Raw genomic sequence first — 69,441 nt, 5'->3', positions numbered from 1 at the left:
TAATACTAATACTACTGGTACTACGAATACTACTGATACTGATACTAATACTACTGGTACTACGAATACTACTGATACTAATACTACTGGTACTACTGATACTACTGATACTATTGGTACTACTGATACTACTGATACTACTGATACTGATACTACTGGTACTACTGATACTATACTAATACTACTGGTACTACTGATACTACTGATACTGATACTACTGATACTACCGGTACTACTTATACTACTGATACTGATACTAATACTGATACTACTGATACTACTGATACTACTGATACTAATACTAATACTACTGATACTGATACTAATACTAATACTACTGGTACTACTGATACTTCCCCTGTTACTCATAATACTACTATTGCTGGCTGGATGGTCCCTCGGGGTTCACACGCATCCTGTTATTTTACAAACAAAACTTCTTTATCAGACGTTTATCATGTGTTTGTTGACATTGTGATTGAAGTATTTAAATCAAAGCGTCATAAATATTATTACATATCATTATTACTTGGATAAAAGTACAGTTCCATATTTGAGCAGTCTGACTCTTTTCCTCGTCGTCAGGTCGCTCTGTCCGACTTCTCCAAACGCGGTGGACGCAGCTCCAAGTTTCGCCTCGTCCCCAAGTTTAAGAAGGACAAGAATAACAAGAACAAGGAAACGAGCGCCTGCCTCGCTCTGCCAGGTACAAGACTGTCCCCCAATGTGTCCCCTAAAGTGTTCCTCAAACTGTCCCCCAATCGCCCAAACTGTCCCCTAACGTGTCCCCCAAACTCTTTCTGTGGCTCACACACCTGGTGGCATCACTTCCTGTTGCAGTGCACCTGTGGGGGACGGAGGAGGTGGGGGCGTGGCTGGACACACTTGCTCTGTCCGAGTACAAAGACATCTTTGTGGGACACGACGTGAGAGGAGCCGAGCTGCTGTCACTGGAGCGGAGAGACCTGAAGGTACAGACCGGGTTTAGAGTGGGTTTAGACCGGGTCTAGACCGGGTTTACCAGATCCAATCCTGGTTTTATTTCTGTGCTTAGTCCTGAGTCACGTTTCCACTGGCTCAGTTTATCCTGTTCAATCCTAAAGCGCCATATTTCCACTGATGCTAACTTATATGTGGAGCATTAGCGACACAAAGCTAGCAAAGCGCGTTAGCAACAGCCGTTTCCTGTTTATCGCCGCACGACACTCGCTTTGTCAAGAGCCAAAATCTGATATTTCCAGGTCATAATGCGTCTGACATGATCCAAAGCCAAAGAAATGAGGCAAAACTGTTCCTGTGCATGCTAGCTTTAGCCACGCCCCTCACACACACAGACTAAACGTCTTTTTGTGACTCGCTCAGATCTACCTCAGGAGTAAAAAAAGTGTAATTTAGGAGGATTAGATCAGATTTATGAAGGAACCATGAGTTATGTTTGAGCGATGTCTCACGATGTGGAGCAGAACCTGACCCAGACCAGACTGAGGGACCAGGACTAGTTAAAACATGGCTTTAGCCTTGTTTCAGTCCTGTATTAGTCCTGGTTCTGACCCGGTCTTTTGCAGGATCTGGGAGTGACCAAAGTGGGCCACATGAAGAGGATTCTTCAGGGGATCCGAGAGCTGCACCGGAACAGCAGCGCCAGCGAAGCCTGAGGTCTGATGTAGTCCTGCTTTAGTCATGCTTTAGTCCTGCTTTAGTCCTGCTTTAGACCTGCTTTAGTCCTGCTTTAGACCTGCTTTAGTCCTGCTTTAGTCCTGCTTTAGACCTGCTTTAGTCCTGCTTTAATCCCGCTTTAGTCCCGCTTTAGACCTGCTTTAGACTTGCTTTAGTCCTGCTTTAGACCTGCTTTAGTCCTGCTTTAGTCCTGCTTTAGTCCTGCTTTAGACCTGCTTTAGTCCTGCTTTAGTCCTGCTTTAGTCCTGCTTTCGACCTACTTTAGTCCTGCTTTAGTCCTCCTTCAGACCTACTTTAGTCCCGCTTTAGTCTTGTTTTAGTCCTACTTTAATTTCGTTTTAGTACTGGTTTAGTCCTGCTTTAGACCTGCTTTAGTCCTGCTTTAGTACTGCTTTAGACCTGCTTTAGACCTGCTTTAGACCTGCTTTAGTCCTGCTTTAGTCCTGCTTTAGTCCTGCTTTAGACCTGCTTTAGTACTGCTTTAGACCTGCTTTAGACCTGCTTTAGTCCTGCTTTAGACCTGCTTTAGTCCTGCTTTAGTCCTGCTAGTTAGTTTCTAACTCATCACTCTTGTTTCAGTTTGCGTCGTTGTCGTTCTTTTGCTGCTATCGAGCTCCAGCTGTTGACCCCGGCGTGAACTTTGACCTCACAGACGACCCCACGCCGTGACCTCTGACCCTCTGGGTTCTCTGCTCGGATCCACCAGTGCCTTCTGAACCGGACCAACAAACAAACAAACAAACCCAGCTCGCTCCGGTCTCACAAAGTCCAGGTCCAGGATTTAAAGCTCTGATGAGCTGGTGCTACATCGCCATGACAACATGATTAACTTCCTTTGTTCAGGTGCTGCACAAACATGTGATGTTAAAGGGGCGGTACCCGAGTTATACTTTCTAAAAACATAAACAAAACAAATGTAGCTGGTGTTAAGCTGTTTACAGGCGATTAACGTTACATTCTGAGCGTCAGTGTTGAGAGTCATGTCACACGACTTCACTGTGACGGTAAAGCTAACACACATTAGCATGCTAACAGCGCACCGCCAGCGTTACTTCCTGGTTTGCGGCCAATTAAAATGCTTCATAGTTAGACGGAGGCGGCACACAGCGTCTCATTTGACTTGGTTACAAAGATCTAGAAGTGTTCTGCACCACGACGTTTCGACTTTAGTTTATCTTGAACGAGAGGCTGAAACTGATTATTCGTTCTTTCATTTCATTTATGACGGATCCGTGTTTCGTTTTAAGCTCGTTAACGGGAGCGTTAACTGAAAACCCCGCGAGCGACAGCGCTAAAGCCGTTCACGCACAAACTCTGGACTTTGTGACGTTCTAATCGCTCTCTCTTTCGTGCTCAAACATTTGCGTTTCGAGTCTGGATGACCTAAGGAGGACTTTTTACGTTCTGGCGAGGCCCGAAACGCCGCTCGGCTCGTTCCGTGATTGACGGTAGCTCCGGCCAATCGCAGCCATTCCCTTTAAACCCGACCACTGTGACCAATCAGAGGCGACGACTCCCATCTGTGGATATTTTTGTATTAAAACATATTTATTATTGTTGTGGACTTTTGTGTAACGACTCGAACGACGAAGGCCGCGGGAGGACCTCTGGAGGACCTCTGGAGGACCTAAGGAGGACCTCTGGTGGACCTAAGGAGGATCCTTAGAGGACCTCTGGAGGATCTTTGGAGTGCCTATGGAGGACCTCTGGAGGATCTCTTGATGACCTAAGGAGGACTTTTGGAGGACCTCTGGAGGACCTAAGGAGGCTCTCTGGAGGACCTCTGGAGGATCTTTGGAGGACCTCTGGAGGGCCTCTGGAGAGCCTATGGAGGACCTAAGGAGGACCTCTGGATGACCTAAGGAGGACTTCTGGAGGATCTCTGGATGACCAAAGGAGGATCTCTGGATGACCAAAGGAGGCTCTCTGGAGGACCAAAGGAGGCTCTCTGGAGGATCTTTGGAGGACCTACGGAGGACCTCTGGAGGACCTCAGCATTTCCTGCCCCCGGAAAGTGTTTTCACGCGTTGTTTCTCCGCGTCTCACTCTTTATGCTCTTTCATGGCCAAAGCCGATAAACTCTGTCGATATTTTGAGGCAGATTCTGATCATCTCCCTTTCAAATACTCTGTAGCGACTGGAGGCAACGGTTTTCAATGAATAACTGATCCAAAAACAACAACAATTTCACATCAAAGACGAAACAACAATTTGACATTTCCAGCGTCAGTTTGTTTTTCTGTCGCAAAAGGTGGAAAATATACCACTTTCTAACCTCAAAACTGTATCTGAGCTTCACAAAATATAATTAGTAAAGTCTCTAAAGTACATGTAGAGTAAAGAGTATTTGTCCAGGAAAAGCTAAATAAAATCATCAAAAATGCAAAGTGTGTCATAATGAGGTTTGGAAACAGCACGTTTGGCGCGCTTTGGCCTGCAGGGGGCGCAGTGTGCAGCGGTTTGACTCTTTATTAAACGTGTTCCAAACTCTGTCTCTTTCTTCACAAACATCACAACATCCTCAGTTTTGCATTTTTTAAAATTGTTTTATTACAAACAAATTACAAACAGATCAGATATCGTACAAAAGGTCTATGTTCCCGCTATTAGTGAAAGAATAAAAAGAAGATAATACTATATATGTAACTGCAAAATAATATGTCTAGTAATTCTCTATACATCAAATTAATATTTTAGCATTTGCAGAGGGATATTTAAACACATTAATAACGAGTTTGTCCCTTAATAAAAGCAACATAAAATATTTAACGGATGAATTTGCTGATTGAAGGTTAAAAAAATAAGTATATAAATATAGCCGCAAGCGGTGATGATCTCACCAAATGTCAGGTTAATGGGGTTGAAGCCATTGGAGAAATTCGTAATAGTATAAAGTGTAAGTATGTTTACATTTCAGAGATCTGGTGATTTCCCCATTGGAATAACATGGAAGGTTTCTATCATCGCTATGGCTACGCCGTAACAAATATGATATGGGTCTCATTGACTGTTTTGATCGGAATGTCAAAATGGAATTTTGTTCAAAATTTTGAAAAATTAAACATTTTATCCTCCATATAAAATGTTATGTCCCTCTGTCGGGGCGCTGTTTAAAATTAATTTAATGCACTTAAAACAGATTTAGGGCAAAGGGTTTAACATGATTAACTGATTTTAAAATTTGACGCAATTCGGACGTCTGCGCAAACGGCAAATTTAAAATTGAGGAAATCTCCTAAATTGTAGCTACAGTTTGTGGCTTTGCCGCACAGAGACCGTGACAGATTTCAAAGTAATTTAAACAACTTTTAATGTACCACTCCTCAACACCATTTTCTCAAAATTTCAGCTTTTTCTGGCCAACATCCTAGGAGTTTGTAAAAGTACGACATTTGGAAAAACTCTCGAGTCATGCTTGGCAAATTTTGATCCAATATGGCCGTCGGCGTTGCCGTAATAATATTTTTTACTTCTCTTGTCACCATCTACCCTTGCGCCAAATTTCATGATTCTACGATCAGATTTTTTTTTGGCCATTTCCTATCTCTCAATACATTCTTTGTACATTTGGGGGCGCTGACGCGTACATTTTTTTATTTTAGAAAAAGGAGATAGTCAGAATGTAGAAAGGCACGATTTTTAGAGGTGTGCCAATTGTTGTAACTTTTCAGTGTTCACTGGGTGAAAATAGGGGGGTTGGTCCCGAGAAGAAGAAAGAAGAAGAATATTCTGATGCGAAAACAATGTTTCACATTTTTCAAATATCATAAACTATACATTCTCGGAAAGCGCTTGCGCTTTCCTACCTCATGGTGTGGGTCCCTGGTCACTGACGGGTACTTTCGTTAATTTTGAGTGGGCTCTGCCCACTTTGTGTTTTTAGCCTTCTATACAGTAATAATGTTAAATTTTTGCATTACATGCTTATATGCACGGAACATGCAAGAGATGGGGAACGTATTCGTCAGCTACTTGGCGCAAACGAGTGCTTGGCAAACAAGTACATGGGGATGATGATGTGCTTCGCACGGCCTTACGGAACTAATAGGCCTCTCGCCAGCTTGTGGTGCTCGGGCCTAAAAATGACAAAAATACATACACTTTACAAAACGCACAATTCTTATTATGTTATTTTACATGTTATTTTATTTATCATGTTACACTAAATGCCACGTTATATATATATATATATATATATATATATATTAAATTTTATTATATTAATATTTTTTTTGTTGTTTATTTTTTGTTAATATATGATCCCAGGTAAGGTCTATTCCAAGGTACTGGAGAGGAGAATCCGACCGATAGTCGAACCTCGGATTCAGGAGGAGCAGAGTGGTTTTCGTCCCGGTCGTGGAACACTGGACCAGCTCTATACCCTCCATCGGGTGCTCGAGGGTTCATGGGAGTTTGCCCAACCAGTCCACATGTGCTTTGTGGATCTGGAGAAGGTTTTCGACCGTGTCCCTCGGGGTGTCCTTTGGGGGGTGCTTCGGGAGTACGGGGTCCGGGGCCCTTTGCTCAGGGCTGTCCGGTCCCTGTATGACCGGAGCAGGAGCTGTGTTCGCATTGCCGGCAGTAAGTCAGACCTGTTCCCAGTGCATGTTGGACTCCGCCAGGGCTGCCCTTTGTCACCGGTTCTGTTCATAATTTTTATGGACAGAATTTCTAGGCGCAGTCAGGGGTCGGAGGGTGTCCGGTTTGGGGACCACAGGATTCCATCTCTGCTGTTTGCAGACGATGTCCTGATGGCTCCATCAAACCCGGACCTGCAACATGCACTGGGACGGTTTGCAGCCGAGTGTGAAGCGGCTGGGATGAGAATCAGCACCTCCAAATCCGAGGCCATGGTTCTCGACCGGAAAAAGGTGGCTTGCCCTCTCCAGGTGGGTGGGGTGTCCTTGCCCCAAGTGGACGAGTTCAAGTATCTCGGGGTCTTATTCACGAGTGAGGGAAGGATGGAGCGTGAGATCGACAGGCGGATCGGTGCAGCGGCTGCAGTGATGCAGTCGCTGCATCGGACCGTTGTGGTAAAGAGGGAGCTGGGCCGAAAGGCAAAGCTCTCTATTTACCGGTCGGTCTACGTTCTGACCTCACCTATGGTCATGAGCTTTGGGTAGTGACCGAAAGAACAAGATCGCGGATACAAGCGGTCGAAATGAGTTGCCTCCGCCGTGTGGCTGGGCGCTCCCTTAGAGATAAGGTGAGGAGCTCGGCCACACGGGGGGAGCTCGGAGTAGAGCCGCTGCTCCTCCACGTCGAGAGGAGCCAGCTGAGGTGGCTCGGGCATCTGTTCCGGATGCCTCCTGGGCGCCTCCCTCGGGAGGTGTTTCAGGCATGTCCCACCGGGAAGAGGCCCCGAGGAAGACCCAGGACACGCTGGAGAGACTATGTCTCTCGGCTGGCCTGGGAACGCCTCGGGATCCCCCCGGAGGAGTTAGAGGAAGTGTCTGGGGAGGAGGAAGTCTGGGAGTCCCTGCTCAGACTGCTGCCCCGGATAAAGCGGCAGAAGATGGATGGATGGATGTTTTTTGTTTTTGTGAGTTAATATTCGTTTGTGGTAACGAACAATTATTTCTATCTTATTACAGACTTTTTAATAGATTTTTACCAAATAAAGCCTGAAATATAGTGACTGAAGGCAAAGACAGAGAATATTATTATCTAAGAATTAGCAGTTTCTTGACCTCTTAAATATTCTGTATGGCATATGACATCTCCATGGAGACAAGCAGTGGCCCCTCCATGCCCAATTACAGGTCAGCTCTGTGGAGAGGTGACCCTGCAATGGAGTAAATGCAAGATAGATGCCTAAGCACATCTGATCTGAGCTTATTTTATTCAATTTTCATCTTTTTTGGGGGGGGGGAACTACAGAAAAATGTCTTGTAAAGATCCTCCCCATGACGCTGGGTTCCTCCCCGTGATGCTGGGTTCCTCCCCGTGATGCTGGGTTCCTCCTTGTGACGCAGAGTTCCTCCTTGTGACGCAGAGTTCCTCCTCGTGACGCGGAGTTCCTCCTCGTGACGCAGGGTTCCTTCCCGTGACGGAAAGTTCCTCCCAGTGACGCAGAGTTCCTCCTCATGACGCAGGGTTCCTCCCCGTGACGTAACGCAGGGTTCTTCCCTGTGACGCAGAGTTCCTCCCCGTGACGCAGAGTTCCTCCTCGTGACACAGGGTTCCTCCTCCTGACGCTGAGTTCCTTCTCTGGGACCAGAGACACTGAGGACCCCTGTGGGGTCCATCTGAACCCGAAAGCGGCGTACAGAGGCTGGGAGAAGGTTTCATTGAAGGTGTACAGAAGCTTCAGCTCTCCTCCAGAGAGGACATCATAGAAAGACAAAGTCCCAGCGGAACAGTCCAGGTACACGGCAACTCTGTCTCCAGTAAAGAAGTAATCCCACCAGGAGCTGATGATGGTGGTGGTCCCACGGTGGAGGATAGAGAAGGATAGTTTAGAGATGCGCAGACACCACGACTGATGGTCCATTCCAAAGCCGCTGATTTGATCGTCGCCTTCTCGGGGGATTCCTCTGTAACAGACGGCGATGTCCACCTCGCCGCTCCACTCCACCTCCCAGTAACATCGTCCGACCAGCGGCGACGAGCACAGAACCTGTGATGGAGAGGAAAGTCAGAGCTTAGAGCTTTGTTCTGCTGGCTCTGTCTCACTGGCCTGTATCTCAGAGGTGATGAGGTTCATACCTGAGCACACCACTTAAAGCGTTCTGTGCGATTAAAGTCTCCAAAGGAAAAGAAGCGGTGCAGGACGTACTGTGCTCGCCTGTTATCGGCCTCCACTCGCACCATTCTATGGGCTGTGAGCGGGTCCAGAAACAGCTCACAGAAATCTGACACACACGTGAAGTGTCAGTTCAGTTTTCATTGTGCAGAACATGTCAAAGAAACTGAATTACGCAGTAATTATGTTTCCATTAAACAGCGACGGATGTAAACAATAGTTGTATTCACATCTCGACCATGGCAGATGGTCATTAACCATCATTAACCTTCTGAGGCGATCCCTGTATGAGCCTCGTTAGGGAGGTAGTGGGACCCCTGGTGGCACCTGCCAGTCTCCACAGGTTTGACCCATTTTATACTGAAAAGTGTTTCCATTTCCGTTTTGTGGAACAAGCGCATTAAACAATATATGGACAAACAGTTTTTTTCTATATTTCCATTAGAGAAGTTTCTGTCAATGCAAATGCAATTATTGTTAAGAACTCAGACACTTCACAGCATTATAAACTTACACGAGCTCTTACACTTTGAATGATTTGAGGATGGTCAAATGGCAAGAGAAATAATTATAGTAATAATTGACAATATACTACCATTAATTTGGTTATTATTGGATTAATTTGCCTCTTACCAGAATTAGGGGACACTTAGAGTGTCTTTTTGGCATGTTTTTTGAGTCTTAAATAAAACTGGAGAGAAAATGACAGTTGCCAAAATGACTGAATCTTTTGGGAAAATAGCCGAGCGTTCCAGAACGTGTGATGTCACAGAGCGGTCTGACGTGTGGGTATATGACTCACATTTGGGCAGTGATGTGACGTCACTGGCGATGGTAACAGACTCCACCCTGAAACACAGGCCATTTGATCAGGTCTAATGATTTCACCCTGTCACAGCGCCCTCTGGTGACGTACCTGAGTCTGTGCACAAGAGTCTGGAGCGCCGGCAGATATTTGCACCCCAACAGACTGTTATTGGTCAGATCCAGCTCCTTCAGACGTGATGAGGCGAGGGCGTGGACCAGCGCCGCCACGCCTTCCTCCGACACCAGGCACCCGGACAGACTGCACACATAAAGGGTTTAACTCCACACGAGTCGCTCCACGTACTACTGAGGAGCTGTGGTTTCACCTGAGCGTCTCCAGACTGCAGAGGGGGCTCTTGAGTCCAGCACAAAGAAGGTCCACCCCAGAGTCCAGCAGACGGTTGTCACTCAGATCCAAGTGAGTGAGAGAAGACGACGAGAGGACGGAGGAAAGAAGACCACAGCTGCGCTCCGTCAGGTTACAGCAGCTCAGACTGGGAAGACGAGGTTCAACAGCACCCATTATAAACTTTGTTTTGCGCCTCTCGGCTATGCAGATCACACTCCGCCACTTAGGAGCGGCGTATCGCGCCGTATTTTACATGGTATTTGGCCGTGGAGGTTCGGCAAACGTGGAGCTTCGGCATTTTCCAGACCACGGCTCGGCAGCCAATCAGAGCCAAGCACACAAACTTTGTCGACCAATCAGCGCGCAGCATGCAAATTTTCACTTGTAAACAGTCAACTGTCATGGCGCGGACCGCGGCGGACTATCGTCAAACACTTCCCGGCCCGATTTAATGATTTTTCTAAAATGTATTAATAAAAATTACACCGTCTTTGCCCTCGAAAATGTCCGTCCACATGTCGAGATACCCCGTCCAAAAAACAGAAAGACAGCCCTCTAGCTAAAAGCCTGCTCTCAACAGAGTGAAGAGAACCAAAAAACAGAACAAAAGGGAAACAGATCAGAGAAGAAAGGGTGTTTCTATCCCTTTATGTCTCTGGACATTTAAACCAGGAAATGCTTTAAGACAAAAACTGGTTCACCCTAAGGACAAGATGCCGACCCAAAAACAAAGCAATGTAGTTTATTCTATCCAATGCAGTGAAGAAAATTGTGAAGAACGCCGATTACATAGCGAGACTAAACATCCACTGCACAAGAGGCTTTTAACAGCACAGAAGACACTGGAGTTGAGGAGAAGGAGAAGATTCCGAGCAGGAACAAAATATGGTTTGAAAGAGTTAAAGAGGCAATACAACCTTCCGGTTGTTTATAATGGTATTTTGAATCCCTGGAGAGGTCAACGTCCAGGGCATTCGGATGCTAGTCAGGCTCTCAGGGAGGAGAGAGAGTGAGCCAGGCTACAATAGGAGCCTGATAGCCTGGTAGCTCAAGGACTGATAGAAAACAAAGAGGGTAAGTTTCAAGTGAAACCCAAAACACCCTTTGTCAGGAGGTCCCGCCCGGTGAGCCGGTCCTACTCTGAGTAGGATAAATATCTGAGTTCCCGGTCTCGATTCGCAGATTGAGAATGTCTCTTGGATGAGAGTCAAAATGTTTAGTTTGAGTCCAGATGATACAACTGAATCTTTTTCTACTTTGACTTATTTAGCAGACTCTGAATAAAATTCCAGTGGAGTTGCAGTTTTTCTTTTCTCCTTTTAGATGTCTTGTGCCTAGAGAACCTTAATTTATTTCATCTTCAGTAGATGTATAGTTTGTGTAGTCTGCTCAAATCTTTTGCCAAAAAGGCTCAAATTGGCAGTTTAACATTGGACCTTTGTTAAAAGTACATGTAGTTGTTGAAAGTACATTTTGATTTCCTCAAAATGATTTGGTTGTATTTGTAGCAGAAATCCTGCTGATTGCAAGGATGTATAACATGCCTATATACGTGATAATATCACCTGGGTGACCAACCATTTGGTAAGAGCGTGGATCCCCAATTGAGTGACCCTAACACATGTTTTCTCCGGTGATGTATTTACATGGTATGTTAATATTCTGTCTATAATGATCCCTCTGTGACTCTTGAATAGTCATTACATCAGTGCGGCTCAGAGAAAACCTCTCATAGAACAGCACAAAGAACATGTTTGAGCCACTCTCCTCTGGTCACACTAATGGACAGTTGGTAGTGATCGTGCAGTCTCACCTGAGTGTCTCAAGTCGGCAGGTGGCGCTCTTGAGTCCCGCACACAGTTGCTCCACTCCACAGTCTTGCACTGGGTTCCTGCTGAGGTCCAAGACCTTCAGAGAGGAGGCCTCAGATGAGAGGATGGAAGAGAGGGCCTCACAGCTTCTCTCCGAGAGGTTACAGTCGCTCAACCTAGAGAGAAACTCTGTTAAAGCTTATTCTATCTCGGAACATATAAAAAGAGATGTATAAAAATCACATTCAAAAATACACAGAAGACTAGAAACAATGTATAGACAACCAAGAACTGAAAACCAAACCATTTTACTTTCTTGTCATTCTTATTATTACAACCACAAGCAAAAAAACATCATGATTTAACTTTTACTACTTTTTCTTGATTTTGTTTGGCCATTAACAAATGATTCGTTCTGCTTTTATGTAATTAGGCTTGAGTAATGGAATGGAATATATTGCATGGAATCTATTGTTCTTCCCCTGGTTTCTTATTCTTATTGTGTGTCTCCTTTTGATGTCATAAAGCAGACACTATGTTATTGCTTTTTAGGATTGTAGGATTTTTGACACGTTTCCACTCGTTGACACTTTCAACAATTTCAACAAGTTATACCTCTTTACAATTGCTTTCACTGTCTTAGGGGGCTATTGTTTACACATTTTTACATACCAGAATATTTTTCAGTATTTGCAAAAGTAAATCGCTAATGCTAACGCTAATGCTAAGCCTAAGCCTAATGCCTGCCTAGTAAGGCGTTCCTTGGATTCGTGAGCTATGGCGTCAGGCCATATGTTCCACCGGCCCTGCGTTGCTTTAAGTGCCAGCGCTTTGGGCTTATTGCAGCGGTCTGCAGAGGGAAGCAAAGATGTAGTAAATGTGCAGGAGATCACGAGTATGGTATGTGTGACGAAGGAGCAAAACTCAAGTGCTGTAACTGTGGGGAAGAACATAGCTCTGCCAACGGGGCATGCAAGTTTAGCAAAAGAGCTGCTGAGGTGCAGAAAATTAAGGTCTCTCAAGGTTTATCCTATACGGATGCAGTCAAGAAAGTTTCAAGTAACGAGGTTAAAGTAAATACAGAGAGAGGAGCCAGCGCTGCTCCCAGCCAGGGCGAAATGAGGGAAGCCGGCATTGCTCCCAAGAAATGTGAAGGTTCCAAGTGTGGAGGTTCCAAGTGTGGAGGTTCCAAGTGTGGAGGTTCAAAAATTAAGGAGAATACCCTGGTTGTGGATAGAGAGGATTTTGTACTCTTTATGGTGGATGTTATAAACTGTGCTGCTTAAACTCAAAAGAGAACTGAAAGGATCAGGATCATTGCTAAAGCTGCAGGAAGATTCTTTGGAGCAAAATAACTTGATTGGGCAGAAATAGAAGGACAGGCTAAAGGCACTAAATGGGAGTCGGAGTGATGGAGATCTACTTTTGGGGATTCAGTGTTATCAGAGTGAAAATCTGGAGGTGGGGGCGGTCTCCTGTCCTCGCCCAGTCTAGTAGATGCACGGCTACCAAGCAACGACATCAGTGGAAATATAAAAGCCTATAGAATGAAGCCTAAAGGATAAAGCTGTACGGCGGAAGCACCGAACATCAAAGAAGGAGAGGAAGATGAAGAAGAGTCAGCACTGGAATTAAGCCGGTCGGACTCCGAAAAATGAAGTCTAAAGAATAATGTCTGGCGGTGATGCAACACTTGGATACCAACTGCCATAAAACAACAACAGCAGCTCAATTTGGTTATAATCTGACCTCAGCTGTTGGTGTGCAGAAACAAATCCAATTGATGAACAAGTGAATTCTGTCATAGATTTGAGCACAGAGAACTCTTCCATGGATGAAACGGATCAGGGCCAATCATGTTTACATGAGGAGGTACCAGTGAAAGCTGTGAGTAATCGTACAAAGAATCTTTCTGTGAAGCACAGCCTGTTTTACTTTGCACTCGTCTGAATCAACCTAATGAACATCCAACAGAAAATGTAGTTCCTGAAAATACTGCCAAAATACCAAATGTGCCTGTTTCTAAAGTAAATAAGAACAGTTTGGGTCATCAACCTGATTTACTCCAAACTGGGAAAAAGGTCTCAAAAACTAAAAGGAGGAAGTATCAACGAAGGCTGAAACGTTCAGAGTGTTACCAGCCTGGCTGGCTCCTTTTAAGGAAGAGAGCTGGGGATTGTGGGTAACGGGAAGTGCGCCGCGCTCTCTCTGTGTGTTCGGTGCGCGCGTGTGTCTGCTGCCGCCGCCCGTATGTCCTGCATTTTTCCTGTTTTGATGATCCCAATATATTCGTGTTGCAACGAGTATCAGGCCTGCTCAGCCTCTGTACCACGGTTAGGAGTCTACTGGGCAGGGGAAAGAAAGTAACACTGGGGGCTCGTCCGGGATTGGGATTTAATGCTCCCTTTCGCAGTTATGGCCTACCGCTCCACCCGGCACAGTTCTACCGGGCTGACCCCAAACATGATGTTATTTGGCATGGAAGTCACTGAACCCATGGACTTAGTAGGTGGTTTTCCCTCAGATGACACAAATACCCATTCCCTGCCGGAGTATGTTCTAAAGCTCAGAGAACAGCTGGACCTCTCTCACTGGCTTGCGCGGGAGGTCTTGGGAAGGGCTTCTGAACGAACAAAGAGACAATATGACAAAAACATTTGCCAGACCCGGTACCCGGTTGATACTGCAGTCTGGCACCTGATCAAGGGCACAAAAGCAGTGAAGAACAAGGTGCGGAAGTTCCTGCCCTCCTATGAGGGCCCGTATTTTGTTGTGGGTCATTTGGACGATTTGGTGTACCAGATTCAGAAGGGACCAGGGTCGAAAGCCTTTTCATTCCAGAACCCTGCCAGATAACAGTTGGGTTTTTCATAGATTTGACCCATCGGCACCACGGGAGGTGTCACCCCCTGCTTCCAGTGAGGACTCCAACTCCGACATTGGCCCATCCCAGCTGTGGGACTCTGACACGGAGGACGCTGGTCAATTGTCACCGCCTCCGACTCCACCCATCCCGAACTCTGGGCCGCCTCAGCGGGACGTGGGAGGCACCGGACATCTAGCGTTGAGTGGGGGACGTCCGGCAGTTAGCACGCCACTGCCCAGACCGCGGAGGACCCGGAAAGCACCCGAAAAGTTCGGTGACTGGGTCAGTCATTAGACTCAGCACCGGGGTGTTTTTGCCTGAGTCAGGGTGTAGGCGGATCGCTGCCCTTCTCAGAGGTCAAAAAGAAAAAAAAAATGGTTATAACATTTGTTCCAGTGTTGTAAATTGTCACATGCCACTATTGCATTTTCCTGTGATGGGTTTTCCCTAAGTTTTATAGGAGTGTTTGACGTGTAATGTCTATTACTGCATTGTACCAATGTTGCTGGAGTGATATCAAAGGTTTAATTATCATCCAGAGTGGGGGTAGTGTTACCAGCCTGGCTGGCCCCTTTAAGGAAGAGAGCTGGGGATTGTGGGTAACGGGAAGTGCGCCGCGCTCTCTCTGTGTGTTCGGTGCGCGCGTGTGTCTGCTGCCGCCGCCCGTATGTCCTGCATTTTTCCTGTTTTGATGATCCCAATAAATTTGTGTTGCAACGAGTATCATGCCTGCTCAGCCTCTGTACCACGGTTAGGAGTCTACTGGGCAGGGGAAGGAAAGTAACAAGAGTCTGATTTTGCAAAAGCGGAAAAGAACAAACCGAAGAAGAGTGACCTGACAGACAAGGATGTACAGACAAAGTACCATGAAAGAAGATACAAAAATGACTCCAAATTTAGAAAATCAGGAATTTTTGACTCTTTAGTCTAAAGAGTGAAAACCTTTCAGACCACATCTGAATATTTGATTTAAAAAGGTGTTGCACATAAAAGCTCATTCTGGTTATAATCTGAACTCAGCTGTTGGTGTGAAAGGAAAAGGTTTGTTCTAGTGTTCTACTGCACATAAAAAGGTATTTGAAACAAACATGCCACGGAAGTCCAAACGCTCATTGTCTGCATCTCAGAGGTGGAAAACGGAGAAAGATGAACTTGCAGCAAAGGTAAAGGTCCCATGTGTCCAGAATACAGAGGGCCGCTGTGCTGCACGAGGACAAGTAAGTGGACTTAGACGCGATCGGCTCGACCCGAACTCAAATAAAATGGAGCTTGCCGCGTGGATCCACAGTGCCCAGCGCCGCGCCCCCAGGGGAAGAACAATAGACTCGAGCATTCCATGGAATGAACATTCCATTCCATGGCTCGAGCCTAACAAGAATAAAGTCTTTACTACACACATGTAGTGTGTAATGTCTAGTTCCTATTATTCTTGGTCATACTCTGGCATTTTTGACCCCCTGAACATCGATGAAAAGTCACACATGGGGACATAGACGCGATCGGCTCGGGCTGAACTCGAATAAAATGGAGCTTTCTAGAATGCCCGTCGCAACAGCGCCACGTAGTTCAAAAAAGAAAAAACATGAAACTCTTAATCTTTGGCCTAGGCCTAAGTGGCGCCGCCCCGTTTGACTTTCTTTTTTCAAAATCATACTTGTCCTAGGTTTTTGGTCCGATCGAGCTCAAAACAACACTTTTTGCATCCAAATACATTGAAATTTAATTAATTAATTTAATGAGTTTAAATAATTAAAAAATATATATATTCCTTACGGTCTACGCGTAACATTCCCTCAAAAAAGGCTTAATTTCCTGCTAATGCCAACTCTAATTAGCGTTAGCGAGAGCCATCATCACCGCTAGTGCGGCTTTAATTATTTTTATGATTACATGCTGCTCTACTCACAGTGCCTTGGTGGAGGATTCAACCACCGACAGCAGCTTCAGCAGGACCCACTCCGACGCATCGATCTTCTTCAGGTCGAACACCTCCAGGTCTGAGGAGAGCAGACAGTAGCTGACAGCGGCCCAGAACGCGTTGGAGGAGGTCAGATGACCTTCTTGTATCATCCTCTCCACCAGACTCTGGTCCTCCAGCTCGTTCAGACAGTGGAACATGTTCACGCTTCTCTCAGAAGACACACCTTCTTCCTCCAGCTTCTGGTGGATGTACTTCACCGTCTCCTGATTGGTCTGTGAGTCACTTCTTGTGTGAGTCAGCAGACCCTGCAGTGGCCTCTGATTGGTTGGCAGCGACAGGCCCAGGAGGAAGCGCAGGAACAGGTCCAGGTGTCCGTTTGGACTCTGTAAGGCCTGGTCCACAGCAGAAGAGTAGAAGGCTGCCTCAGGGTCAGGACTCTCAGAGGAGTGTGGTTTGAACAGGTTCTGTCCAGAGCTGAAGAAGGTCTGATGGACGTGAAGAGCAGCCAGAAACTCCTGCACACTCAGATGGATGAAGCAGTAGACCTTGTCCTGGTACAGGCCTGGCTCCTCTCTAAAGACCTGTGTGAACACTCCGGAGTACACTGAGACCGATGCAGCGTCCAGCCCACACTCGCTCAGGTCACCCTCATAGAAGATCAGGTTTCCTTTCTGCAGCTGCTCAAAGGCCAGTTTTCCCAGAGACTGCACCATCTTCCTGGTCTCTGGAGTCCAGTGAAGGTCTGCCCCTAATCCCTGGTGATACTTGATGTTCTGGACTTTGGCCTGCACCACCAGGAAGTGGACGTACATCTGTGTGAGAGTCCGGGGCAGCTCTGGTCTCTCTGTTTGTTCCAGAAGCTTCTGTATAACTGTGGAGAGGATCCAGCAGAAGACTGGGATGTGGCACATGATGTGGAGGCTGCGGGTGCTCTTGATGTGGGAGATGACGGCTGTGGCCACGTCTCTGAACCTCTTCCTGAAGTACTCCTCCTTCTGCGGGTCGGCGAACCCTCGCACCTCTGTCACCATGGAGATGCACTCAGCAGGGATCTGATTGGCTGCCGCAGGGCGCGTGGTTATCCAGAGGCGAGCGGAGGGAAGCAGGCACCCCCTGATGAGGTTTACCAGCAGCACGTCCACTGAGACGGACTCTGTGGGGTCGCTCAGGACCCGGGTTCGGCTGAAGTCCAGAGAAAGTCTGCACTCGTCCAGACCGTCAAGGATGAAGAGCACCTGGAGCTGGTCAAAGCTGCAGAGAGCTTTGGATGGACTGAAGAAGTGGTGCAGCAGCTCCACCAGGCTGAACTGAGTGTCTCTGAACACATTGAGCTCTCTGAAAGAGAACGGGAACAGCAGCGTGAGCTCCTGGTGGGCCCTGCCTTCAGCCCAGTCCAGACTGAACTTCTGAGTAAGCACTGTTTTCCCCACTCCGGCCACGCCCTTTGTCAACACCGCTCTGATTGGCTCTGGTGAATGTGGACGGGCTTTAAAGATGTCTTCACATGTGATGTTTTTTTCTGAAGCGGCCGCTCTCCTGGACGTGCTCTCCAAGTGTCTGATCTCATGATCCTGGTTGACCTCTGAGGCCCCGCCCTCTGTGATGTAGAGCTCTGTGTAGATCTGTGTCAGGGGGGCGGAGTCTCCTGCTTTAGCCACGCCCTCAAACACACGGCTGAACCTCTGCTGCAGATCAGACTTGAGTTTATCTCGATAAACTCCCACAGTGCAGCCTGAAAGAAGAGGAAAGAGCTCAGCACCAGAGCCACACGAGAACATCACATCCTTCAGAGTACTTACTGCTCTTCAGGCGCTGGGCAAAATCCTCCTGGTCCATCCTCTTCAGGAAGTCCAGAGTGATGTTCAGAACCTCTCTGCTCTCCTCCCCCTCCTCGGAGCATTCTGGGTAATCAGAGGCCAAGACCCTGTGGAACCTCTGCAGCTGCTGCTGGACAAACACCAGGACATCCTTCTCCAGACGCTGCAACAGAACACACACATCCTGTAAAGGAGACTAGAACGTGGAAGCCGAGGGAGTCTGGACTCAGCTAATGATAGAGAATAGACCATTGTCTTGGAATGATCTTAACCTGAATCGGAGATTTGACACCTCCTGGTAACATGTTTATTTTGTGTTTAAATTATGTTAATCCTAATTTTCATGAAAATAATACAGTGTCTCTGTAAACTTTATGTCAGTGTGTGTTCTATGTTCTAAATATTGATCCTTTTCCTCACAAGAAAACCAGTGTGACCAGGAAAGGTTCTCACCATGAACACCAGGTCCAGCGACTCCTGAGACCGGTCCCTGGGGCCCAGACTCTGCAGCTCTCTGTGGACCACAAACAAATTTAACTGTGGACCACAAACAGGTCTAAGGCCTTAAACACACTGCACACCACAGCTCTGTGTCAACAAGAGGATGGCCGGGCATCTGCTCTGGAGCCAGGAGCCTCACCTGAATACACCCTGGCCTCATCTGACCTCACCGGACCACACCTGAAAACAACTGGCCTCACCTTACCACACCCTGGCCTCACTTGAGCACACCTATAATGTTGGTTATAATGTTTTTATTTTTGTACAGAAGTCAGAAGGTTGAGTGGCAGGACTCACTGTGAGGGCTGCGTCCTGAAGCTCAGAGGAGCATCTCTGGAGCAGGCGCTTGTGACGGACCTGGAACCAAACCTCAGAGTGAACACAACGAACCGACAGCTTTAGGAGTTTAAAGACAAGATGTTTCTATGGTCTCATTGTGAGTCTGAAGCTGCAGCGCCCTTTCTGAACAGCAGGGGCGCGTCTTTGGAGCAGGTGCTCTTCAAAGATGGAGAACATTCTCCAAACTGACGTCTGCAACAAAACCAAGACAATTACTCTCAATCTGAAGAAAATGTCCATTTGCAGTTCTCTAGGTTTTCTCCTGTGGTCGTTTTCTCTGGTTCTCTTTGGCCCCTGAGAGGTTCTGGCTCCCAAAGCGCTCTGGCTCTTGGGCTCCAGGTGGACTTTAGCTCAGGAGGAGGAGCTCCACACCACAGACCAAACTCTGACTTGATCTCGTGCTAAAGCGCCGTGTTTCCACTGATGCTAACGACTATGTCGAGCCTTAGCAACGCAAAGCTAGCAAAGCACGTTAGCAACAGCTGTTTCCTGTTTATCACGCCGCACAACACTCCAAATTCTGATATTTCCAGGTCATAATGCAGCTAACATTAGCATTAGCGTGACATAAAGAGAGGTTCAAACGCTGCATAGAGGCTTTGAGAGAAGTCAAAGAAATGAGGCAAAACTGTTCCTGTTTACGCCAGCTTTAGCCACGCCCCTCACATACATAAACGTGGAAGTACTAACTGTCTTTTTGTGAATCGTTCGGATCGGCCTCAGGATTAAACAATGTAATTCAGGAGGATTTAGATTAGATTTATGAAGAAAACATGAGTTATGTTTGTGTGACATCGGAGTGTCACGATGTGGAGCAGAACCACAGCAGGAAACACAGAGCATGGGATTCTGGGATTAGTTTAAATTCAGATGTTGAAGAGTTTAACGTGTGATTATACTGTGGCCTCACTCTGGAAGTCCTGGTTTGGTCGAGAAAAGCAGAGGAGCGTTTTTGGACCAGTCACTCTTCAGAGACAGACAGCTTCCTCCGGGTCTGAAGAACACACAGATCAATATAAAAATAACACAATCGATCCACAAGCTGTAATACAGAAACACACGTCACTGGAGCTACTGCAGTGAACGTAGAAGAAGAGACGAGCTCCAAAACGGCTTCAAATGAGACGTTTCAGTCTGACTGCATCTGCCTGAGGTCACTGTGGGTCAGCGCCTTGGAGACGAGTAAGAACATGGAGCAACAGCAGAAAGTTCAAAGAAGAGCAGGACTATCACTGATACTGCCCCCTAGTGGCTGAATCTGAGAAGACCAGATCAAACATTCTCATAGATTTAGACTTTGAATTGATAACGACTGGTCGATTGATTGAAACATCGTTTTTCAGACTCGTCTCTTCTTCTTCTTCTTCTTCTTCTTCTGCTGCTCCGTCTTTAACTTTTGAACCACTCACTGTGTTTCAGTCGTGCTCTTCAGAGGCTCCTTCTTCTGAGACACCACCTGCTGGACAATACAGCCTGAGACCAGGACTAAACCAGGTCTAAACCAGGTCTAAACTAGGTCTAAACCAGGACTAAACCTGGTCCAAACCAGGTCTAAACCAGGTCTAAAACCAGGACTAAACCTGGTCCAAACCGGGTCAAAACCAGGTCTAAACCAGGACCAAACCAGGTCTAAACCAGGACCAAACCAGGTCTAAACCAGGTCTAAAACCAGGACTAAATCTGGTCTAAACCAGGTCTAAACCAGGACTAAACCTGGTCTAAACCAGGTCTAAACCAGGTCTAAATCAGGTTTGAACCAGGTCTAAACCAGGTGTAAACCAGGACTAAACCTGGTCTAAACCAGGTCTAAACCAGGTCTAAATCAGGTTTGAACCAGGTCTAAACCAGGTCTAAATCAGGTTTGAACCAGGTCTAAACCAGGTGTAAACCAGGACTAAACCAGGTCTAAACCAGGTCTAAACCAGGTGTAAACCAGGTCTAAATCAGGTTTGAACCAGGTCTAAACCAGGTGTAAACCAGGTCTAAACCAGGTGTAAACCAGGACTAAACCAGGTCTAAACCAGGACTAAACCGGGTCTAAACCATGATTCACTTCTGAAACATTAAACAGACTTAACTGTGTCCTGCTCCTTCTCCATTTTCCTCATGAATCTTCTCGTTGAGTTTTTTTAATTAAAAACGTAAAAGAACAAACTGCGCGTCGTGAATCAAAATGTCGCAGTTTAACTTAACTTTCGTTTCTTCACCGCCTCCGCTCTCTTTCTCTCTCTCGCTCTCTCTCGCTCTCTCTTTCTCTCTCTTTCTCTCTCTTTCTCTCTCTTTCTCTCTCTTTCTCTCTCTCTCTGTCTCTCTCTTTCTCTCTCTTTCTCTCTCTTTCTCTCTCTCTTTCTCTCTCTCTCTTTCTCTCTCTTTCTCTCTCTCGCTCTCTCTTTCTCTCTCTTTCTCTCTCTTTCTCTCTCTCTCTGTCTCTCTCTTTCTCTCTCTTTCTCTCTCTTTCTCTCTCTCTTTCTCTCTCTCTCTTTCTCTCTCTTTCTCTCTCTCGCTCTCTCTTTCTCTCTCTCTCTCTCTCTTTCTCTCTCTCTCTGTCTCTCTCTTTCTCTCTCTTTCTCTCTCTCTTTCTCTCTCTCTCTTTCTCTCACTCTCTCTCTCTGATTTGGGCTCTTTCTTTTCAATATATTAGTTTAAAATATGTTGATCTGTTTATATATTTTAACTATGATGATTCACAATGATGCAGATGAGTCAGATCTATGTTTCACTGTCGCAGGTGAACATGGACCAGTGGATTCACTCTGTTACTGTAACCCACAGATCAGTGTGTGGACCGGCCTCCTGCTGGTGCCAGAGGGCCTCCTGCTGGTGCCATAGAGCCAGAGGGCTTCCTGCTGGTGCCAGAGGGCCTCCTGCTGGTGCCAGAGGGCCTCCTGCTGGTGCCAGAGGGCCTCCTGCTGGTGCCATAGAGCCAGAGGGCTTCCTGCTGGTGCCAGAGGGCCTCCTGCTGGTGCCAGAGGGCCTCCTGCTGGTGCCAGAGGGCCTCCTGCTGGTGCCAGAGGGCCTCCTGCTGGTGCCAGAATCAGTGTGTGGAAGCAAAACAACTTTCTCCAGTTGAACTCAGACAAGACTGAAATCATGGTCTTTGTCAGCGTCACCTCCAGAGTCTCGCTCTAAAACCTACAAACCAAGTTAGAAATCTGGAGGTAATAATGGACTCAGACTTGAACTTTAACATCAGCAGATTTTTACCATCTAAAAACATTGCCAAAATCAAAAATATAGTGTCTAAACCAGACTTGGCGAGACTTATCCATGCATTTGTCTCCAGTAGATTAGACTGTAACGGCTGCTCACTGGTCTCTCCAAACGAGCTGTAAAACAGCTGCAGTACATCCAGAACGCTGCTGCTCGGGTCCTGACTAGAACCAGGAAGTATGATCACATTAGTCCTGACTAGAACCAGGAAGTACCGAACCAGGAAGTACCATCACATTAGTACTGACTAGAACCAGGAAGTACCGAACCAGGAAGTACCATCACATTAGTCCTGACTAGAACCAGGAAGTACCGAACCAGGAAGTACCATCACATTAGTCCTGACTAGAACCAGGAAGTACCATCACATTAGTCCTGACTAGAACCAGAAAGTACCATCACATTAGTCCTGACTAGAACCAGGAAGTACCGAACCAGGAAGTACCATCACATTAGTCCTGACTAGAACCAGGAAGTACCATCACATTAGTCCTGACTAGAACCAGGAAGTACCATCACATTAGTCCTGACTAGAACCAGGAAGTACCATCACATTAGTCCTGACTAGAACCAGGAAGTACCATCACATTAGTCCTGACTAGAACCAGGAAGTACCATCACATTAGTCCTGTTCTCAGGTCTCTGCACTGGCTCCTGTGGCTCAGAGAATAGACTTTAAAGCAGCTCTGCTTGTTTAGTAGAAAAAGCTTCAGTTGTAGTCATCTGGACTCAGTTTGAAAAATAGACGTTTAATATCGGAGTTCTCGATCTAAATTCTTTTATTGACAATGACTCTTGGATGAGAGTCGAAACGTCTATTTTTCAAACTGAGTCCAGATGACTACAACTGAAGCTTTTTCTACTATGGAACACGCCTGGACGAATGAGGGATTACACCGACACAGCTCTGCTTGTGTACAAGTCTCTCCAAGGCCTAGCACCAAAGTACATATCAGACATGTTAGTGCCAAATGAACCATCTCGGACTCTGAGGGCCTCAGGGACCGACCTCCTGCTGGTGCCAGAGTCAGGTTCAGACCTGGTTTAGACCTGGTTCAGTCCTGGTTCAGTCCTGGTTCTATCCAGGTTCAGTCCTGGTTTAGTCCTGGTTTATTCCTGGTTTAGACCTGGTTTAGTCCTGGTTCTATCCAGGTTCAGTCCTGGTTTAGTCCTGGTTTATTCCTGGTTTATTCCTGGTTTAGACCTGGTTTAGTCCTGATTTAGTCCAGGTTTAGACCTGGTTTAGTCCTGGTTTAGTCCTGGTTTAGTCCAGGTTTCGACTTGGTTTAGTCCTGGTTTAGTCCTGGTTTAGACCTGGTTTAGTCCTGGTTTAGGAGGAGGAGCTCAGTGACGTCTTGTTATGTAAATATTTGAGATCAAGGATCAAACTTCAGACGGTGAGAAACTTTCATTAAATCTGTGAAATCATAAATATTATAAATTTAGTTTCAGTAAAAGTTAAATCTGTTTGTGTTTTTTAAAGTTTTATCTGACAATGAGACTGAGTCGAGTTGTGTGGATCCTGGTCCAGGTCCTGGTCCTGGTCCAGATCCAGGTCCAGGTCCTCCTCTGTGAAGAAATGCACTCCTCCATCTCAGGTAATATATTCAGACACAAATATAGCGACATAAGCTAAAGATGGTGGATTCTACGTCACAAAACTGTCTCTAACATAAAAACAATAACAAACAGACTTAAAGGAATTAAAAAGAGCCGCATAATACAACCAGTCCAAAACCTGAGCCCAACCAGTAGTAGCCTCTAGTGGTAAACTCTGCACTCTGCACCGGTACTGAACCTGGTCTAAACCTGGTCTAAACCCGGTCTTAACCCGGTCTTAACCAGGTCTATACCTGGTCTATACCCGGTCTAAACCCGGTCTATACCCGGTCTAAACCCGGTCTAAACCTGGTCTACACCAGGTCTAAACCAGATCTAAACCAGGTCTAAACCCGCTCTTAACCCGGTCTTAACCCGGTCTTAACCCGGTCTATACCCGGTCTTAACCCAGTCTATACCCGGTCTAAACCCGGTCTATACCCGGTATAAACCCGGTCTAAACCCGGTCTATACCCGGTATAAACCCGGTATAAACCCGGTCTAAACCCGGTCTAAACCCGGTCTACACCCGGTCTAAACCCGGTCTCTCTTCAGTGTTTGCGGAGCGTCCGAGCGCGCTGCAGTTGCTCTCTTCCACCACCAGGCGGCGTCGAGCCAATGCGCTGCTTCTGGAGGAAGTTCTTCCTGGAGATTTGGAGCGAGAATGTTATGAAGAAACCTGCTCCAAAGAAGAAGCTTCTGAGATCTTCCAGAGCCGAGAGAAGACGGTAAAGTCCTGGTCCTGGTCCTGGTCCTGGTCCTGGTCCTGGTCCTGGTCCTGGTTTGGATCTGTTTTTTAATCTATTTGTTTCCACAGATGGAGTTCTGGTTCAGATATAAAAGTGAGTAAGTCTGAATCTTCTGACCCTCTGCTCCTCTGACCCTCTGCTCCTCTGACCATCTGCTTCTCTGCTCCTCTGACCCTCTGCTCTTCTGACCCTCTGCTCCTCTGACCCTCTGCTCCTCTGACCATCTGCTTCTCTGCTCCTCTGACCCTCTGCTCTTCTGACCCTCTGCTCCTCTGACCCTCTGCTCCTCTGACCATCTGCTTCTCTGCTCCTCTGACCCTCTGCTCTTCTGACCCTCTGCTCCTCTGACCCTCTGCTCTTCTGACCCTCTGCTCCTCTGACCCTCTGCTCCTCTGACCATCTGCTTCTCTGCTCCTCTGACCCTCTGCTCTTCTGACCCTCTGCTCCTCTGACCATCTGCTTCTCTGCTCCTCTGACCCTCTGCTCTTCTGCTCCTCTGACCGTCTGCTTCTCTGCTCCTCTGACCCTCTGCTCCTCTGACCCTCTGCTCCTCTGACCTGCTGCTCCTCTGACCCTCTGCTCCTCTGACCTGCTGCTCCTCTGACCTGCTGCTCCTCTGCTCCTCTGACCCTCTGCTCCTCTGCTCCTCTGACCCTCTGCTCCTCTGCTCCTCTGCTCTTCTCAGGTGTGAGTCGCTGCAGGTCCAGTCCGTGTCTGAATGGAGGTCTGTGCTCTGTGGACCAGGGACATGTCCTCTGTCTTTGTCCTCCTCAGTTTCACGGCTTCTTCTGCCAAAACGGTGAGGAAACAGTTTTTACTACAAACGGTGAAGATGAAGAGTCATCTTTGCAATAAAAGTGTGAGCTGCCTCTCCACAAACCTGACTCATATTTGTCCTGGAGGAGCCTGCTGCTTGTTTCCATGGAATCATCACCTCCAGAATGTTACATATTGTGCCTTTAAAGTTTAAAGAGTCATGATGTGTTGGCTGAGAGTCACAGTGTGATGTCATCGATGGTTCAGATCTTCAACAAATCAAATCCAAACTAGTATTTTACAGTCAATATTTAACATATGCCTCCTGCTGGTTCAACACATCACTACAGCTGGTTCTCACTAAAGACCAGTCACTCACTGGCTTTGTGTTCAGAGGAACCTGCTATAGTTCTGGCTCTCATGATGTTCCTCTGGTTCTCATGATGTTCCTCTGATGTTCCTCTGATTCTCATAATGTTCTTCTGGTTCTCAAACTGCTCCTCTGATTCTCATGATGTTCCTCTGGTTCTCATGATGTTCCTCTGGTTCTCATGATGTTCTTTGGGTTCTCGTGATGATGTTCCTCTGATTCTCATGATGTTCCTCTGATTCTCATGATGTTCCTCTGGTTCTCATGATGTTCCTCTGGTTCTCATGATGATGTTCCTCTGGTTCTCATGATGTTCCTCTGGTTCTCATGATGTTCTTTGCGTTCTCATGATGATGTTCCTCTGGTTCTCATGATGTTCCTCTAATTCCCATGACGTTCCTCTGGTTCTCATGATGTTCCTCTGGCTGTTCCTCTCTGGTTCTTCTGGTTCTATGTTCCAGAGCGGCGTCAGTGCTCCTACAGAAATGGCGGCTGCATGCAGTACTGCTCTGACCTCCCGGGGGGCGCTGCAGTGCAGTGTGGCTGTGCTGAAGGATACAGACTGGAGGAGGACGGCCTGAGCTGCAGCCCCACAGGTCCAGAGTCAATCTGAGCTCATTTTGACCAGAAATATTGATTTACTTTTAATTATTTGTTGGTTTCAGTCAAGATTTTGTCAATTAATTAATTTAAGTTTCATTAATTAATCGGACGTGTTTCACAGTAAAACGTCAATAAATAAAGTGAAAACATTTGACTTCACTTTTCCTGCACCTTGTCTTGTAATACCCGACTGCACCACCAGAGAGCCCACAAGTGCCGCCCACACAACTGTGGGTGAAAAGAAGCTTTACTGAACTCCAGAAATAATGGATTTATTTATCAGAGTTTAATCAGGGTTCATTCAACTTGGAGTGAAGAAAACTATCATTTTGTTCAGCTTTTTGTCTGAGATGGAATATGGATCTTTTAACAGCACTAGCTAACGCCAGCGGCTAACGGTAGCGACTTTACAGCGCAACACGTTGATGACATTTGGAATGTGCATCCTACTTTGGAGGTCGCTTTGTTTGTCATTAGTTTATGTACTTTTAATCACAGTTTTAGTCGAAAATGTGTATAATTATGTATAATTCTCTCTTAATTTCAGTGGCGTTTCCGTGCGGCCGACAGAAAAACCAGGAGTGGATGTGGACCAGGTCTTTGTTAGTCCAGGACCAAACCTGGACGGAGGACATGACCAGGACCGAGAACAGGACCAGGACTGAGAACAGGACCAGGACTGAGAACAGGACCAGGACCGAGAACAGGACCTGGACTTCTGAGACCCGGGTCCCTGAAGGCGACACCGACAGCACCCTGGGGCCCCTGAACTCCTCTGAGCTGATGTCAGAGCTCCAGCAGGGGGCGGTGCAGAAGATGGATGTCGATGGGCGGATAGTGGGCGGAACTCTGGAGGTGCCGGGAGGAAGTCCATGGACAGTAAATGTGTTTGGATTCTTTAGAAACATGACGTGACACGCTGACGTCACTCAAACATAACTCATAAACATCAAATCTAAATCTTCTTGAATCATACTTTTAAATCCTGAGGCAAATCCCAGCGATTCACAAAAAGATGTTTAGTAATTCCAAGTTTGTGTGGCTGTCAGACGTGGCTAAAAGCGACCTCTTTGTTTACTATCAGTCCTTTAATGGGCCATCAGCCTCCTATTGTCCCTGGCTCACTCTCTCTCTCCTCATTGAGGACCTGATTAGCATCCTAATGCTCTGGGCGTCAACCTCTCCAGGGATTCAAAATTCCATGACAAACAACAGGAAGATTAAATGAGACTAAAAGCAACAAAAACGTGATTAAAAGCAAAAAATAAAAATGAACTACAAGCAACTAAAATGTGACAAAATGTGACTAAAAGTTGCAAAAAATGCAGCTGAATCATGATTTTTAATCCTGAGGTCGATTTGAGCAATTCACAAAAACACATTTAGTACTTCCTGGTTTGTGTGTGTGAGGGGCGTGGCTAAAGCTAGCGTAAACAGGAACAGTTTTGCCTCATTTCTTTGACTTCTCTTCAAAGCTTCTACGCCGCGTTTGAACCTTTCTTTATGTCACGCTAATGCTAATGTTAGATGCATTATGACCTGGAAATATCAGATTTAGGCTCTTGACAAAGCGAGTGCCAAGCGAGTGCTTTGCTAGCTTTGTGTTGCTAAGGCTGGTCATATAAGTTAGCATCAGTGGAAACACGGCGCTTTAGCACGAGCGTCAGTTCTTTCTGGCCAGATTGTGCTACAACATAGAGTAAAGTCTCGCTTCAGACAGAGCAGTGCCTCCAGTTAGCTTCAGAATAGCTAATGTCAATGCTAACGTGTGCTTTTCTGATCTCTATCGTGCGATCGTTCGGTTTGACGCAGGTTCTGATCCGGAGGGCGGACGGGTTCGGCTTCTGTGGAGGAACTCTGATCTCGGAGCGATGGGTCGTTTCCGCCGCTCACTGTTTCCAGGGGACGAACGCCGACCACGTCACTGTCGGTACGAGAAACACCAGAGAGAAGCAGAGAATGTGGGGTGAAGTGTGGAGAACGGGTGGATAATCTGAAGAGAACTGAAAGAAAAATTATGGGGGAAAATCTGAGGAAATTTTCCAAAAAACTGGTGGGAAATTTGTGGGAAATTTAAAGAAATCTGAAGCAAAAAAATTTAAACATAATGAAATTAAGCTAATGATTTTATGTCCCAGATAAATGAATGATCAGTTTTTAATTTGTGACATTAATTTATGGGCCTTGCTTTGGATTCAGAGAGTAATTTGATCACATTATTAAATCAAAATGTCCAATAATAATAAACCATTTCTCAGTCTTACACTTCGGTCACATATTTACACGTTTATTTGGTTAAAAATGTGTTTATATGACAGTAATAACTGCTGGACACTAAAATAATCGTTATTTGCAGCTCTGAGTGAGTTATAATGAAGAGAGGTGGTCGCCATGGTAACCTGTTGTGACTCACGTCCTGCTATGATGGAAAAAGAACTCAGACAAACTAATAGAGCTGTACAAACACAACCCAGTGTTTTTAGGTGAATATTCATGTTCATAATTCAGAGGTGAAAGGTCCTGACACACACAGGTCGAGTGCATTATTAAGACACAAATAAACCATTATATGTTCATTTAAACACTGCAGTCGAGGCTTTTATCAGCCTGTTTTTACTGTATTTTGCTGCTTCTCCAGTCACAAGATGGCCGCCGCAACTGCCACGGCAACAGAACCCACGATCTCTCTAGACTTCATTATAACTCAATGGGTCAGAGGTCAGATGGTCAGAGGTCAGAGGTCAGCTGTGACTCCGTGTCTCTGCAGGAGACGTGGACAAGCTGCGTCCGGACCGCGGGGAGCAGACGCTGAAGGTCCTCAAGGTTCTGCTTCATCCACATTTTCACGACTTCACGTTGGACAGCGACATCGCTCTGCTCCGACTGCAGAGTCCAGTGGTCCTGAGTCCCACCGCGCTGACCGCCTGCCTCCCAGACCTGAACCTGGGCCGGACTCTGCTCAGGGTGAGACCAGGACCAAACCAGGACGAGGACCTGGTCAATACAATGTGAACAATATTAAACATGTTAGAGCAGAAGACTCAGACTGGAGCGCTCCTAGCAGATAATGGGGTCTAAGAGCTGACGGGTTGGACCCTCATTAGGGGGACTAAACCAGGACGAGGACCTGTTTAAATTCTGGTCTAGACCTGGTTAAGTCCTGTTTCCTTGACCGCAGTATTTTCCAGGACAACATTCACGGAGTCGTCTCTGGTTGGGGAACCACACAGTATCTGGGCCGTAGTTCCCGTTTCCTCAGGAAGGTGACGCTACCTGTGGTGAGCCAAGAAACCTGCAGCCGCTCCACAGAGCAGGTTCGTAAGGGCGGGTTTTCTCACACTGGGACTAAACTCACGCAAACACGTGCTGCCCCCTGCAGGTCATAACTGTAACATGTGCTGCAGGTCATCACAGTAACACGTGCTGCCCCCTGCAGGTCATCACTGTAACATGTGCTGCAGGCCATCACAGTAACATGTGCTGCAGGTCATCACAGTAACATGTGCTGCAGGTCATCACTGTAACATGTGCTGCAGGTCATCACTGTAACATGTGCTGCAGGTCATCACAGTAACATGTGCTGCAGGTCATCACAGTAACATGTGCTGCAGGTCATCACAGTAACATGTGCTGCAGGTCATCACAGTAACATGTGCTGCAGGTCATCACAGTAACATGTGCTGCAGGTCATCACTGTAACATGTGCTGCCCCCTGCAGGTCATCACTGTAACATGTGCTGCCCCCTGCAGGTCATCACTGTAACATGTGCTGCAGGTCATCACAGTAACATGTGCTGCAGGTCATCACTGTAACATGTGCTGCAGGTCATCACTGTAACATGTGCTGCAGGTCATCACTGTAACATGTGCTGCAGGTCATCACTGTAACATGTGCTGCAGGTCATCACTGTAACATGTGCTGCAGGTCATCACTGTAACATGTGCTGCAGGTCATCACAGTAACATGTGCTGCAGGTCATCACAGTAACATGTGCTGCAGGTCATCACTGTAACATGTGCTGCCCCCTGCAGGTCATCACTGTAACATGTGCTGCAGGTCATCACTGTAACATGTGATGCAGGTCATCACAGTAACATGTGCTGCCCCCTGCAGGTCATCACTGTAGCATGTGCTGCAGGTCATCACTGTAACATGTGCTGCAGGTCATCACTGTAACATGTGCTGCAGGTCATCACTGTAACATGTGCTGCAGGTCATCACTGTAACATATGCTGCAGGTCATCACTGTAACATGTGCTGCAGGTCATCACAGTAACATGTGCTGCAGGTCATCACAGTAACATGTGCTGCAGGTCATCACAGTAACATGTGCTGCAGGTCATCACTGTAACATGTGCTGCCCCGTGCAGGTCATCACTGTAACATGTGCTGCAGGTCATCACTGTAACATGTGCTGCAGGTCATCACTGTAACATGTGCTGCAGGTCATCACTGTAACATATGCTGCAGGTCATCACTGTAACATGTGCTGCAGGTCATCACAGTAACATGTGCTGCAGGTCATCACAGTAACATGTGCTGCAGGTCATCACAGTAACATGTGCTGCAGGTCATCACTGTAACATGTGCTGCCCCCTGCAGGTCATCACTGTAACATGTGCTGCAGGTCATCACTGTAACATGTGCTGCAGGTCATCACAGTAACATGTGCTGCAGATCATCACTGTAACATGTGCTGCCCCCTGCAGGTCATCACTGTAACATGTGCTGCAGGTCATCACTGTAACATGTGCTGCAGGTCATCACTGTAACATGTGCTGCAGGTCATCACAGTAACATGTGCTGCAGGTCATCACTGTAACATGTGCTGCAGGTCATCTCTGTAACATGTGCTGCAGGTCATCACAGTAACATGTGCTGCAGGTCATCACAGTAACATGTGCTGCAGGTCATCACAGTAACATGTGCTGCAGGTCATCACAGTAACATGTGCTCCAGGTCATCACAGTAACATGTGCTGCAGGTCATCTCTGTAACATGTGCTGCCCCCTGCAGGTCATCACTGATAACATGTTCTGTGCTGGCGTGTTGGACTCGAGTCGGGACACGTGTGGAGGGGACAGCGGGGGCCCGTTTGTGGTCCACTTCAGAGGAACCTGGTTTGTGACTGGAGTGGTGAGCTGGGGAGAGAAGTGCGCCACCCGCGGGAAGTACGGGGTATATACACGCCTCGGACACTTCCTCAGCTGGATCAGAGAGACCATGGAGTGGGGGGACCAGGCTCTGGACCAGGACCAGGAAGAGGGTCTGGACCAGGGTCTGGACCAGGGTCAGGACCAGGGTCAGGACCAGGGTCAGGACCAGGGTCTGGACCAGGGTCAGGACCAGGACCAGGGTCTGAACCAAACAGAACTTACAACTGAGAATCATCAGTGATTCTTCAGAAAGAAATGGTTTAGACCTGGTTTATAACTGGTTTAGACCTGGTTTGGACCTGGTTTGGACCTGGGTTGGACCTGGTTTAGACCTGGTTTAGAACTGGTTTAGACCTGTTTTAGACGAGGTTTGGACCTGGTTTAGACCTGGTTTGGACCTGGTTTGGACCTGGTTTAGACCTGGTTTAGACCTGGTTTAGACCTGGTTTAGACCTGGTTTAGACCTGGTTGTACTCGGGAAGCCACATCTTTTCTTTGGTGTTAAATGTTTGAGAACCACTGGACTGGACTCTTCCCAAAGCCTGGGCGTGGCAGGGCATCCAGGCCGTTTTACAATGTTCATGTATTTTAGTAATTAACCCTCATTTACTGCCTCACTCAAGCCAATAGTTGTGACGCTTGTACGTTCTTTTTGAGCAGTAAAAGTCGTGGTTCACATGTGATTTCGAGGTGAAATCATCCTCTGTGTTCTGAGTTATGTTTGTACAAATTAAAATGTTTCCTTTTTATAAATTTTTCATTATTTCGTTATCCACAAAAGGAGAATGGAGCTCCGTCACACCCACAGCCACAATGCTGCATGTCCTTCCCCACTCTCATCCCCTGTTCAAGTCTGTGGTCCAAAAAAACCATAACAATAAATAAAAAACAGGCACAATGTATTCATCTGCAACAGCTCCAGGGTGAGATTATCATGGTTATGGTTTTAGGGTGAATAATGGAGTTTTAACCCAAACTGGATCTCACCACATAATCATAATCTTAATAATAATAATCATGATAATCATAATCATAATAACCATAATATGCTCGGATCTGATTTAGTTTAGTTCCTGTCAAGCTCAAACTATACGAGGAAAACAGTATTTTAGAGTATTTCTAGAGTCCTGTTCCAGCTTCATGGTCCTCTACTGGGCAGTGTGGGAGAAGTGTCTTGCCTAAGGACACAACAACATTCCCTCTAGCGCCCCCTGTGGCACCTGACATGGTATGATATACGACACGGGCTATAAACCAGCCTTTACCGATGCAAGCCTTCTGATTGGCTGCCGCGCATGTGTCAGGTGGTGCGATGACAAACCAGCCTTTACACTTGTGAGATGATTGCGCTGCACGTCGAGATTCTACCGTATTTTCCGGACTATAAGTCGCACCAGCCAAAAAATGCAATAGAGAAGAAAAAAACACATATAAGTTGCACTGGAGTATGAAATGCGGTTGCAAGTGTGAAAATAACAAATCATATCACATATAAGTCGTTCTGGAGTATAAGTATAAAAGTATAAGTCGCACCCCGGCCAAAACTATGAAAAAAGGTGCGACTTATAGTCCAGAAAATACGGTAACTGAACTGTATTTATAGATGTTGTTAAAGGGCCAGTGTGATTAAACTGTGATGTTGATGTTGAATGGAAGAAAGTGATCGAGTAAATGAGTAAATAAATAAATAAATAAATAAAAACAAGTCTGGGGTGTGTTCCCTGATCGACCACGCCCTCTGAAGCTCTCTGTGCTCTACACGCGCCGTCCGCCCGGAAACATCTCCAAGGTTACGCAGTGCAGCTTTACCACCCGGCATGAATGTGACAGGTGCAGGGTGAAGAAGAGGCTCAGACAGGTTCAGACAGGTTCAGAGTTCTGTATTGGACTCGTGAGAAACAGTTTTTGTCTTTTTATTTTACATTTGGAACATTACAGATGGTTCTGGTCCATTCAAACTGGAAGACTTCCTCAGATCAGCGTCGCCGCGTGCAAAGTCTCTGCTCGCCGCGGCCTCGACCTCCGTCTTGACAGCTTTTGAGACACTCGGGAACGGCTTTCGAGTCCGTCGGGGCGGGGCATGCGGGGGTGTAGCTGCGGGGGGGGGGGGGGGGGGGGCGTGGCTGAAGCTCGGGGTTTGTCGGAGTAAAAGGAACGGTTCTGCCAACGGGAGACGCACGGCAACTGCTCCGAGTGTCGGGTTTTAGCTCGGGATTTGGTGAAAGAAGCTCCCAGTTACAAGGAAACACTGGTGCTTTAGTATTTACTCACAACTACAAGGTCCCTGGTGCAGTAGAGGTTCTGCAGGCGACGCCAGAGCGGACGAAACTCCTGTAGAAGCTCAAACACGTGTCAAAGGTGAAAGAGCTGCAACAGTCTGAGAACAAATATAAAAGTGAAATGCTGAGTTTGTATGTGACGTGTAAAAGCAGAACGTGTGCTAACAGGCGCTAACGCTGCAGCTCCGCCCACATTTATCGCTGACACACTTTGGGGTCGCACACAGTTGAACTCATGACTTTTCTCTCCTTCAATGACAGCTGGAGAGTGGAAGTGTTGAGTTGAAGTGGCCTTTATCTCCCCCTGTCGTTAGCGAACAAGCTAAAGCTAAAGCTAAGCTAGCACAGAGACAAGCAAAAGAAACACATGATCAGTTTGTGCTGCTCTGAGTTCTGACTTTTAGAAAAGGATGTCAGTGCAGAACCTCTTTCACCAGTTGGTTAGACCTGGTTCCAGACCTGGTTCCAGACCTGGTTCCAGACCTGGTTCCAGACCTGGTTCCAGACCTGGTTCCAGACCTGGTTCCAGACCTGGTCCAGACCTGGTTCCAGTCCTGGTCCAGACCTGGTTCCAGTCCTGGTTTAGACCTGGTCCAGACCTGGTTCCAGTCCTGGTTTAGACCTGGTTCCAGTCCTGGTTTAGACCTGGTCCAGACCTGGTTCCAGTCCTGGTTTAGACCTGGTCCAGACCTGGTCCAGACCTGGTTCCAGACCTGGTTCCAGTCCTGGTTTAGACCTGGTCCAGACCTGGTTCCAGTCCTGGTTTAGACCTGGTTCCAGTCCTGGTCCAGACCTGGTTCCAGACCTGGTTCCAGTCCTGGTTCCAGTCCTGGTTCCAGTCCTGGTCCAGACCTGGTTCCAGTCCTGGTTCCAGTCCTGGTTCCAGTCCTGGTTCCAGTCCTGGTTCCAGTCCTGGTCCAGACCTGGTTCCAGTCCTGGTTCCAGTCCTGGTTCCAGTCCTGGTTCCAGTCCTGGTCCAGACCTGGTCCAGACCTGGTCCTTGGAGCAGTTGCTGTGACTCTGCATTAAAGGGTGAACTGGGTGGATGAGGTTCAGTTTGACGAAGGCGCCACACGCTGGAGAAACAGGAGCGGTGCAGGTCTGAGGTCAAGAAACGCCATTTTATTTTCGGATAAAGATCTCGTTCTTTCAGTCAAGGATCAGCTTTGTCTTTTTAACCTGACTTTTTCTTCATTTATTGCTTTTTGGCCACATCCGATAAAAAGAAACTGCTGAACTGTTTGAATATAAAAATAAAGCTGTAACTCTCTTGTTTTCAGTCAAATCAAACATTCTGGGAGGAATCAGAGTCAGATTGGACTTTCTTTTAAATGGATTCAGCCCGAAATCTTTTACTTTATTACAAGTCCCTAAATCTCATGTTTATTTCATTCAGTTTTAGCGTTTTTTAAGGCAATGTCCAAACTAGAGTCGAACAGCTTCACTCTGACTTATCTTTAAAAACAGAGGAACTAAACAGACCAAGATCTTTGAAGAAACAACTGTCATTTAGCTCTTGTTTGACTCTTTTAGACCAAAAATCTGACTTTATGCGACGTCAATTTGTTGCGCTAATGATTATCACGTTAGCCAATCCCGCCATGTCGATTAAACCTTTGTGATTTACTGAGCCGACACGTGAACCACGACAAACGACGCTGTTCAAAAGAGCAGCCGCATTTTAAAACCACAATTTGGCTTTGCTGCGGCACGTTTTGCATGTTCTGACTAGCGTTAGCGTTAGCATTAACATTCAGGTCAAACAAAATGGAGTCCGGCCGATCTGAAAACAACTGAAACACGGGTTTTACGTGTCTTAAACTTTGTACATGTTTGGTTAATAATAATGCTTATAATGTTTTTAGGTGATTTTGAGCATTTAGTGATTATATTAATAACCGAGTAAAGTCGTGGAAAAGGTGAGTGACAGAAATCGCAGCTTAAATACTTACACAGTTTAACATTTTTATCACATACTTTTACTATCGTTATTTGAAGTCACAGCTCGTGTTTTTCCAGCGTGTCGGATTCTTTAAAGTCATTTTTAAAACACGTTTCGGGGCAGTGCCGTTGGAAGCTGGGCAGTGATCGAGTGTTGCGTCGTTTCCTCCCATCGACCGACGCCCGAACGCACCAGAAAAGAACAAGGAACTCTGGGAAAACGCGAAATGAGACGGAGGAAAAAGGTGAAGCGTTCGTCCTAACACTCAGCAGACTCTGTTTAGAGCTGGTTTGGACCTGGTTTAGACCTGGTTTGGACCTGGTTTAGACCTGGTTTGGACCTGGTTTAAAGCTGGTTTAGACGTGGTTTAGACCTGAATTTCAAGTTTTGCTTTACATTTTACTCTTTGTTCAAGCGTTTTTTCCAAAGACTTGAGTCATCTCTTTGTACTTCTACTTGAGTAATATCACTTTCTCCTACTTGAATGTGTCTGTCTGCCCTTTCCACCTCTGAACACATCGTGCATCACATTCGAGTCACACTTTTTTCGCTGCCCTTTCCCTCCGTCGTTTGCAGAATCGCGAGGACGAGCGTGTGAAACGGGGGCGTGTTCGGGCAGAATCATTCGCCGTCGTCAGAACTAAAGAAAAGTGCGACGCCGAGTCCACACTTCAGATCCCAAACTCCAAACGCGTTCAAGGCCAATGGGCCGTACATCGATTACAATATCGAAGGTCTCCCAGCGATCTTCGTCTGTTTCTGAGTTTGAACATTTTAGCTGATGTTCGTCGAAATTTGTCATTGAAGTTTTGATTAACCGACTTGAGGTCGAAAGAGTTTTACGAATAATTTAGACAGAAGAGACGGCTGGAAGACCTGAACGCTTTTCTTTCGGACTGAAACGACTTGAAGGTGCACAAACGCGTCTTCAAACCGCCCATGCGTTTTCCAATTTCCCGCCGTTGCGTACACTCGGCCTCGGCATCGTCGGAGCATTCGGCGTTTCAGATTCGAGCGTTGCGCGGGCGAAGACGCGGCGGTGGCGGCGGACGCCTCTGCCGCTCCCGTGCAGCGCTTTTCTCAGCGACATTTGAACATTCTCCAAAAACAGTTCGGTCTCGTGTCGGCAGTGACAAAATAACAAATGACTTTCAGATATTCAGTTCTTAAACGTGTCCAAAGTGCTCACATTGTTTTGTCCGAGAGTTCTCATCTGGACTCGGTGAAGTCTCAGTTTCGTCCTTCTGAAGTTCTGGTTTATTCCATGAATTTAGGACCACGTTTAGTTCTTTTCAGGCCCTTGTTGAGTCCTACTTTGGACCCGTTTTGGGCCTTTGTTTGGGTCCTGTTCAAGTCCTGGTTTAGTCCTGGTTTAGGTCCATGTTCGGTGTTGGTTAAGTCCTGGTTCCGTCCTTGATTTAGGTCCTGCTTGGGTCCTGCTGAAGTCCTGGTTTAGTCCTGGTTTAGGTCCTGCTTGGGTCCTGCTGAAGTCCTGGTTTAGTCCTGGTTTAGGTCCTGCTGAAGTCCTGGATTAGTCCTGGCTTAGGTCCTGCTTGGGTCCTGCTGAAGTCCTGGTTTAGTCCTGGTTTAGGTCCTGCTGAAGTCCTGGATTAGTCCTGGCTTAGGTCCTGCTTGGGTCCTGCTGAAGTCCTGCTTGGGCTCTGCTGAAGTCCTGGTTAAGTGCTGGTTTGGGTCCTGGTTTAGGCCCATGCTCAGTCCTGGTCTGAGTCCTGGTCCGAGTCCGTGGTTCGGTATCATGTCTACATTGCTTTTACTCCACAAACATTTCTTGTCGATTTGGTTGAACGCAAACGAAGTCACGTGACAGTGAAAGCTCGATTGTGATTGGACGAAGAGACGCAGAGAAACAGGAAGCAGCGTGGAGGCAAAAGTGCAGAGTTTCAAATGAATTCAGGCTTAAAGCTTAGAATGTTTTGTGGCGATGGACGGACGACGAACAGAACGAGGATTTGAGTAGTTTGGACTCGTTTGGATGTTTTACTTTTTTAATGTTATTATGGCAATAAAACCCTTTTTAGTCCTGGTTTAGACCGACTTTAGACACTCGTTTTGTCCGGGTTCACTCTTGGTTTAGTTCTAGTTCAGTCCCTGGTTCAGTCCCTGGTTCAGTCCCTGGTTCAGTCCCTGGTTCAGTCCCTGGTTCAGTCCCTGGTCCAGTCCCTGGTCCAGTCCCTGGTTCAGTCCTGGTTCAGTCCTGGTTCAGTCCTGGTTCAGTCCTGGTTCAGTCCCTGGTTCAGTCCCTGGTTCAGTCCCTGGTCCAGGTCCTGGTTCAGTCCTGGTTCAGTCCCTGGTCCAGTCCCTGGTCCAGTCCCTGGTTCAGTCCTGGTTCAGTCCTGGTTCAGTCCCTGGTTCAGTCCCTGGTTCAGTCCCTGGTTCAGTCCTGGTTCAGTCCCTGGTCCAGGTCCTGGTTCAGTCCTGGTTCAGTCCCTGGTCCAGTCCCTGGTCCAGTCCCTGGTTCAGTCCTGGTTCAGTCCTGGTTCAGTCCCTGGTTCAGTCCCTGGTTCAGTCCCTGGTTCAGTCCTGGTTCAGTCTCTGGTTCAGTCCCTGGTTCAGTCCCTGGTTCAGTCCCTGGTTCAGTCCCTGGTTCAGTCCTGGTTCAGTCCCTGGTTCAGTCCCTGGTTCAGTCCTGGTTCAGTCTCTGGTTCAGTCCCTGGTTCAGTCCTGGTTCAGTCCTGGTTCAGTCCCTGGTTCAGTCTCTGGTTCAGGTCTTGGTTCAGGTCCGGTCTCATTCATTCTCGTTAAGATTTTTCTTTCATTATAAAATAAAGCTAAACTAATAAAAAAACATTTTTGTCACATCTACAAACGAGTCAAAACTGTTCAAATCGACATAAATATTTAAATTTCAAGTCTTTTTTTCATTTGTTTCAGCGACAGACGCCACTTTTGCATAAAACGTCCTCCAGCGTCAGAGTCAAAGTCTCATTCTACAACAAGTGTCTCCTTTTTGTGACATCATCAGAGGAGGTCAGCTCCAGATCCAGGAACGAGACGAAGGAAAGAAGATCCAGAGGAGGAGGAGGAGAGGAGGAGAGGAGGAGGAGAGGAAGAGGAGAGGAGGAGAAGAGGAGGAGGAGAGGAAGAGGAGAGGAAGAGGAAGAGGAGAGGGAGAGGAGGAGCACAGGAATAAGAGGAGCAGAGGAGAAGAGGCTTATAAGAAGAACCAGAAGAGGAGGAAGAGAGAAAGAGGAGGAGCACAAGAAGAGGCGGAGAGGAGGAGCAGAGGAGGAGGAGGAGGAGCAGAGGCTTAGGAGAAGAGCCAGATCACGATTTCATCACGATTCATGTACTTTGTATTTTTCTATATCTTTTGAGAAGTAAATAAAGCTTTCTGAACGTTCACACACTTCGCTGTGATTGGATAAATCCAGCTGTCACTCCATGAGGCTCCTCCTCCTCCTCATGGTCAGATGTTTCTTTTGCTCTGTAAATGGCTATGATCCCTCATCTTCTCCTGTCGCTCCGGTCGCTCCTTGCGGTCCTTGACTCGTCCTCTTCCTCCTCCTCGTGGTCAGGTGGTTCTCGCTCTCTAAATGGCTATGATTGTTGCTCTTCTCCTTCGCTCCGGTCGCTCCTGGCGCTCTTGATGCTCTTTCCCTCCTCCTTGTGGGCGATGGCTCTCATGCTGCGCCCGCTGTTCAGAGTCGGGCTGCGGGATGACTTGAGCAGCTTCTCCTCCAGCTCGTGCAGAGACGGCTCCTTGTACATGCACACTACGACACAAACACACGCCATGTCAAGGCTTTATTCTGCTTTGTCTCTAGTAAAGGGCGTGTCTGAAGGGGTAAAGGGCGTGTCTGAAGGGGTAAAGGGCGTGTCTGAAGGGGCTGGACCGTCTCACATGAAAAACAGAACTATGATATATTGATGTAATAAAGTCAAATCTATTTTGCTTCAGCAGATTTATTATAAAAGCCTGTGTTCAGAGACCACTCCCCTTTCTCTGTATCCAATTATAAATAATTCTCAGAGAAGCAGGAAGTGCTAATGTTTGTTAGCACGGTAACGTTTGTTAGCACGCTAGTGTTTGTTAGCACGCTAACGTTTGTTAGCACGGTAAGGTTTGTTAGCACGGTAATGTTTGCTAGCTAAACTGGCTCTGGGCTCAGAGACCTTCACGTGGGGAATATTGATGCTCAGCATGAGGTAACTGAGCTACATTTGGAGCTGTAAAGACTTTAACATGAAGTAGTTTCTGTTTTTCACAGTTTCAGTAAACATCAGGTCCCGCCCCTTTAAACCAGGTGATGACATCATGAAATTACTCTAAAGACCACTAGAACTGAAGAGATTTCAGCGGACCACAGTTTTAGAATCGTTTAACCTTCCATGAGCGGTGTTTGAGTGACAGCTGCAGCCTGGTACTCCTCCTCCTACAAAGGCTGCGCCAACTGGGTGTTGAGGGCTCTGCACTTGACTGGCTCACATCCTATCTCACCAACAGGCAAGAGTTCATTTCCCTCTCCGGTCACTCATCCACCCTCTCCCCAGTAACGCAGGGGGTCCCCCAGGGCTCAGTCCTCGGCCCCCTCCTCTTCATCTGCTACATCTTCCTCCTTGGTCACATCCTCCGCCAACTCAACCTGGACTTTCACTGCTACGCTGACGACACCCAGATATACCTCACCACCAAATCCACCCAAAACCCTCCCCTCAGCCACATCGAAACCTGCATCTCTACAATAAAATCATGGCTCACTCTCAACTTCCTCAAACTGAACAGTGACAAAACAGAGCTCCTCCTCATTGGCACCAAATCCACTCTCAATAAAACTGGTCCCTTTTCACTCAGCATCGACACCTCGACCATCATCCCCTCTACCCTGGTACGCAATCTCGGTGTCATCATGGACCCCACCCTCTCCTTCACTCCCCATGTCAGCCACATTGTCAAGACCTCATACTTCCACCTCCGCCGCATCGCCAAAATCCGACACTGCCTCACCCTCCCCGCTGCTGAATCCCTCATCCATGCCTTCATCTCCTCCCGCCTTGACTACTGCAACTCCCTCCTCACTGGCATCTCCTCCCATTCCCTCCACAGACTCCAAATGGTCCAAAACTCTGCTGCCCGCCTCCTCACCCACACCCGGTCCCGTGATCACATCACTCCCGTTCTCCGCTCTCTCCACTGGCTCCCCATCAAGCAGCGCATAAACTTTAATATACTCCTCCTCACCTTCAAAGCTCTTCACCACCTTGCCCCCCCCTACCTGTCTGACCTCCTCATCCCCCACCGCCCCACCCGAGCTCTCCGATCCTCCTCCTCTCTCACCCTGACTGCACCAACATCCCGACTCAAAACTTTTGGCGACAGAGCATTCTCCCGAACAGCACCCCGACTCTGGAACTCCCTCCCCCAACCTGTCCGCCACTCTCCCTCACTCACAACATTCAAATCCCGCCTAAAAACATACCTCTTCACCCAAGCCTATGACCTCCCCTACCCCTAGCCTCCTCTACCCCATTGCCTACACTTCTACCCCCTGTTACATCCCCATCTTTTTCTCTCTACTTCTTCTGTCTTGTTCATTTTATCTGTATATTAATGTGTTCTGTACGTGTTGTCCCCCCTGTCTGTAAATACCCCCCTTTTTTATTATGTTCAGCGTCTTTGGGTCACTGAAAAGCGCTATATAAATAAAAGTTATTATTATTATTATTATTACTAAAGTAAACATTCTATCACATTTAATGAGGCAGCAAAGACTAAATCTGTAATAGTGTCGTGTTTAGTCAGACACATTGTACTTTAAATATTCATCACATTTACCAACAAGTATTTAGTTTATTATGAGGTTGTGCTAATTTCAGTGCTAATTGCTAACGATAACATACTGTTTTCTAACTGCTCAGATGTTACTCTGGTGTACTCGAGTAGTTTCACTTCCAAAACAGCCCTGGATGTGATGTTTGGAGGCTAACGCTAACGTGGAGGCTAACGCTAACTCAGAATAGCGGCCACGCACCTTGGAGGGGCCGCGGGACGAAGTGCGAGCAGGCTTTGGTCTTCTTCACGCGGTTTCCCTTCATGATGACCCCGTCTTTGTTGAGGCCGAGGAACCAGGCGCGGCCGGACTCGTGCTGCCGATATATCGTGGACGAGTAGATCACGTAGTAGTTCTCGAAGACCGACTCCTTGAACTTACACTCCGGGGTGAACACGTCCTGCAGGGGGCGACAGAGCGGCAGCCAATGAGAGAGAGGCACTGGTTCACACTGTAACTCTTTGGGTAATGAGTTTTCTATTTTTAATTTGTGTTAATTAGAAAAATAACTGAGCACAAATGATACATTTCTAAAACTTCAAAAGGTAATGCGTTGTATTGATTTAAATAAATAGTTGGATTTCATTGACATCCACCAATATTATACATTTATAAGTTTTGATTTTATTTTTTTTGTATTAATTTGCAAAGATAGTATTTTGATTTATTAAACAATATTTTTAATGACACTTTCCTCTGAGACACTGATTTATTCATATAATTATAACATATATATATATAATTATATTTGTGTTTTTACCACTTTTATTAATTCTGTGAACAAACGGAAGTTACATCTTCCGTGGCTGTTATTTAAAGTAAAACTGACTTTATTACTTTGAGTGACAGAAACGTCCTGGATTTAAATTCTGCTTCAGAGAAACAGAACTATCAGAAGGAAAGAGTGGAAATCGTTGCTTCTTCCAAAAAAATTGGCGGCGTTTTTAAACAAATTTGTCATGTCAAAACGCAGTCGGCAGAAACGGAACCTTTGGAGGAACTTTTTCTTTTCTGAGAGGTCTGAGGTCCGAGGTCCGAGGTCTAAAGGTGCGTCCGAGGTCTGAGGTCTGAGGTCTAAAGGTGTGTCTGAGGTCTGAGGTCAGGTCTAAAAGTGTGTCTGAGGTCTGAGGTCAGGTCTAAAGGTGTGTCTGAGGTCCGAGGTCAGGTCTAAAGGTGTGTCTGAGGTCTGAGGTCAGGTCTAAAGGTGTGTCTGAGGTCTGAGGTCAGGTCTAAAGGTGTGTCTGAGGTCTGAGGTCAGGTCTAAAGGTGTGTCTGAGGTCTGAGGTCAGGTCTAAAGGTGTGTCTGAGGTCTGAGGTCAGGTCTAAAGGTGTGTCTGAGGTCTAAAGGTTTTACCCTTTTGTCGTGGGCCTCCTGAGTTTTTCTTTAATTTCCATCGTTATTATTCCGAGGAAACGCGATCCGTCCGAGTGTGAGACGATCTTCTCTTTGTCACATTATTTCTGTCAAAGTGTCACAGGATCAGGCTCATTTGGGACGGATCAGTGGTCCAGCCCACAAACCCGGAGGTCACGGCTTAGATCCGCCGCGGCAGAACAAAGGTCAAACCTCCACTAAAGTTGGGGCTTTTGAACGTTTCGGGTCGTAACGTTAGACGAAGCGGAACAGGTCTAATTATGGGCGAATGTTCCTGTGATGTTTGGACAGAAATATCCGAGTGAGAAACTGTGAAAGAGTCAGATGAGGAACTCAACACTTCTATTTGTGTCAGGATCATGAGGCGTTTGTTTGGCCTGCAGGTGGCGCCCTTGTGTACACGTGTGCTCTTTACCGCACGTCTTTTGCTACAACAAGATGTATTTCATTAACACACGCAAATATTTCAAAGCAAATATTTTTAGACATTAGAACGTATTTACAACGATCATTTGGAATTGGGTGTTTGTGGATAAGTCTGAGGTCTAAAGGTGCGTCTGAGGTCTAAAGGTGCGTCTGAGGTCTAAAGGTGTGTCTGAGGTCTGAGGTCAGGTCTAAAGGTGCGTCTGGGGTCTAAAGGTGTGTCTGAGGTCTGAGGTCAGGTCTAAAGGTGCGTCTGAGGTCTGAGGTCAGGTCTAAAGGTGTGTCTGAGGTCTGAGGTCAGGTCTAAAGGTGCGTCTGAGGTCTGAGGTCAGGTCTAAAGGTGTGTCTGAGGTCTGAGGTCAGGTCTAAAGGTGCGTCTGAGGTCTGAGCTCTAAAGGTGCGTCTGAGGTCTGAGGTCAGGTCTAAAGGTGCGTCTGGGGTCTAAAGATGTGTCTGAGGTCAGGTCTAAAGGTGTGTCTGAGGTCTGAGGTCAGGTCTAAAGGTGCGTCTGAGGTCTGAGGTCAGGTCTAAAGGTGCGTCTGAGGTCTGAGGTCAGGTCTAAAGGTGTGTCTGAGGTCTGAGCTCTAAAGGTGCGTCTGAGGTCTGAGGTCAGGTCTAAAGGTGGGTCTCAGGTCTGAGGTCAGGTCTAAAAGTGCGTCTGAGGTCTGAGCTCTAAAGGTGTGTCTGAGGTCTGAGGTCAGGTCTAAAGGTGCGTCTGAGGTCTGAGGTCAGGTCTAAAGGTGCGTCTGAGGTCTGAGGTCAGGTCTAAAGGTGCGTCTGAGGTCTCAGGTCTAAAGGTGTGTCTGAGGTCAGGTCTAAAGGTGCGTCTGAGGTCTGAGGTCAGGTCTAAAGGTGCGTCTGAGGTCTGAGGTCTAAAGGTGTGTCTGAGGTCAGGTCTAAAGGTGCGTCTGAGGTCTGAGGTCTAAAAGTGTGTCTGAGGTCAGGTCTAAAGATGCGTCTGAGGTCAGGTCTAAAGGTGCGTCTGAGGTCTGAGGTCTAAAGTGCGTCTGAGGTCTGAGGTCTAAAGGTGCGTCTGAGGTCTGAGGTCTAAAGGTGTGTCTGAGGTCGTCTGAGGTCTGAGGTCTAAAGGTGTGTCTGAGGTCTGAGGTCTAAAGGTGTGTCTGAGGTCTGAGGTCTAAAGGTGTGTCTGAGGTCTGAGGTCTAAAGGTGTGTCTGAGGTCTGAGGTCTAAAGGTGTGTCTGAGGTCTGAGGTCTAAAGGTGTGTCTGAGGTCTGAGGTCTAAAGGTGTGTCTGAGGTCTGAGGTCTAAAGGTGTGTCTGAGGTCTGAGGTCTAAAGGTGTGTCTGAGGTCTGAAGTCCCTCACGGATGTCGAGTGGTTGTTCCTGGTTGTTCATAGTTTGATGAAGTAGGTTCTGACCGAGGTGTAGAGGAATCCCTCGGCGTTCATGGCCACGTAGAGTCCGACCTTCACGCCCTGAATGGCCACGACCCTCAGACCCACAGGAATCAGGTTAAACAGAGCTGAAACACACACACTGTGTTAGGTCTTTGTTCAGGGCCTCGTGGTGTTCAGTGTCTTGTGGTATGTTCAGGGCCTCGTGGTGTTCAGGGCCTCGTGGTGTTCAGGGCCTCGTGGTGTTCAGGGCCTTGTGGTGTTCAGGGCCTCGTGGTGTTCAGGGCCTCGTGGTGTTCAGGGTGTGTCTCGTGGTGTTCAGGGCCTCGTGGTGTTCAGGGCCTTGTGGTGTTCAGGGCCTCGTGGTGTTCAGGGCCTCGTGGTGTTCAGGGTGTGTCTCGTGGTGTTCAGTGTCTCGTGGTGTTCAGGGCCTCGTGGTGTTTAGTGTCTCGTGGTGTTTAGTGTCTCGTGGTGTTCAGTGTCTCGTGGTGTTCAGGGCCTCGTGGTGTTCAGGGCCTCGTGGTGTTTAGTGTCTCGTGGTGTTCAGGGCCTCGTGGTATGTTCAGGGCCTCGTGGTATGTTCAGGGCCTCGTGGTATGTTCAGGGCCTCATGGTATGTTCAGGGCCTCGTGGTGTTCAGGGTCTTGTGGTATGTTCAGTGTCTCGTGGTGTTCAGTGTCTTGTGGTATGTTCAGGGCCGCGTGGTGTTCAGGGCCGCGTGGTGTTCAGTGCCTCGTGGTGTTCAGGGCCTCGTGGTGTTCAGGGGCTCGTGGTGTTCAGGGCCGCGTGGTGTTCAGTGCCTCGTGGTGTTCAGGGCCTCGTGGTGTTCAGTGTCTTGTGGTATGTTCAGGGTCTCGTGGTGTTCAGTGTCTTGTGGTATGTTCAGGGTCTCGTGGTGTTCAGGCCTCGTGGTGTTCAGGGCCGCGTGGTGTTCAGTGCCTCGTGGTGTTCAGGGCCGCGTGGTGTTCAGTGTCTTGTGGTGTGTTCAGGGCCTCGTGGTGTTCAGGGCCGCGTGGTGTTCAGTGCCTCGTGGTGTTCAGGGGCTCGTGGTGTTCAGTGTCTTGTGGTATGTTCAGGGCCTCGTGGTGTTCAGTGTCTTGTGGTATGTTCAGGGCCTCGTGGTGTTCAGGGGCTCGTGGTGTTCAGGGCCTCGTGGTGTTCAGGGTGTGTCTCGTGGTGTTCAGTGTCTCGTGGTGTTCAGGGGCTCGTGGTGTTCAGGGCCTCGTGGTGTTCAGGGTGTGTCTCGTGGTGTTCAGTGTCTCGTGGTGTTCAGGGCCTCGTGGTGTTCAGGGCCTCGTGGTGTTCAGGGCCTCGTGGTGTTCAGGTACTCACTGTAGTCGCTGTTCTCGTCTTTGCTGCCGCTGATGTTTCCGTCCGTCAGCATCTGGAGATAAAAGCCCTGCTCCGAGAAGAGGCGCGTCACAATGCCCTTCAGCTGCTCGCCTGCAACGCCAGAGGACAGAGGGTTAGACCGGGTCTGGAAACGGTCTGGACCGGGTCTGGACCCGGTTGAACAGCAGCGTGTCCTTTTATCGGGTGTGGAAAAGACAGCAATAAATGAAGAAAATATAAAGAAATAACATAAGCATAAATGGGTGCAGAGAGGTCTGGTTCAGACCCGGTTGGTTCTGGTCTGTAGTTAGATTCTGACACAGATCAGAGCAGCAGAAATAGACTCCTGAGGGACAAAGTCTAAATGTGAAGAGCTCAGGCCCAGCTCCACCTGCAAAGTCTTTACCCACGAGGAAATAAACAAAAGCTAGCTCTCCCTGACATGCTAATGTAGCACTGAACATGGCACACGAGACGTCCAGATCTCTACCTCTGACTCACGGTCTACGATGGTTCCTTTTGGTTCTGGATTGATATGACTCAATCTGGAAAGACTCTCTGAAAATGATCAGAACGTTCAAACAAATACTTCACTCTGATTGGTCGAAGCGTCACACAGGCAGAACAAGCCTTTAGTCGACTCAGAGAAGACGTGTTTCCCTCCACGACAGCTCTAAACCTCTGGAGTCACCATTTGTGTTTTGGTTCTTTTGAGCGCACACACCTGTCCCTCCCCTCAAACGTCTGGCCCCTCACCTGCCTCACCTGCCTCGCCCCGCCCCTCACCTGTCTCACCAGTCTGGCCCCACCCTTCACCTGTGTCGTCTGTCTGGACCCGCCCCTCACCTGTCTCAGTGGTCTGGCTCCACCCCTCACCTGCATCACCTGTCTGGCCCCGCCCCTCACCTGCATCACCTGTCTGGCCCCAGCCCTCACCTGTGTCGTCTGTCTGGCCCCGCCCCTCACCTGTCTTACCGGTCTGGCCCCGCCCCTCACCTGCGTCGCCTGTCTGGCCCTAACCTGCGTCGCCTGTCTGGCCCCACCCCTCACCGGTCTGGCCCCGCCCCTCCCCTGTCTCACCTGTCGCCCCCTGAGCCGGTGGGCGCTTCTTGCCGCGACACACCCGGATCTTGGTGCAGAGGCGCAACAGGCGGCGCGGACACAGCCAGCGCTTCTCTTTGGTCGGACTTGAGCGAAGTTTGTTTGACGTTTTTCTCTCCGTGTTCGTTTCTCGTGCCGCTCGTCTCTGACGAATCAGAGAGCTCGCTATTGCTGCCATGGCAACGCATCAGGGACTCTCACCCAATCAGAGGATGCGGTTTTATCAGGCTCAATGACATTCTTCGTCCAATCAAACGCTCCCAAACAAGCAAACTTCAGCCAATCACACGTCTCGTTTCACCAGTGTGATGTTTGTGTTTCCTCAAAAGAGTCACGTGACTTTGGAGCCAATCAACAGGAAGCTTCAATTTCAGTCAGAAACACTAGTCACAAAGCGAATTAATTTAGCACAAATATTTAGTCCTGGTTTAGTCCTGGTTTTGTCGTGGTTTAGACCCCGTTTAGACCCCGTTTAGTCCTGGTTTAGTCCTGGTTTAGACCTGGTGTAGACCTGGTTTAGACCTGGTTTAATCTTGCTTTAATCTTGGTTTAGTCCTGGTTTAGTCCTGGTTCAGTCCTGGTTTAGTCCTGGTTTAGTTCTGGTTTAGTCCTGGTTCAGTCCTGGTTTAGTCCTGGTTTAGTCCTGGTTTAGTCCTGCTTCAGTGCTCGGTGGTAAATGGAGTCTGACTGCAGCTGCTTCTTCCTTCTCAATAATTCACAAAGATGCAGGAGCAAAAACATCATCCTTTAGATCCACAAACGGCTCTAGAGCTGAAGAAAAGAGTCCGGACCAAGAACTGAACTAGTCCAGACCGAGTCCAGAGGAAGTCCACATGAGAGACGAGACCAGAGACAGGCACAAGATCGAGACGGAGAGAAGAAGAAGATCTGAGCAAAGGATGAAGAAAGAGAGAGAGAGACGCACGGATGAATGAAGTGATGAGCGAGAGAGAGAGGGGGAGAGAGAGCACGAGAGAGAGAGGGGGGAGAGAGAGAGAGAGCACGAGAGAGAGAGAGCACGAGAGAGAGAGGGGGAGATGAGAGAGAGCGCGAGAGAGAGAGAGGGGGGGAGAGAGAGAGGGAGAGAGAGAGAGGGAGAGGGAGATGAGAGAGAGAGAGATTTTTAGATATGATTTTTAGTAGAAAAAGCTTCAGTTGTAGTCATCTGGACTCAGTTTGAAAAAATAGACGTTTCGACTCTCATCCAAGAGTCATTGTCAATAAAAGAATTTAGATCGAGAACTCCGATATTAATACTGTTCTGTGGTAAGACCCGCCCATTGGGCGGAGCCTTCCTGAAGTAGAAAGAGTTGTTTGTTTCAACAGAAACTCCCCCTTGTATCTACCGAGCTAGCCTATTCAGAATTTTAATGGGCTATTAGAATCCTCTTTGTCTTTGTGAGACCCTGGCTCAACCACCCTGAGTACCTGATTAGCATCTAAATGTCCTGGTCCTGGTCCTCTACCTTTCCAGGGGTTCAGTATCCCATTATAAATAACAGGAAGATTAAACCTTAGCCCTCCATTTCTGTTTAAAGAAGGTCTTTCTTTTTTAACAAAAATAGCTTCCTTGACTCCTCTTTCAAACCATCTTTTCTCCCTGCTTAAAACCTTCACCTCACCGTCTTCAAGAAGGCTTTAAGAAAGCTGTAAAGAACGGTACATAGGTGAGACAAAACAGCCTCTACACAAGAGGCTTTATCAGCACAGAAGAAATACTAGTTCAGGACCTCAGAGCGCCGTGCATCTCCATCTTGAAGCCTCTAATCACTCGTTTGAAGACGGTGAGGTGAAGGTTTTAAGCAGGGAGAAAAGATGGTTTGAAAGAGGAGTCAAGGAAGCTATTTTTGTTAAAAAAGAAAGACCTTCTTTAAACAGAAATGAAGGGCTAAGATTTAATCTTCCTGTTATTTATAATGGTATACTGAACCCCTGGAAAGGTGGAGGACCAGGACCAGGACATGTAGATGCTAATCAGGTACTCAGGGTGGTTGAGCCAGGGTCTCACAAAGACAAAGAGGATTCTAATAGCCCATTAAGATTCTGAATAGGCTAGCTCGGTAGATACAAGGGGGGAGTTTCTGTTGAAACAAACAACTCTTTCTAATTCAGGAAGGTTTCTCCCAATGGGCGGGTCTTACCACAGAACAGTATTAATATCGGAGTTCTCGATCTAAATTCTTTTATTGACAATGACTCTTGGATGAGAGTCGAAACGTCTATTTCTTCAAACTGAGTCCAGATGACTACAACTGAAGCTTTTTCTACTATGGAACACGCCTGGACGAATGAGGGATTACACCGACACATGATTTTTAGATTTTACTACAGAAATGTTGAGCCCACAATAGTTTTTACTTCTATCCAAAAAAAATAACACACGTCAAAACTAATAAAAACAGTTTGGACGCTGGAAATATTTATTTTTTCATCCTTTGTTGAAGAAAAGCAAAAACACTGTTTATCTGTGTTAATATAGACTCAGTGTCATTGGGATGTGAGGAAACGGCACCCTCTGGTGGACACTGCGCACACTTAGTCTGAGATGGAGAAACATCAATATTTAAAACTAGAGATGGTTCTGCAGCTGGCCTACTTTAGACCTGGTTTAGGCCTGGTTTAGACCTGCTTTAGACCTGGTTTAGACCTGCTTTAGACCTGGTTTAGGCCTGGTTTAGGCCTGGTTTAGACCTAGTTTAGACCTGGTTTAGGCCTGGTTTAGGCCTGGTTTAGACCTGCTTTAGACCTGGTTTAGACCTGGTTTAGACCTGGTTTAGGCCTGGTTTAGACCTAGTTTAGACCTGGTTTAGACCTGGTTCTTACACTTGTTTGTGAGATGAAAATAGCTTTGACCCATTTGAGGCTCAAACTGAATTCAGACTCGAATTGTTCTGTGGATTTACAACAGACACAAGCAGAAGGCCACAGATGTCTGTGTATTTATACTTCATGTATTTATACTTCATGTATTTGTACTTCCTGGGGTGGGTGCTCGACGGCGATCGTCTGGTGGCTGGGGCTTTCCCCACGGGGCCCGGCCGGGCACAGCTTGAATGAGTGACGTGGCGCCATCCTCCCATGGATCCTCTACCTGCAGGAGGATCCATAAGGGGCCGGTGCAAAGAGATCTGGGCGGCAGTCGACCGCAGGGGCCTCGACGACCAGATCTCCTGACACAGAAACTAACTCTGGGGACATGGAATGTCACCTCGCTGAGGGGGAAGAGCCTGAGCTTGTGCGGGAGGTTGAGCCGTATCGATTAGATATAGTCGGCCTCACCTCCAGCACAGTTTGGGCTCTGGAACCATCTCCTCGAGAGGGGCTGGACGCTCCACTTCTCTGGTTTTGCCCGCGGGTAGAGGCGGCGGGCTGGTCAGCTGCCATGTGTTGGTGTTCACCCCAGTGAACGAGAGGGTCACGTCCCTTCGCCTTCGGGTTTGGGACTGGTCTCTCACTGTTGTGTCGGCCTACGGGCCAAACAGCAGTGCAGAGTACCCGGCCTTCTTGGAGACTCCGATGTGTCATCTGACCTCCGGCCGCGTGTCTTGTCAGAGAGGGGCAGAGCTGTCAACCAATCACCACCTGGTGGTGAGTTGGATCCCGGAGGAGGAAGCCGGACAGACTTGGCCCAAGTGCATTGTGAGGGTCTGTTGGGAACGTCTTGCAGAGCCCTCTGTCAGCAGGGTCTTCAACTCGCACTTCCGGGAGAGCTTCTCCCATATCCTGGGGGAGGCTGGGGACATTGAGACCATGTTCTCAACTTCCATTGTTGATGCGGCTGCTCGGAGCTGTGGTCGCAAGGTCTCCCGGTGGTGGCAACCCCAGAACCCGGTGGTGGACACCAGAAGTAAGGGATGCCGGTGGAGACCCGCACCGTAGTCTCAGGATGTTGACTGTCTTGGCAGACACGTCTCTGCAACATCGCGTGGCGGTCGGGGACAGTGCCTCTGGACTGGCAGACCGGGGTGGTGATCCCTCTGTTCAAGAAGGGGGACCGGAGGGTGTGTTCCAACTACAGAGGGATCACACTCCTCAGCCTCCCTGGTAAGGTCTATTCCAGGTCCTGGAGAGGAGAATCTGACCAATAGTCAAACCTCGAATTCAGGAGGAGCAGAGTGGTTTTTGTCCCGGTCGTGGAACACTGGACCAGCTCTATACCCTCCATCGGGTGCTTGAGGGTTTATGGTAGTTTGCCCAACCAGTCCACATGTGCTTTGTGGATCTGGAGAAGGCTTTCGACCGTGTCCCTTGGGGTGTCCTTTCGGGGTGCTCCGGGATGTGTGTATTTTTATGGACAGAATTTCTAGGCGCAGTCGGAGGGCGCAGTCAGGGGTCAGAGGGTGCGGTCTGGGGTCGGAGGGTGCGGTCAGGGGTCGGAGGGTGTCCGGTTTGGGGACCACAGGACCTCATCTCCGCTGTTTGCAGACCATGTTGTCCTGATGGCTCCATCGGTTTGAGCCGAGTGTGAAGCGTCTGGGATGAGAATCAGCTCCAAATCAGAGGTCATGGTTCTCAACCAGAAAAAGGCGTCTTGCCCTCTCCAGGTGGGTGGGGAGTCCTTGCCCCAAGGGGAGGAGTTTATCTCGGGGTCTTGTTGACGAGTGAGGGAAGGATGGAGCGTGAGATTGACAGTTGGAATGTTGCGGTGAAGAAGGAGCTGAGTCCAAAGACAAAGCTCTCGATTTACCGGTTACTCTACCTTCTGACCTCACCTATGGTCATAAGCTTTAATGACCCAAAGGACAAGATCGAGGATACAAGTGGTTGAAATTAGTTTCCTCCGCCGGGTGGCTGGGCGCTCCCTTAGAGATAGGGGGAGGAGCTCAGTCACACGGGAGGAGCTCAGAGTAGAGCTGCTGCTCCTTCAACTGAGGTGGCTCAGGCATCTGTTCCGGAGCCTCCTGGACTCCTCCCTGGGGAGGTGTTTCAGGCATGTCCCATCGGGAAGAGGCCCCGTGGAAGACCCAGGACACGCTGGATGGACTATGTCTCTCGGCTGGCCTGGGAACGCCTCGGGATCCCCCCGGAGGAGTTGGGTGAAGTGTCTGGGGAGGAGGAAGTCTGGGAGTCCCTGTTTAAACTGTTGCCCCCGCGACCCGACCCCGGATGAGCGGAAGAAGATGAATGGATGGTACTTGTACTTCATGTATTTGTACTCGTTGGAGAACTTCTGTTGAAGCTAAAAGTAAATGCTCAGGATTTAGAATAATTTAAATAAAAACGTCTCGCGAATAAAATAAAGACACAAAACCCATGTGACCAGCAGAGGGCGCAATGTGCAAAGCAGCTCAAATAAGTTTCAGACAAAAATTTTAACAAAAAGCATTTGTTATGTAAATATTATAATTCTGTTCAGATATTCTCAACGACCAGAGGAATCACAACTGTGCCTCACCCTGCTGCTGTGAGTGGGTGCTGTGGCTCACCCTGCTGCTGTGAGCGGGTGCTGTGGCTCACCCTGCTGCTGTGAGCGGGTGCTGTGGCTCACCCTGCTGCTGTGAGCGGGTGCTGTGGCTCACTCTGCTGCTGTGAGCGGGTGCTGTGCCTCACCCTGCTGCTGTAAGTGGGTGCTGTGCCTCACCCTGCTGCTGTGAGTGGGTGCTGTGGCATGGGTGCTGTGCCTCACCCTGCTGCTGTGAGTGGGTGCTGTGGCTCACCCTGCTGCTGTGAGTGGGTGCTGTGGCTCACCCTGCTGCTGTGAGTGGGTGCTGTGGCTCACCCTGCTGCTGTGAGTGGGTTCTGTGGGTGCTGTGGGTGCTGTGTGTGTGTCTTCCTTCCGTCTCGTCCTCTTCGTCCGTTCGCTCGTGCGACAGAAACTTCCGGAAAACGCCACAGTAACGATCCATCGTTTCAAAACTCTGAACGTCTCAAAAACATCGTCTTTTTGTGGAAGTCGTTTTCTCTTCAAACTTTGAACTCAGCGTCATTTTAGAGAAAAAGTCAAATAGTTTATTCTTTTTTGACATTTTGATTTAATAATGCCACTAAAAACACGAATAAACTCCAGTTAATTACACTTATGAGTTCAGTCACTCAGATGATTCATTTTAAATAAATTAAAGATTGATTAATTATTAGTTGACACATTTTTCCAGTTGGATTAGAAAGAATGGACACTGACCAAAGCATGTTAGGTCCAATGTAATAATAGTTTTGAGAGTTTTTTCTAACATCACGTCCCATTTTAGTCGTGTAACTGAAGCTCTGGGCAAAACTTGCTTCGACTTTTCTCGATTCAGATTAATCGCTGCATTTCTGATTAAATCGTCACATTCTCTGAGGCTCAAAAAGTACATCCACAACAAAACACGGTCTCCTCATGTAAACTGTCTCTGAAACGCGACAAAGACAGAACACGTTTGTAAAGAACGTCTGTTTTATCTTCTGTGAAAAAAGCCCAAAAAATCAAGGTTGAATAATTCCACAGTTTTGTCTTTAAGGTGCAAAAGTCCAAACGTGACACAAGATCCAGGTCCAGGCTCAGTCCAGCTCCAGGCTCAGAGCAGGACTAAGTCAGGACTGTGTGAGGTTTTTATAAGGACCCGAGGAGCGTGCACGAGGCTGCAGGAGCGTGCCCCAGGCTCCAGGGGCGTGCACGAGGCTCCAGGAGCGTGCACGAGGCTCCAGGGGCGTGCACCAGGCTCCAGGAGTGTGCACGAGGCTCCACACCTGCTTCGATCCCACAGTCTCAGAAGTGTCCGAGAAAACTGTTTGCGAGTCAGGGAAATGTTCTCCTGTAAAAGGTGAAAGAGCTGCTACAGTCTGAGAACAAATATGTGCTAACGAGTGTGAAACCTGCAGCTCCGCCCACATTTATCACTGACACTGACTTTGGGGTCACACACAGTTGTACTCATGACCTTTCTCTCCTTAAATAAGAGTTGGAGAGTGGAAGTGGCCTTTATCTCCCCCTGCCTCCACCCTTTAGAACGTCTTTGTCAGAGGGGTCCTGGCCCAAGAGGGGAGGTTGGTCCACGTGACCCGAGGCAAGACCACATGACCCCAGGACCACCTGACCCGAGGCAGGACCACGTGACCCGAGGCAGGTCCACGTGACCCGAGGCAGGTCCACGTGACCCGAGGCAGGACATAAATGTGCAGCTGTTTGTTTGAAGGTGTGAATATCAGCTCTATTATTACATCAGGAGCAGTTAATCCCAGGGAGGGCATCTGACACACAGGGAGGGCATTTGACACACGGGGAGGGCATCTGACACACAGGGAGGGCATCTGACACACAGGGAGGGCATCTGACACACGGGGAGGGCATCTGACACACAGGGAGGGCATCTGACACACGGGGAGGGCATCTGACACACGGGGAGGGCATCTGACACACGGGGAGGGCATCTGACACACGGGGAGGGCATCTGACACACGGGGAGGGCATCTGACACACAGGGAGGGCATCTGACACACAGGGAGGGCAAAAAAAGCTGCTAATTAGCTATTTTTTCTGGAAGATTTTCACTTAAAAACATTCTATCACATATGTTTGTTTTATCTGCCGTATGAGGGACCCACATGCGCCTTTGAAGAAAGGAAATAGAAATATAACAATTTTATTTGAAACAGTAACGTTGTTTTACAAATGTGACCATGTATTTTTCCTTTTTTGTTTCTCCCTGGGTTTTGTCTGTTTTCTCCCAGGGTTTTGTCCGTTTCTCCCAGGGTTTTGTTTGTTTCTCCCTTGGATTTGTCTGTTTTTCCCTTGGATTTTGTCTGTTTCTCCCTTGGATTTTGTCTGTTTCTCCCTGGGTTTTGTCTGTTTCTCCCTCGGATTTGTCTGTTTTTTCCTGGGTTTTGTCTTTTTTTTCCCTTGGATTTTGTCTGTTTCTCCCTGGGTTTTGTCTGTTTTTCCCTTGGATTTTGTCTGTTTTTCCCTTGGATTTTGTCTGTTTCTCCCTGGGTTATGTTTGTTTCTTCCTGGGTTTTGTCTGTTTTCCCTGGGTTTTGTCTGTTTTTCCCTTGGATTTTGTCTGTTTTTCCCTTGGATTTTGTCTGTTTCTCCCTGGGTTTTGTCTGTTGTCTCCCTGGGTTTTGTCTGTTCCTCCCTGGGTTTTGTCTGTTTTCTCCCTGGGTTTTGCCTGTTTTTCCCTGGGTTTTGTCAATTTTCTCCCTGAGTTTTGTCAATTTTCTCCCTGGGTTTTGTCAATTTTCTCCCTGGGTTTTGTCTGTTTTCTCCATGGGTTTTGTCTGTTTTCTACGTGGGTTTTGTCTGTTTTCTCCCTGGGTTTTGTCTGTTCTTCCCTGGGTTTTGTCTGTTTTTCCCTTGGGTTTTGTCTGTTTTTCCCTTGGGTTTTGTCTGTTTTTCCCTTGGATTTTGTCTGTATCTCCCTGGGTTTTGTCTGTTTCTCCCTGGGTTTTGTCTGTTTTTCCCTTGGATTTTGTCTGTTTTTCCCTTGGATTTTTCCTGTTGTCTCCCTGGGATTTTTCCTGTTGTCTCCCTGGGTTTTGTCTGTTGTCTCCCTGGGTTTTGTCTGTTGTCTCCCTGGGTTTTGTCTGTTGTCTCCCTGGGTTTTGTCTGTTGTCTCCCTGGGTTAGCCTGTTTTCTCCCTGGGTTTTGCCTGTTTTTCCCTGGGTTTGGTCTGTTTTCTCCCTGGGTTTTGTCTGTTTTCTCCCTGGGTTTTGTCTGTTTTTCCCTGGGTTTTGTCTGTTTCTCCCTGGGTTTTGTCTGTTTTTTCCCTGGGTTTTGTCTGTTTCTCCCTGGGTTTTGTCTGTTTTTCCCTGGGTTTTGTCTGTTTTTCCCTGGGTTTTGTCTGTCAGGCGTCGCTGCTTCAGCACTTGATAATCTGCGTCAGATACACCTGGACTCAGTTTAAACACAAGCAGAAAAAACCTCTGAAACGGCATAAAAACAAACGAGTCAGCAACAACCAAACCTCAGCTGAACCCGTGTGTCAGATGCCCTCCCCGTGTGTCAGATGCCCTCCCCGTGTGTCAGATGCCCTCCCTGTGTGTGTCAGATGCCCTCCCCGTGTGTCAGATGCCCTCCCTGTGTGTGTCAGATGCCCTCCCTGTGTGTGTCAGATGCCCTCCCCGTGTGTCAGATGCCCTCCCTGTGTGTGTCAGATGCCCTCCCCGTGTGTGTCAGATGCCCTCCCCGTGTGTCAGATGCCCTCCCTGTGTGTGTCAGATGCCCTCCCCGTGTGTCAGATGCCCTCCCTATGTGTGTCAGATGCCCTCCCCGTGTGTCAGATGCCCTCCCCGTGTGTCAGATGCCCTCCCTATGTGTGTCAGATGCCCTCCCTCAGGTCTCACAGATCGATGTAAAGTTCCTCTTTAATGTCTCTAACGCACTTTTGCACTTTGCCGTTTCCTGGATCACCTCAGCTCTAATGGACCTCATTTAGACCGGACCACATCCTGGACCAGAGACAAGACCAGAGACGAGACCAGAGACTAGACCAGAGACTAGACCAGAGACTAGACCTGAGACTGGACCAGAGACTAGACCAGAGACTAGACCAGAGACTGGACCAGTGACTAGACCAGAGTATCTAAAGCTAAAGCGCCGTGTTTCCACTGATGCTAATGACTATGTGGAGCCTTAGCAACGCAAAGCTAGCAAAGCAAGTTAGCATCAGCCATTTCCTGTTTATCGCCGCTTTTTATTTATTTATTCAATGTTTTACCAGGACAACACCTTCTCATTTACAATGCCGACCTCCAAGAAGCAGCACATCATCATCATCATCATCATTATCATCCTCATCATCATTATCATCCTCATCATCCTCATCATCATCTTCATCATCATCATCATCATCATTCACCACCATCATCATCATCATCATCCTCCTCCTCATCCTCCTCATCATCCTCCTCTTCATCATCCTCATCCTCCTCCTCCATTATCCATCATTCATTAATCATCATCATCATCATCCTCATCATCATCATCATCATCCTTGTCATCATCATCCTCCTCATCATCATCATTCCCCATCATCATCATCATCCTCCTCCTCCTCATCATCCATCGTCCATCGTCCATCATTCATTCATCATCATCATTCATCATTCATCATTCATCATTCATCATTCATCCTCATCATCATCATCATCCTTGTCATCATCATCATCATCATCATCCTCCTCCTCATCATCATGATCATCCTCCTCATCATCCTCCATCATTCATCATTCATTCATCCATCCATCCATCATCATCCTCATCATCATCATCATCATCATCATCATCCTTGTCATCATCATCATCCTTGTCATCATCATCCTCCTCATCATCATTCCCCATCATCATCATCATCCTCCTCCTCATCATCCATCGTCCATCATTCATTCATCATCATTCATCATTCATCATCATCATCATCCTCGTCATCATCATCATCCTTGTCATCATCATTATCATCCTCCTCCTCATCATCATGATCATCCTCCTCATCATCCTCCATCATTCATCATTCATTCATTCATCCATCATCATCATCATCATCCTTGTCATCATCATCCTCCTCATCATCATCATTCCCCATCATCATCATCCTCCGCCTCCTCATCACCCATCATCCATCATTCATCATTCATTCATCATCATCATTCATCCTCATCATCATCATCATCATCATCCTCCTCCATTATCCATCATCATCCTTCCTCATCATCCTTCTCATCATCCTCCTCATCCTCCTCATCCTCCTCATCCATCATCACCCTCTTCCTCCATCATCCTCATTATCCATCATCATCATCCTCATCTGCCTGGAGAGTGGGTCCAGCTCCAGTCTCCCTCGCGTCCGTCTGTGAGAGTCAGCTCTCTCCTTCACTCTGGAACTCCTCCAGGTTTCTACTGTTTCCCAAGGAGGTTTTTTGTAGTTTTTCCTGGCCGAGAAGGAGGGTCTAAGGACAGAGGACTCAGTTACATCGTCCCTCGCCACCACAGACATTGTTGATTCATTTCTCACTGTCGCCCTCAGAGGCAACCGTTGTTGTGATTTTGGGCTTTACAAAAATAAATTGAATTGAATCCTCCTCCTCCTCATCATCCTCGTCATCATCATCCTCGTCATCATCATCATCCTCGTCATCATCATCGTGATCATCCTCGTCATCATCATCATCATCCTCCTCCTCGTCATCATCATCACCATCCTCCTCATCATCATCATCATCATCCTCCTCATCATCATCCTCCTCCTCGTCATCATCATCATCATCCTCCTCATCATCATCATCCTCCTCATCATCATCCTCCTCATCATCCTCATCACCATCCTCCTCGTCATCATCATCCTCCTCGTCATCATCATCATCCTCCTCCTCGTCATCATCATCATTCTCGTCATCATCATCATCCTCATCATCCTCCTCCTCCTCCTCATCGTCATCATCATCATTCTCGTCATCATCATCATCCTCGTCATCATTCTCATCATCATCCTCCTCCTCATCATCATCCTCCTCCTCATCATCATCATCATCCTCATCATCATCATCATCATCATCATCCTCATCATCATCATCATCATTAACACATTTGTCGTAAGAAATTAATCAATCTAAACCAGTTCAGAGGGAAATGAGAAGAGATATGAGATATAACACGGTTATAAGCTCTTAAAAGGCCAGTCTGCAGAGGATGTCTCCTTTAAAGACCGAAACTGAGTCCTGATCTGAACCAGGTCTGAACCAGGTCTGAACCAGGTCAGAACCAGGTCTAAGCCAGGTCTAAACAAGGTCTGAACCAGGTCTAAAATAGATCTAAAGCAGGACTAAACCAGGACTAAACAAGGTCTGAACCAGGTCTAAAATAGATCTAAAGCAGTACTAAAATAGGACTAAAATAGCCCTTTAAGTGTTTTTCTGTGATGTTTTGCTGACTCTCATTGTTCCAATTTCTCGCTCACATTTATCACATCTGCCTCAGAGCAGCACAAACACACAGGACTAAACCAGGACTAAACCAGGTCTAAACCAGGTCTAAACCAGGTCTAAACCAGGTCTAAACCAGGTCTAAACCAGGTCTAAACAAGAACTAGACACTAGGCCTGATTTAGTCCCGGTTTAGTCCCGGTTTAATCCTTGTTTAGTCCTGGTTTAGTCCTGGTTTAGTCCTGGTTTACTCCTGGTTTAGTCCTGATTAAAGTCCTGGTTTACTCCTGGTTTACTCCTGGATTACTCCTGGTTTAGTCTTGGTTTAGTCCTGGTTTAGTCCCGGTTTAGTCCTGTGTATGTGAACGTCATTAATTACAGATCCATTGAAATAAACTCAAATACATTATAATTACAGTATAACCGAAGACTTAGACCAGTTCTAGACCTAGACCAGTTCTAGACCTAGACCAGTTCTAAACTTAAACCAGTTCTAAACTTAAACCAGTTCTAAACTTAAACCAGTTCTAAGCTTAGACTAGTTCTAGAACTAGACCAGTTCTAGTCCTGGTTGAGATCTGTTTGCACTAAATGCAGCTGAGCAAGGCGTTTCCTTTGCCACGCCCCTTTAAGTGGCTGAGTGCAGTAATTCCTGTCACGGATCGATCAGTGACTGGATCAGAGTCTCCAGACGAGCGTCCAGAGACAAACAACTACTGAAGCCGAGGAGTCTGACTCTAATCTAACTCTAATCTGACTCTAATCTAACTCTAATCTGACTCTAATCTGACTCTAATCTAACTCTAATCTGACTCTAATCTAACTCTAATCTGACTCTAATCTAACTCTAATCTGACTCTAATCTAATCTGAGCCATTCACAAAAACACGTTACGCAAATTCAACTCTTTGTGTGTGAGACTAAAGGGACTAAAAGCAACAAAAAGCGACCAAAACATGTCTAAACATGACAAAAACGCAACAAAATCGACAAAAATGTGACTGAACGACTCTTTTTAATCCTGAAGTACTTCCTGGTTTGTGTGTGTGAGGGGCGTGGCTAAAGCTAGGGTAAACAGGAACAGTTTTGCCTCATTTCTTTGATTTCTCTCAAAGCCTCTACGCCGCGTTTGAACCTATCTTAATGTCACGCTAATGCTAATGCTAATGTTAGACGCATTATGACCTGGAAATATCAGATTAACAGGAAACGGTTGTCGCTAACGTGCTATGCTAGCTTTGTGTTGCTAAGGCTCGACATATGAGTTAGCATCAGTGGAAATACGGCGCTTTAGCACGAGATCAAGTCAGAGTTTGGTCTATTTAGTCCAGTTAACGATTACAATTATTAGTTTGTTATTGTTTACAGTTGATTCATCGTTGCAGCTGTAGAACCAGAGAGTGGGGAAGGACATTCAACAAAGACCAGGCTCGGATTGAACTGAACCCCAAGTCCAAAACAGGAAAAACTCTTAAATATTAAGATAACAATGTGAAACTTCTGTCGTTTCCTCACACAAAGGTAAGAAACAAATGTATGACACGTTTTCAACACGTTGTCAAAGTTTTCTAACAGAAATAAGGCGTTTAATGTGTGAAAAGAGCCAAAATGTCACATATTTGGGACGTTTAAATCTAATTTGCCTTGTCTTTTAGACTTAAAACTGTAATAAATCAGACTCGGATGTAGATAAATCCTTGTGTGTAAAGTTTGGTGTTGGAGAAACTTTCAGGCCTTTGGTTGTTTCCAGGTCAAAGTTTAGGACGAAAAACGGACCAAAAAAACAAAAAAAAGGAAATAAATAAAGAGTTTTTGTCTGACGATTGTGACGCTCAAAATACAATTCTATGATTCTATTCTTCGTTCAGATTTATGCTCCGGTTCTGCCTTTTCAGGACTTTTTATTTGCGTTCGGATCATGTTTTGTTTTAAAGTGGTAATCGCCATGGCAACCGCCCGGATTTCTCCCCGATGCCAGGCCTGTCCTTAGAGCGGGTTCTGTCCAGACTCCCCCGGGGCCCGATCCGGTTTCAGTCCAGAGTCCGGACATGATCCGAGACCATCTGATGCTAAATCAATACTAGACCACAACACGAGGCGTAAACAAGAGAGTAACAAGTCTGACAACGCCTGAACCCAGGCCAGGACAGGATCTGAACCGTGTCTAAACCCGGTCTGAACCAGGGCAGAACAGGCTCTAAACCCTGTCTAAACCAGGTCTGAACCAGGACTAAACCCGGTCTGAACCAGGCCAGAACAGGCTCTGAACCAGGATAGAACCAGGACTAAACTAGGACTACAACAGGACTAACTACTCAGGTCTAAGTCAGGACTAAACCAGGGAAGAACCTGCCTAAGTCTGGACATAAACTGCATTCACACGTGTGCATCAAAACTGGTTCAAAATTAAAGAGTAAAACCTGTAAAAGACCCGGACCTAGCGGGCCAGAACCAGGTCTGAACCATGTCTGAACCAGGTCTAAACCAGGTCTAAACCAGGTCTAAACCAGGTCTGAACCAGGTCTGAACCAGGTCTGTCTCCATCCCTCCGCAGTCCCCGGGCCTCCTCCCCTTCTCTTCCCGGGACACATCGCTCTTCTTTCGGCTCAGACTCTCCGCGTGTGCCGCTGTTTTGCCGCTGATTTGCCGCTGTTTTGCCGCTGATTTGCCGCTGTTTTGCCGCTGTTTTGCCGCTGTTTTGCTGCATCACACACGCACACATCCCATAATAACCACACCTATGTGCCGCTCCGGTGCCGCAGCCGCACCGCGCAGCCCGCAGCTCCCGCGGTGCCTCGCCCTGTCCCCGGCCGTGCTCCCGTTCTCTCCCCGGTTCCTACCCGGTTCCTCCCCGTTCTCTCCCCGGTTCCTACCCGGTTCCTCCCCGTTCTCTTCCCGATTCCTCCCCGGTTTCTCCCCGGTCGCTCCCCGGTCGCTCCCCGGTTCCTCCCCGGTTCCTCCCGCTGCACCGTCACGTCCCGCCGCGCACTCACCTGACGGCGTCTTCTCCTTGCTCTCCATGCCGGCCGCGGTGCGCTGTGACGCGGGGGGGGGGGCGGGGGTGCGGGGGTGCGGCGCGGCGCGGCTCAGGTCCGCATCAAACCGGGCGGTGGCGGGAGGACAGCGGGAGGCTCCGAGGTCTTCGGCGGGACGCGGGGCTCCGGTGCTCGGTCCGTACGTGACGCGCCTGATGCTGATGCGTCTGGTGCCGCAGCCTCGCGCGCTCACGGGACGGTGAGCGGCGCGGTGACGTCAGCGGCGGAGGAGGAGGAGGCGCCTTTGGGTGACAGCCGTGATTGACAGAGGAACAAGTGCCGCTGCGGAGGCGGAGCAGAGACCCGGGTCTGGACCGGGTTTAGTCCTGGTTTAGTCCAGGTTAGGACCGGGTTTGGACAAGGTCTGGACCTGAACTAAAGCTGGACTAAAGCTGGACTAAAGCAGGACTAAACCAGGACTAAAGCAGGTCTAAACAAGGACTAAACCAGAACTAAAGCAGGTCTAAACAAGGACTTAACCAGGACTAAAGCAGGTCTAAACTAGGACTAAAGCAGGACTAAAGCAGGTCTAAAGCAGGTCTAAACAAGGACTAAACCAGAACTAAAGCAGGTCTAAACAAGGACTTAATCAGGACTAAAGCAGGACTAAAGCAGGACTAAAGCAGGACTAAAGCAGGTCTAAAGCAGGTCTAAAGCAGGTCTAAACCAGGACTAAAGCGGGACTAAAGCAGATCTAATGCAGGTCTAAAGCAGGACTAAAGCAGGACTGAAGCAGGACTAAAGCAGGACTAAAGCAGGTCTAAAGCAGGTCTAAACCAGGACTAAAGCGGGACTAATGCAGGTCTAAAGCAGGTCTAAAGCAGGACTGAAGCAGGTCTAAAGCAGGTCTAAAGCAGGACTCAAGCAGGACTCAAGCAGGTCTAAAGCAGGACTAAAGCAGGACTAAAGCAGGACTGAAGCAGGTCTAAAGCAGGTCTAAAGCAGGACTCAAGCAGGACTCAAGCAGGTCTAAAGCAGGACTAAAGCAGGACTAAAGCAGGTCTAAAGCAGGTCTAAAGCAGGACTGAAGCAGGACTAAAGCAGGTCTAAAGCAGGACTGAAGCAGGACTAAAGCAGGTCTAAAGCAGGACTAAAGCAGGACTAAAGCAGGTCTATAGCAGGTCTAAAGCAGGACTAAAGCAGGTCTAAAGCAGGTCTAAAGCAGGACTAAAGCAGGTCTAAAGCAGGTCTAAAGCAGGACTAAAGCAGGTCTAAAGCAGGACTAAAGCAGGTCTAAAGCAGGTCTAAAGCAGGTCTAAAGCAGGACTAAAGCAGGACTAAAGCAGGACTAAAGCAGGTCTAAAGCAGGACTAAAGCAGGACTAAAGCAGGACTAAAGCAGGTCTAAAGCAGGACTAAAGCAGGTCTAAAGCAGGACTAAAGCAGGTCTAAAGCAGGACTAAAGCAGGTCTAAAGCGGGACTAAAGCAGGTCTAAAGCAGGTCTAAAGCAGGACTAAAGCATGACTAAAGCAGAGCCTTTCACAGCCAGATGTTTTATGTTTCATTGATTTTTTTTATGTTTGCTCTGCCCTGTGTCTGCAAGTCGAGGAGTCCTGAAGTGGATCCGTCTGTTACGGTTTAGTCCTGGTTTAGTCCTGGTTTAGACCTGGTTCAGATCTGGACGAGCTCAAACAGGGACTAACCCTGTTTGAGCTCTTCCTGTGTTAAATAAAGCTCTGGCCATTAATCGTGTCCCACTGAGTTTCCACCTGCTGCATTTAATCTGCCAAAATACAGGACTAAACCAGGACTAAAACCTAAACAGACAGATCCACTTCAGGACTAGATCTTGTACAATTTCCGTCCTAAAATGAAAAAGTCAGATTGTTTGTGTTTAAAGTTTTTTATTCAAGGTGTATTTACAGGAGCAGGTCACATGACGTGTCACACCAATCCTCAACCGTTTCACATTTTAAGTTTTTCTTTCTTTACTTTTCGGTCATTTAAATATATTCTTATAAAGAAGAGGAACGATCGAGTGACGAGCGACAAACTCAGCAGCAAAACTCACATCACAGTTTAGAGACACAAACCAGGACTAAACTGGCCTATACCAGGACTAAACCGGCCTAAACCAGGACTAAACCTGGCCTAAACCGGGTCTAAATCAGGCCTAAACCGGGTCTAAACCAGGTCTTAACCAGGCCTAAACCGGGTCTAAACAGAGTCTAAACCGGGCCTAAACCGGGCCTAAACCGGGTCTAAACCGGGCCTAAACCGGGTCTAAACCGGGCCTAAACCGGGTCTAAACCGGGTCTAAACCAGGCCTAAATCGGGTCTAAACCGGGTCTAAACAGAGTCTAAACAGAGTCTAAACAGGGCCTAAACCGGGTCTAAACCGGGCCTAAACCGGGTCTAAACCGGGTCTAAACCAGGCCTAAATCGGGTCTAAACCGGGTCTAAACCAGGTCTAAACCAGGTCTAAACCAGGTCTAAACAGACTTGTGTTCTCTTTGAATGTGGCTGTAAAACATGGAACATAAAATTACAAAAAAATCACATTTTAAACAGGTGCAAAATAAATTTACTCAAAAGAAAAAACTAAATGTTAAAACTTACACTTTTGCATTTTTATTTTGGATCAACAAAACGTTTTAATCCAATTTAAGAAAACTGTCAAATTCAGCTCATTTCCAGTGGTTTAGTGAGATTATCGTACAGTTCATCATCATCATCGACATGATTTAGTCCTTTCTGTGGACGACGTCACGTTTTCACATTTCAGTGTCAGAGTCAGTGCAGTTTAGTCTGAAGCGGACTGAAACATCAGAACCATCAGACGTTTCACCCCAACATGGAATGAAAAGGTGAAAAATGAGTCAAACACGAGGCATTCGAGCCGAGTTCAGACAGAAACGACCAGGACCTTCATTACAAACGGTGAGGAGCTCGTTCTGCTTTCTGTTTGGACAAAAACAGCTTCTACACCGCGTCAAACGGTTTGGTCAATGTGAATGTAAACTTTAATTTTAATACAGTTTAAAAGAAGTGAGGTGTGTGTAAAGTTTCTTAAATTAAAGCATATTTTCTGGACTATAAATTGCACCTTTTTTCATAGTTTTAGCCGGGGTGCGACTTATACTTATATTTATACTTATATACTTATACTGTGAAGCGACTTATATGTGATAATATTTGTTATTTTCACACTTGCAACCGCATTTCATACTCCAGTGCCACTTATAGTCCGGAAAATACGGTAATCACCATTATTTTAGTGTTCGACGTCAAAACCGTTATTTCTATTGAACGTTCAGACTTTTTAACACATTTTTAACCAATAAGAGTCTGTTTAGTGGATTTTCTGTCTGAACGCCACGTCGCCGTGGAAACGCCGCCGCACACAAACCGCTCAGAACGATTCACGTGTTCAGAATGGTCCCGTTACCGTCCCGGCGGTCTGAGCGGCGGGCTCCGAACACAAAACACGTGCAGTGGTTTTTACATTCTGTGCAAAGTTCAACAAAAACACACGTTTCCAGAATAATAACTTCAGATATTTACAGCAGTTTAAGAGACGCTCGTCACATCCTGAATCCAACATCCAAACACACCACACTCTGAACCTGTATCTGCACAAGCAAATCTGCATAAAATATGTCTAAATATGTCTTAAGCCCGGTTTGTACACTTACACTTTGGAACGCTTCAGCAGATCCTCCTGAACGATACTTTTATAATCCTGAGGCCGATCTTTCTTCAAGCAGCTCTCAGACGCGGCTCAAAGCGACAAAAACGGAACTTAAAGTGACAAAAATGCGACTAAAAGCAACAAAAATGTGAAATGCAACAACAGCAACAAAAACGCAACTACAAGTGACAAAAATGTGACAAAAACGCACTAAAAAGCCACAAAACAACAACTAAAAGCGAGAATTATGCGACAAAAACATGACTGGAAACAAAAACATGACTAAAAAGAAAAAATAAATGACAAAAACGCAACTAAAGGCAACAAAAACTACTAAAAGCAACAATTATAAGACAAAAACAGGACTAAAAGTGACAAAAACGCAACTCAATGTGACATAAAGGTGGCTAAAAGTGACACACATGAGACAACACAACAAACAAAGACAAAACAACTAAATGCCACAAAAACGCAACAAAAACATCACTACAAGTGCCATAAATGTGACAAAACGCACTAAAAGCGACAAAAAAGAAACGTAAAGCAACAATATTGCTAAGTGACACAAACATGACTTATTTTCACAAAAATGTAAAAAAACACAACTAAAAGTGACAAAAACACGACTAAAATACAACAAAAATACGACTAAAAGTGACAAAAACACGACTAAAAGTGACAACTATGTGACGCCTTGGCTTTGCATCAGGTTCAAGACTGAGCGGTTTGAAGTTGGATTCCCGTTTGTGCGGCGGGTTTAAAGGCATTGAGCAGTAACACAGGGCACACAGTGAGAGCGCGGGAAAATACAAAAATAATCTGTGCAGACGAACACGACACTTTGCACTTTGTGGCTAAACCAGGGTTAAAAAAAGGACAAGGCCAAACGAGAGCGAGAGAAACAGCACCAGACTCCACCAGAGAAACACGCTCAGAAAACTCAACATTTTTAGTCATAATCCACTATTTTATGTCATAATTGTGTCACAATCTGCTATTGTATGTCATTTGTGCCATAATCTGCTATTTTGAGTCATAATCTGCTATTTTGTGTCATATTTGTGCCATAATCTGCTATTTTATGTCCTATTTATTGTCATAATCTGTTATTTTGTGTCATAAAATGCTATTTAGTGTGGTAATGTGCTGTTAAATGTCCAGTAAATGCAGTAAATCCAGTGTTAAATGTGTTTAAAGCGTCACTTTTACTGACACTAAACAGTTTGTGACATTCTGCGCTTCATCCCACTTTCCTCCAGACACATCACATCCTGACACGTTCAGACACGGGACGTACACTCACACGAGTTTTGCATGTTTTTGCTTACGCACTTCCTACAGGCTCCAGAGGGAGGCGCTGTAATCACTGGTGGAGTTTGGCGTCTGCGTCGGAGAGTTAAAGGCTTCTGTGGGCGGAGTTCTGAGCCAGAGAGAAAACAGACTTCAGCACAACAAAGTCACCACAGTGGTGGCCCTGCAGGGCGACCAGCAGGTGGCGACCAGCAGGTGGCGACCAGCAGGTGGCGACCAGCAGGTGACGGCAAACACGGCAGGGAGATGGACATGGGCGGGAGCCATGGGTTTTAGTCGATTAAACTGTTTTTTTCACCTGTAAAGACCTTGTTTACAAGTGTTTCTGGAGCTTGGGGCCTTGTGGGTGGATCTTGGGGCCTTGTGGGGGCAGTTTGGGTCAGACGTTTGGTCGGAGAACGTTCTGGGACCAGCTCAAAGTTCAGAAATGTTGGATGTGAATGAAAGATGGTGTTTTTGTGCTCAGATCTCTCTCTCTGGCTCAGACGTAAAGGCTTCAGTTTGAAGGATTCTGTGGTGAGACAAAACATCTGCTGAAGAAAAACATCTACTTGAGCTGAAACTGATCGACCTCAGAGCGTTAAGATGGATCAGAGTCGAAACCATTTGTGACACGTTTAAACCTGATTCAAGAGGAGTTCAGACGTGATGAAGCTTTGACGTGTCGGGACGGCGACTCCAGCTCACGTGGACGTTTGTCCTCCAGGTCGAAGGAGCGGTCGCAGGAAACAGAGGAAAGCGTTCGCGACTTTCAAAAGAACTTGTCGTCGATGCGAAAGTGCGGCCGCGTCACGTCGTCCGGGTTGATGAAGACGGAGATGGACTTGCCAGGGTTCTCCGTGACGAGCTGCTGGAGCTTCTTGGCGAGCCGGTCGTCAGGCTGACTGTCGCCGCCGGCGTCCGACTGCGGCGACGGCAGGTTGGACGAGCTGCCACGCCACTGCAGCTCGGCCGTGAGCCGGTGCGCCGCCTTGGCGTGCTCGATGGTGGTGCGCAGGTGCTCGATGGGGTCGGAGCGCACCGAGCAGAGCTTCCGGGCGTGGAGCACGGCCGTCTCGTCCGACAGGTGCTCCAGCATGTTGCACTGCGGGATGAAGTAGTTGGGGCAGGTCTTGTTGACGAGGCAGTGCTGCAGGTCGTCGATGAGGCCCAGCAGGAAGTGGGCGGAGAAGTCGTCCTGGCACAGGTAGGAGGCGGGCAGTCGGTCGCACGCCCACAACATGGCGCTGCGCAGGTGGTACGGGCTGATGGCTTTGGGCCGCGACAGCAGCTTGATGATGATGGCTTTACACGCCTGGTACGCCTGCATCAGACTGGGAGAGATGCACTTCTTCAGCTGCACCTGGAACACAACGCACTGATGTGAGGTGAGGAACCATGGAGCCAGAGGAACTATAGAGCGAGAGGAATCATAGAGCGAGAGGAACCACAGGAGGTGAGGAACCATGGAGCGAGAGGGACCACAGGAGGTGAGGAACCACAGAGCGAGAGGAACCACAGGAGGTGAGGAACCATGGAGCGAGAGGAACCACAGGAGGTGAGGAACCATGGAGCGAGAGGAACCATAGAGCGAGAGGAACCACAGGAGGTGAGGAACCATGGAGCGAGAGGGACCACAGGAGGTGAGGAACCACAAAGCGAGAGGAACCACAGAATCAGAGGAACCACAGAGCGAGAGGGACCATGGAGTCAGAGGAACCACAGGACGTGAGGAACCATGGAGCGAGAGGAACTACAGAGCGAGAGGAACCACAAAGTGAGAGGAACCACAGAGCCAGAGGAACTACAAAGTGAGAGGAACCACAGGAGGTGAGGAACCATGGAGCGAGAGGGACCATAGAGCGAGTGGAACTACAGAGCGAGAGGAACCATAGAGCCAAAGGAACCACAGAGCCAGAGGAACCATAGAGCCAGAGGAACAACTGAGCGAGAGGAACCACAGGACGTGAAGAACCATGGAGCGAGAGGAACCATATAGCCAGAGGAACCATAGAGCCAGAGGAACCACAGAGTGAGAGAAACCGCAGAGCGAGAGGGACCATACAGCTAGAGGAACCACAGGAGGTGAGGAACCATGGAGCGAGAGGGACCACAGGAGGTGAGGAACCATAGAGCCAGAGGAACCACAGAGCCAGAGGAACCATAGAGCCAGAGGAACCACTGAGCTAGAGGAACCACAGGACGTGACGAACCATGGAGCGAGAGGATCCATAGAGCCAGAGGAACCATAGAGCCAGAGGAACTACAGAGCGAGAGGAACCGCAGAGCGAGAGGGACCATAGAGCGAGAGGAACTACAGGAAGTGAGGAACCATGGAGCGAGAGGGACCATAGAAGGAGAAGGTGGAACCTGCAGGTGAAGCTCACACACGTCGGGGAAAAGAACTGCTCGACTTCTACACCGCTGATCTAAAGATCACAGGGGGCGCTCTTCCTCTCACAGACACAGGGGGCGCTCTTCCTCTTACAGACACAGGGGGCGCTCTTCCTCTCACACACACAGGGGGCGCTCTTCCTCTCACAGACACAGGGGGCGCTCTTCCTCTCACACACACAGGAGGCGCTCTTCCTCACACAGACACACGGGGTGCTCTTCCTCACACAGACACAGGGGGCGCTCTTCCTCTCACAGACACAGGGGGCGCTCTTCCTCACACAGACACAGGGGGCGCTCTTCCTCTCACAGACACACGGGGTGCTCTTCCTCACACAGACACAGGGGGCGCTCTTCCTCTCACAGACACAGGGGGCGCTCTTC

General features: G+C 47.6%; 5 protein-coding genes across 8 annotated transcripts in view; 2 read left to right on the top strand and 3 right to left on the bottom strand.

Annotated features, from left to right (window-relative positions):
• The window catches only part of LOC140376388 (diacylglycerol kinase delta), a 24,425-nt gene extending 22,005 nt beyond the window's left edge, over nt 1–2,420 (top strand). For all 4 annotated transcript variants that reach the window (XM_072461994.1, XM_072461997.1, XM_072461996.1 and 1 more), the window contains 4 exons: nt 586–706; nt 841–971; nt 1,566–1,656; nt 2,257–2,420. In XM_072461994.1, the coding sequence (XP_072318095.1) occupies nt 586–706; nt 841–971; nt 1,566–1,655 (342 nt within the window). In that variant the 3' untranslated portion in view covers nt 1,656; nt 2,257–2,420. The remainder of the gene's footprint in view (nt 1–585; nt 707–840; nt 972–1,565; nt 1,657–2,256) is intronic.
• Nucleotides 2,421–3,326: 906 nt separating this feature from the next.
• Nucleotides 3,327–18,501, bottom strand: LOC140369359 (protein NLRC3-like). The gene is made up of 10 exons (XM_072456685.1): nt 18,447–18,501; nt 17,976–18,156; nt 16,162–17,908; nt 11,392–11,565; nt 9,556–9,723; nt 9,339–9,488; nt 9,225–9,271; nt 8,386–8,531; nt 7,874–8,296; nt 3,327–3,581 (listed from the first exon to the last, which is right to left on the bottom strand). Exons 1-10 carry the CDS (start codon nt 18,447–18,449, stop codon nt 3,327–3,329), a joined length of 3,294 nt encoding a protein of 1,097 aa, XP_072312786.1. The 5' UTR covers nt 18,450–18,501.
• A 5,668-nt stretch (nt 18,502–24,169) lies between these two features.
• LOC140376685 (coagulation factor IX) lies at nt 24,170–31,544 on the top strand. Its single transcript, XM_072462148.1, has 9 exons — nt 24,170–24,370; nt 24,460–24,484; nt 25,077–25,190; nt 25,979–26,113; nt 26,668–26,999; nt 27,933–28,050; nt 28,888–29,084; nt 29,309–29,434; nt 31,138–31,544. The coding sequence occupies exons 2-9, from the start codon at nt 24,460–24,462 to the stop codon at nt 31,516–31,518; spliced, it is 1,428 nt and encodes a 475-aa protein (XP_072318249.1). The 5' UTR covers nt 24,170–24,370; the 3' UTR covers nt 31,519–31,544.
• A 1,592-nt stretch (nt 31,545–33,136) lies between these two features.
• Nucleotides 33,137–47,068, bottom strand: LOC140376939 (fibroblast growth factor 12-like). The gene is made up of 6 exons (XM_072462182.1): nt 46,852–47,068; nt 45,772–45,882; nt 44,464–44,567; nt 41,489–41,687; nt 34,236–39,232; nt 33,137–33,981 (listed from the first exon to the last, which is right to left on the bottom strand). Exons 1-5 carry the CDS (start codon nt 47,048–47,050, stop codon nt 39,057–39,059), a joined length of 789 nt encoding a protein of 262 aa, XP_072318283.1. The 5' UTR covers nt 47,051–47,068; the 3' UTR covers nt 33,137–33,981; nt 34,236–39,056.
• A 16,498-nt stretch (nt 47,069–63,566) lies between these two features.
• Nucleotides 63,567–69,441, bottom strand: part of LOC140376669 (nucleotidyltransferase MB21D2) — a 13,347-nt gene continuing 7,472 nt past the window's right edge. Inside the window, exon 4 of the mRNA XM_072462147.1 lies at nt 63,567–68,026. Coding sequence (XP_072318248.1) covers nt 67,436–68,026 — 591 coding nt within the window. The 3' untranslated portion in view covers nt 63,567–67,435. The remainder of the gene's footprint in view (nt 68,027–69,441) is intronic.

The sequence above is a fragment of the Eucyclogobius newberryi genome, unplaced genomic scaffold, assembly GCF_026437365.1.
Source record: "Eucyclogobius newberryi isolate DKJ021-1_F unplaced genomic scaffold, fEucNew1.0.hap1 SCAF_10, whole genome shotgun sequence".
NCBI classification, from domain to species: Eukaryota; Metazoa; Chordata; class Actinopteri; order Gobiiformes; family Gobiidae; genus Eucyclogobius; species Eucyclogobius newberryi.
This window is presented reverse-complemented; position numbering and strand designations above follow the sequence as displayed.

Coding starts and splice junctions, on each gene's coding strand:
- LOC140376685 (XM_072462148.1), top strand. CDS start 24,460: ATGGAGTTCTGGTTCAGATATAAAA. Junction 24,485..25,076: donor GTTCTGGTTCAGATATAAAA/GTGAGTAAGTCT, acceptor TGCTCTTCTCAG/GTGTGAGTCGCTGCAGGTCC. Junction 27,000..27,932: donor CGGGAGGAAGTCCATGGACA/GTAAATGTGTTT, acceptor GGTTTGACGCAG/GTTCTGATCCGGAGGGCGGA.
- LOC140376939 (XM_072462182.1), bottom strand. CDS start 47,050: ATGGCAGCAATAGCGAGCTCTCTGATTCGTCAGAGACGAGCGGCACGA. Junction 45,883..46,851: donor ACCGGCTCAGGGGGCGACAG/GTGAGACAGGGG, acceptor CTGGCGTTGCAG/GCGAGCAGCTGAAGGGCATT. Junction 39,233..41,488: donor CGTCCCGCGGCCCCTCCAAG/GTGCGTGGCCGC, acceptor TTTGTGTCGTAG/TGTGCATGTACAAGGAGCCG.
- LOC140369359 (XM_072456685.1), bottom strand. Junction 9,724..11,391: donor TGCCGACTTGAGACACTCAG/GTGAGACTGCAC, acceptor TCGTCTTCCCAG/TCTGAGCTGCTGTAACCTGA. Junction 8,297..8,385: donor GCTTTAAGTGGTGTGCTCAG/GTATGAACCTCA, acceptor TCTCCATCACAG/GTTCTGTGCTCGTCGCCGCT.